This window comes from Vigna unguiculata, chromosome 2 (assembly GCF_004118075.2).
Source record: "Vigna unguiculata cultivar IT97K-499-35 chromosome 2, ASM411807v1, whole genome shotgun sequence".
In the NCBI taxonomy this organism is placed as follows: domain Eukaryota; kingdom Viridiplantae; phylum Streptophyta; class Magnoliopsida; order Fabales; family Fabaceae; genus Vigna; species Vigna unguiculata.
Window position 1 is genome coordinate 19,648,716 of NC_040280.1, and position 67,775 is coordinate 19,716,490.

The 67,775-nt window shown below is 28.4% G+C and overlaps 3 protein-coding genes across 4 annotated transcripts; all 3 read left to right on the top strand.

Annotated features, from left to right (window-relative positions):
- Positions 1–16,551: 16,551 nt before the first annotated feature.
- Positions 16,552–19,264, top strand: LOC114173038 (alpha-1,3-arabinosyltransferase XAT3-like). Of its 2 annotated transcripts, none has more exons than XM_028057234.1 (2): positions 16,552–16,885; positions 17,935–19,264. In XM_028057234.1, exons 1-2 carry the CDS (start codon positions 16,726–16,728, stop codon positions 19,182–19,184), a joined length of 1,410 nt encoding a protein of 469 aa, XP_027913035.1. In that variant the 5' UTR covers positions 16,552–16,725; the 3' UTR covers positions 19,185–19,264. The 2 variants fall into 2 exon arrangements, with proteins under 2 accessions (XP_027913035.1, XP_027913036.1); XM_028057235.1 differs by having other exon boundaries at positions 17,941–19,264.
- A 9,996-nt stretch (positions 19,265–29,260) lies between these two features.
- Positions 29,261–33,296, top strand: LOC114174557 (beta-1,2-xylosyltransferase XYXT1-like). Its single transcript, XM_028059393.1, has 2 exons — positions 29,261–29,483; positions 32,053–33,296. Exons 1-2 carry the CDS (start codon positions 29,261–29,263, stop codon positions 33,294–33,296), a joined length of 1,467 nt encoding a protein of 488 aa, XP_027915194.1.
- A 4,260-nt stretch (positions 33,297–37,556) lies between these two features.
- On the top strand, positions 37,557–40,031 carry LOC114174195 (chorismate mutase 3, chloroplastic). Its single transcript, XM_028058985.1, is given in 7 exon segments — positions 37,557–37,789; positions 38,010–38,220; positions 38,309–38,395; positions 38,504–38,627; positions 38,630–38,646; positions 39,006–39,098; positions 39,197–40,031. Coding segments are annotated over 7 exon segments (930 nt in total). The 5' UTR covers positions 37,557–37,628; the 3' UTR covers positions 39,434–40,031.
- The last annotated feature ends 27,744 nt before the right edge of the window (positions 40,032–67,775 follow it).

Sequence of the window (67,775 nt, forward strand, 5' to 3'; positions counted from 1 at the left end):
AGTGATGGTAGAGTTTGTTTAGTATAAGTTGGTATCCTCCTATGATTGTTGTGGGTGGTGTTATTAGAGACAACAAAAGAGTTTGGGTCATTGGTTTTGCTTATAACACGGGCATGGAAGATACTTTTAAAACTAGGTTGTTTTCTAGGTTCTCCTAGGTTGGTACCTGTCATTCATATACTTTGGAACCTACCCTATCACTATGTTATACCATTCATGTCATATGTATCACAAATTATGTTCTACAATTGGTCAACATTATATCTATATGTTACCTAGTTTTGTCTCTTTCTTTTTGTTTCTTAATTTCCAATGCATGCATATATTTACACTTAGTAATATTAACCTACAAACATCGCAATATGCTATTTTTATAAAGTTGGAGGATTCCTAATGTTTATATATCAATACCATGGAAAATAGTTTATAATATATATATATATATATATATATATATATATATATATTTATATTTATGTATATTAAGCAATATATATAGGACAGATTGAGACTTCAAGAAGAATGATACATATGTGAAAGATTGCTATTTTTTATTTTTTATATTTTATAAAACAGGGTTTCTTGCTCAATTTTTCAAAAAAATTTCTTCCATGTTGGTATTTATCATATGAGATAAAATTTCTATAATACTTTCAAATTCAACATTGTAAAACTGTAAAACATATTTCAGGAAGGGCACACCAATATTGAATGAATATATAGAGTACTTATTCCTATATCTATAAATCTAAATCATTTCTACAAACGTAATTTAATATATTGAATTACTTCTTAATATTCTTAATTAATATAATATGTTAAATATAAGGCGCCCAAGATTTATAATATTACACGTTTTTTAAAGTTAAAAAAATAAATAAAAAGATAAATATGACAAAATATATTTTAAAAGCTTTTGCTGGAACAGAATGAACAATCAATAGAGAAAAAAAAGTATTAAAGCAAACAAGATCAAAGGAAAACATCACCTTTTACATAAACATTTAAATAAATTTTAATTTATATAAAATAAGAAAATACACTAAAGAATGTGGTGGAAGAAAAACATTGTAATGTGAAATTTACAATAATAAAAAAAGAAAAATATATTTTGACAAAGTTTAATATGACAAATTTTAAATATCTATAAATATTTGGTTTCGGCAAAAGGAATCTTAAAATTTGATTAATTTATTTTTGTAATTTTTATACAAAATAAAAAATTATTATATTTAGTAATTTTGTCAAATTTATCAAAAAAAGAAATTGTCAAAAAATGTTTTTGTAAGAAAAAAAAGGTAGGTGGGATTTGGCATGTGTGTGGTGTGTAGATATATAGATGTTAGTATGATGATGAAGAAAAGTGGACATGTCAACTCAATTATAGGATGCCAATAGCTGTCACATTGCAACATCCCATGTTTTGCTGCTTCTCACATGTCTAAATACTACACATCTTTTTCCTCACAAACTAACCTATACTCTCTATAAATCTTTAATAATGTTTAGTTTATAATTTTATAATCAAAAAAATTGCATAATGGAGTAAAATAGTTTATATTATCATTTTATTATAAATTGTACTGCATTAATCGATTCACTCAGTTATATGAATAGACTTATTTAGTAAATATGAAAAGCGGTTCACTTTCTTTTCAATATATCAAAATTTCATTTTGGTCATCTAATTTCTAATAACTTTTATTTGATTCAATTTAGCTTTTTAATTTATAAAAATATTTAATTAAATTATTTTCGTTATATGATATTACATATGATTTTTTTTAAATTTATACATCAAATTATTACATTTAAAATATTCAAATATTCATATTAATTTTATTTTTTAAAATAAAATGAATAGATATATAAATTTTAATAAAAAATCTAATGAATCTAATGGAAAAGATTTAATTAAAAAAAACAAATTAAATCAAGTAAAAATTAGAGATCTAATTAAATCTTTAATAAAAAATTAGAAGAAGAAAATAAAATTTTGGCCTTTAATGTATAAACATCTAAATTTTACTATTTTATTAGAGTATTTTTTTTTTCAGAAGAAATGGGAGAATAATATGAAAATAAAAGTGCTTAAAAAAGTTCTGTAAAACATGTAGGAGATGTTTGTACAGAATTTTACCTTTATTCTTCTTTCTTTCACTTCACTCTTCTCCACCGTTAAACCTTTCACTATCAATTGGCCTTTTAAAAATTAAATGCTTTGTCCAAAGTCTGTTAAGTTTATAATAAAGTTGATAGTTATATATACGTGTGTTACGATGATGTTACGAGATATACGTATTCTAATCAAATAATATAACATTTTTTTAAAGTATAATTGTTATTTAAATAAAAGGTTGAATAAAAAGAAAAAGAATTGATTCGATGGAAGCCATATATAGGTCAAACATTTTAACCCATTTTTTTATAGCTAAATTTAACTTATTTTACAAGCTTTTTATATCTCACTCATTGATTATATACATTTTTATACTCCATTGTTAATGGTAAAATTGAATTTACACTTTATTTTCTCCTTTTTGAAACTCTTTCGAATCATCAAACTCAAGTTACGTGGAGCTAATTTAAACAAAAGAAGTTAAACATGTAAAAAATTTCTTTTTCTCGCAAAAATATGTATTTGTAATTTTCATAATCAATGAGATTGAATTAGTAGAAGAGACTAGCCTATAATAAATTGAAACTTGTTTTTATTAAAAAATATATTTAGTATTCAAACAGAATTATCCAAATAAAAATAACAGAACAAAAAAAAATCATATCATGATAAGGCCTACGTGGCTAGCTCAACACCTTGACAAAAAATAAATATTTGTATGCTTTCCATTTGTGAACTGTGGTCCCCGCAGCTGAGATAACAGAGTTTTTCTTTTTCTTTTTTAACTTAAATAGAACAAGACTAAAATAGACATTATTAGTAGTAGTGTTTATATTGATGTAAGAAAAACAAATATTTATATCAATAAATACTAAATTTATTTGATACTTAAAACTGATAGCAACTATCGAGATATAAGACTTGTTTCATTAGAAGGTATAATAAAAGTAAAACAACGAATATTTTAAATTATAACAATCAATATTCTAAACTATATTTTTTTTATTATATTACTTGATAAAAGTATTTCATGTTAGTGTTAAATTAACATCTAATTAATATATATATATATATATATATATATATATATATATATATTGAAAATAAATAATACTAGTATAGACTTAACTAATGTTAGTCTTATTTAGTTTAAATTTTTATATGTATTTAAATTAACGATGATTTTATCGATCTTAATTTTATTTATCTTATTACATATTGAAATTGACATCGATTAAACCAACATTAATGTTATATATTTTTAATATTTATTTAAATTAGTATATGCTGGTCAATGTTAATTTATATACTATAAATTTTTATCTTTATAATAAATATGAATCATACATTATATTTAATGTTATTTAATGTTATCTGTGATAACTGATATCTCCTAATAATATTTTTTTTCTTTATTAGATAAAGTTAGAACACATATTTTTTTTTATTCATAAAGCTAATATTTTTCATAAGTATACACAATAATTATATAAGATAATCTTATGTCACATATTTCTTATTTATTTATAATAATTTTACAAGTTTAGTCTTATTCTTTTTTAAAGTAAACTAGTTTATCGATATTGTGTAAAAGGGATTTACATGAGTGGTGTTGCCCAAAATTGTGAACATAACACTTATGAATCCTCTGAGATTAATTGAGATAACCTTGGTTGACGTGTCAAGAAAGGATAACATTGATGTTCCTTAACCTTTAAAAGTTATTTTATTGTTCTGAGTGTAACATTCCATTTAATAGTGATAATACTACTAAACAAAACATACATATAATGATAATGCAAAGCAGATAGTGGAAAGAGGTTACTATAAAGTATTAATACAGTCATCCCAAAATAATCATACTAATGATTTGTATACATACAACACCGTCAGAAAATAAAGTTAAAAGATGTCCAACTCTATACAAAACTTGCAAGCTCATACTTCCACCAACAGATCTTACTATGATGTTTCAACTGTTATCCAATCAATAGAGGAGTATCCTCACCTACATCTTTCTCTGCTCACACAATTTAGTGATCATTACAAAAGAAATAACCAAGCACAAGAACACAAAACAACAAAAAGAGGGTAAGCTAAATTGATTAAAAGAATCATACAATTCATCCATAAACATAATAGCAATTTCATGTTTCAGCAAAAAAATCACTAAATCACACCAACATTGAAAAGATAGTTAACACTAGACTCAATTATCTGTATGTATGTAAGTGGCATCAGACCTCTTGATGATTCACACCTATGTGGTTTTAAACTTTGCAGAATCTGGCTTCAACGGGTTATCACCCAAACACTCATAGTGTAAGCCTCATTCACGTCTAGGACATGATCTAGTCCAATGACTATGACCTCCTGATACTCCTCACGACATGATTCATTCTGCTCTATCTGAGCGTGAATGATTATTGGAGTTTCAAGATACCCCCAATAACGAGTCCTTATGCCTTACACACAATAAAATCATACCCCTTTAGAATTTCTCCTTGAAATTCTCTCATCAACAACATCACTCATGTTCACAATCACATATTTAATGCACATTCATTATCAAACACCGTCTCATACATGTTTATTCTCATAATTCATGCTTAAAATTGTAATTACTCATTCATTCACAACTCAACAAAAACTAAAGACTCTATTGTAGTAATTCTCGCTCAAGCTAAAAGGTCTCGCTCAGGCGACAAGTGCTCTCTCGCCTAAGCGGATCATTCTCGCCAGAGCGAGGCTCAAAACAGAGAGCAAATAAAAACTCTGCGAGTTCTTGTTTAGGCTAGACTTTCTCGCTCAGACGAGACTTCTCTCGCTCAAGCGACAAGTCCTCGCCTAGGCGACAATCAAACAGAAAGCAAAGGTGAGTTTCCTCAATCTGTTCTCACATGAAATTCTAGAAAATTCAAGCATAAACCACATTCACACCAAAATCATGCGATTCAAGCATCAACCCAGCATCAAGTCATGAAATTAGAGTCATCAAAATATGGTTTCTATGCGAATTTAAAGAAGACAATTTAGCTTCCCTTACCTCTACTGAAGCTAATCTTGGTGAGGAACAATCTCAAACGATAAGGGCACAAAAACCTCAACTCAACCTACAAAATTGTAACACAAGATCACAAGGGAATAATTAATCTCTGATCAATCTCATAATAGAGTCATAATATCCAAATTGAAAGCAGAAAGGAGACCAAAACAGGGGTATTAACTTACTCGGAGGAAGGAAGCGAAGAGTTGGACCAATAGAGGGCTCTATAGGGACTTCACCTCCAGAATCTAATTGCAAGAAGAAGAAGGGTTACAAATGGAGAATAGGAAAAGTAACCATTGAAAGAGAGCAGATGGAAAACAATATGGCAATGGAAAGTGTTTTGAAGGAAACTCACATTAGTTTTTCTCACTAGGCATTCATGGTGGAAAGATAATCAAAACAAAAAGGGGGCTCACAATGCGCATTGATGGTCCATTATGAGAACGTAGAAAATTTTTGTTTTAAGAGTAACAATGTTTTAAAATAATGAGATCTTATTATTATTTGAATGAAAATTCTTAAATATAAATATAAATTTCATAAAAGGATCTCATTACTTAAAAACACTCAATTTCTCTAAAAACACTTTTCTATGAGATCTTTCCCTTCTCTCTACAGTTTCTCACTATTCTCATTTATTTGACGATCAGAGGCTGCAAGAGTGATCCCTATGGAGAGATCTCTAAGTTCATCCGGTCAATTTCTTCTTCTCTTTGCATGTGACCAATGATGGGTCATTTGTAGATTATGAGGTTACCTTGTGAATTTTCTCTGATAAGTGGTTGTAATGGTGTACCCTGATCTTGTTTGAGCTATTTCTATGTTGATTTACGCGTTTAGTAGCAGAAAAGGGGTTTGTGTCGATGTTGGAAGGTGAGATTGGTTGATAAGGTAAATGAAGCTAATAATTGTTAGATTGGATGAATGCATCTTGCATGATTGTGATGTAATTAGAATTGATAACTTGATTGTTCTGATTGGATGAATTATTGATGTTCATGCTTGAATTGAATTTTGACTGCATTACTTGAATTCTTGAGGTAATTGAGAAGGATGAATTCCTGAGTCATGACCCTAATTGGTATTACCTACTACAATTTAGAACTATTTTGGACCAGTGTCTATAGTAGAAATACCACTTAGAGTCACGAAAATAGGTATTAGATTTCTCAAAAACCAAAACTGTGTTGATTTCTGGTATGGCGCTAAGCGGCAGAATGTGGCGTTGAGCACTGGAAAATAGGAAACGATTAGTGTTAAGCGTTGGTTGAGCAGTGCCTGAGCATTGGGACCTTTGTAGGGTTGGAAGTGATTTTAATCCTTGACGTTAAGCGGTGGAATCTGGCGCTAAGCGTTGACTTTTACAAGGCAAAGGGCGCTTAGCGCTGGGATCTAACATTAAGCGTTGGGATCTAACACTAAGTGCTAGGTTTTCCTATTTTACTGTTTGTTGTTTTGATCTATTTGAAGATATTGAGTATGATTAATTTGAATTCTATAGCCTTTATTTCCATGATATGGACTGAGTAGTTGAGTGTGAGTATGAATTATATTGTTATGGAAAGAATTTCAAGGAAAAATTTTGTGTGAAAGTTTAGTGTATGCATCAACATAAGGATTCATTATTGGATTGGTATCCTTTCTCAAATAATTACTCAAGCTCAAATAAAGTAGAGTAGATTATGTGGTGAAGAGATGAAGGAGATCCTAGCCACTGGACTAGATCCAGTCCTAGGCTTTTGAAAGGGATTTACCTTGTTGATGGTTAGGTGATAACTCCTTGAGGTCAAACTTTGTAGAGTTTGATAACCATTAGTAGGTGCAAGCCACTAGGGGATCTGATGTCAGATGCATGTATCCGGATAGTCGAGTCAGTGTTCTCTGTTTATATAGATAAATTGTTAAATATATTGTGTATTGGTATGATGTGTATGGTTTGAATTATAATATGATCCCTTGTCTACATTAGCTTACTCTGTGTTGTTTGTGTTGTTGTATCTTGTTACCTCTTTTGCAATGGTCACTTAATTGTGTGAGCAAAGGGAAGTGTAGGTGAGGATACTCCTCTTCTTGGAGTCGTGGTAGTAAATAGAGTAGTTTTGTCTGTTTAAAGATAGTGACCATTTTATCTCAACATAAAACACACACACACACACACACACACACACACACACACACACACACACACACACACACACACACACACACACACACACACACACACACACACACATATATGTATTAATATTTGCTATAGTTATTTTGAGATAACTGTACTAATATTTTAATTGTCATAGTTTACTATTTGTTTTGCCATATCACTTTATAATATTAGTAGTTTATAACTATTAAATGAGATGTTATATCCATTGCATTATGAGAAAGGTGGCTTGGATAATTGCATTAAATTGACCAATAAAAGGATATGTTATCTATCCATTTGTTATATACATAGATTTTTATTTTTTTTTTCATACACAAATAACAAGAGAGGAAGTGAGAACAAATACCATAAAAATAATATGAACTAAAGTTCAACATTTGTATACACGTATATAATTTTTCTTTTCCTTTTTTTTATTTCTTAATAGACTAGGTGTAAATTATTTTTATAGTGACTAGTCAAGATAAATAAGCTTCATCATGGTCAATAATAATAATTCAAGAACATTTTATCTTGAATAAAATTTATTAATTTAAATCCCCAAGGTAGAACCTCAAACTACAAATTAATTTAAACTTAACTGACTCCATTATTAATTATTAGTATTATCTGTAAAGACCTAAAAAATGACATTTTAGAATTGATAGTGATTTAAAAATAGTGAGACTTGATTAGTTTAATAATAGAAGGTTTTAGCATAAATAATGTTCTTATGAACGAGTTTAATTATTTTAAAACACACTATCTCTCTAGAAATCACTCTTTTAGAGTTTTCTAACTTCTCTCTAAGAGTTCTTCCTCTCTAATTGTCTGATTGATGAACTGAGACCGCAACAAACTCTTCAATTTGGACCGATCAGTTTCTTCATCTGAGTAAATTGAATGTTTGTCCTTTTCTTGGTTCAATTCATTTTTTCCTTGTATGTGGTCTCTTTCTGCTTGCATGTGTCCAAGTAAAACTGTTTTGAACTATTGCACTAAAAAAAGAGTACCAATTTGATCAATTGATCAGGTTCAAGTTCTTTAAAAATCATGAAAATACAATTGTTGATATCTGATATAACATTGAGGGTTAGTTTCGTTGTGCAGGTCTAGAAATATTTTAACTCCAGACCGTTGAGCGTCCATCTATATCGCTAAGCACTTACTAAACACAATACTCTAGATAAAGATTGTATAATATTCCTTGATGAACTTGGAAGTTAACCTTTATAAAACAACAAAGTATAAAATAACAGGGTTATTTTAATATATGAAGAAGAGAAAGAAAATTAAAAAGGAAGGATTGAATAAGAAATAAATCACAATGAAGAATTCATCCACTTTGTGAAAGAGAAAAAGACTTCTCTTACTTCTATTTTTACCACAACAAAATGTTTAGTTTATTTCTTACATCTCTTCACAACCCACAATTCAATCCCAGGTTAATTTTACTTTCTATGTTACACTGTTATCACCCATCAACTTAAAAACACCATTTTTTTTATATAAATCTAAAACTAACCCCCAAAACTTAAACATACCTTAAATACATAATTATCTAAATTAAAAACTAAACATAAATTAAATATAATTATCACTTACGAATTTAGAAGAAGACCAAAAACAAACTATTTGAAATATATATGTATTATATTTATATATCAAATTGTTTTATTTTAAAATTAAAATGAATTTAATTAACGTAACTTCAATTTAAAAATAGATATTTATTTTTAATTTTTTTAATTTTTTTTTAAAAATGGGATAAAACAACCTATTAATCCAACTTATGACTCAACTGAACGTAAATCTAAAAATACAGACACGATTGATTCGCAAAGCTGAAGCAAATACACAACAATTAACAATATATAATCAATGAATAAAAATAATGAACTTTTTTGTGTAAGATAAGAAACCAATATTTAATAAAGTTTTAAGTTAATACATCATATCATCCGGGTATTGAATTATTATGACTAAGATAAGGATAGTAACTATTTATGGAATGAAATGACATTTTAGTCTAAACTATGAATGGAAAGCATGATGACAAATAAAAGAAAGAATTGAAAAAGAAGAAGGTAGAGGAGGGGTATAAATGTAATTTAAAAAGTTAGAGTATTGGGATATTCCATGTTTGGCTGTACTTCCTCGGATGAAAGGAAACATCAACTGCAACGCAGATCTCTCTCTTTCAAATCCCTATGTGGATCCGTGATGTTCCAGAATCTACCATTCACTTCTTTTATCCAAACAAAAAATTAGAAAGAACAATTTCAAGTTCTTTTTGTTGAACTTCTTACCAAACACACCCTCACCCGGTCACTTATTTAATATATTGATTAAAATTAATATAAAATTATTTGGCAAATGTAATAATCTAATAATTTAAGTAGAGAACTCCTTTTTTACATAGTGATCTTATTAATGTAAGAGAAACACGTGTGCATTACAACGAGCGTGTGTTCATATTTTTTATAATAAAAATAACAAAATTATTTTTATTTTTATTATTATAAAATTAAATATAAATAATTTTTATAATGTTATATTCATCTCGTGCGTAAAATTAAAAATTAGTGGTCCAATAACAACCTAAAATGACAGGTAGAATAGAATGTCTAAAAATATTCGTTAGAATAGGCTTTAATTTTTTTTAAACAATAATTAGACTTCCAACGATTATTATACGTAGTTGTTGTCTATTTTGTAGATAAATTTTAATTAAAAAATAGTTAAATTTAGAAAAGAATCAAATTGAGAAAAATAGTTCAATTTAAATAAATAATCATTAAATTTAAATAAATAATCACTTAAAATATAATGTTAATAAAATAATTAATTTAACTAAAAAATATAAAAAGTAAAATTGAAAAATAAAATAGGAACACACAAAAATGAATCATTTTATATATAAATAGATATTAAATATATTTTTAGTTTATAAAAAATTAAAAGAATTGTGTTTTAATAATTCTTTAAATAAAATATAAAAATGAATACTTTTCAATCACGTTTATCCTGGTTGAAGAAAAAAAGTAAAAACACCTCACTAAAAAATATGTAACTTGATCAGAACAAATATTTCATAAATATTATTATTCCGATTCATCTAATAATTTTATATTATTTAAAATTGAGATTATAATAATTTAAATATATGTTTTACTTTAAACCTTGTAATACATTTTTTTAAAATAAAATTATGATAAAAAATTTAGACTTTAAAATAAACAATATCTAAAATGAAAAGATTAACACTAATATAATAATATTATCTCAACGTATTTAAAGTTAGAACAAATATAATTATACAACTAATAATAAAAATTATTTGATGAATATAATGAGTTTATTAGTTTATAACTTGAAAAACTTATTTTTTTAGTGAGATAGTATTTTTTTTATCTATAACTATATATAAAGGGGATTCCCTCTTTTGTGTCCACATTTCATAATTTCAACTTTACCCTTTACAATGTAATTATTTATTAATTTTTTTAAATTAATGGTTACTTTTACAAATTTTTATAAAACTATTTACTTATGTCCTTCTTTTTTCTCCTATTCATCAACATTTATCTTCTCATATTTTCTCCATAAATTTAACTTTACTTTTGATAAATATAATTTAATTTTTTTTATATTTTAACATTACAATATTATCAATTACTAATATAATATCATACATATTAAAAAAATGCGTAGACGCGATAGCGCTTGTGTATACGCTAGTAACTTTTAATATGTTTAAATGAACTTATTCAAAAAGTATGTAAAAGAAAAAAAAAGTTTACCCTATTTTTAAGTCCCCTTAGAGATGTTTCTCTTAAAAATAAAAATGAAACATGAATATATAAAATCAACAACGTAAAAAAAGAGAAAAAAAAAGAGTTGAGTTTGTTTTGGTTATAATTGAATTTCATAAAATTAGGTTTTTGAGCTGAATGCTCTCTTTATTTAATACATTTTATTTTTGATCATAATTTGATTTTCTTGAAAATACACAACCTTATATATGGTGCTGTTGAGCTTGGCGTTTGGATACGTGACATTTACCTGACCTGAAATTAATTTTAAAATAAAGTTTAATAAAATGTGAGTTTAAATTTAGTATCGTAAAATTGACTTGTGAGTTTAAGATTGCACTATTTTGACTTTATTTTGAATAAATGAAAATATATTTTATAGTAAGTAAATAGAATTAAAACAGTGATATAAATAACGAGAAAAAGTAGCTGGGAAGTAAGTATTTATGTGGGTCCAGTAATAAGTATTGATGTCAATCAACAGCTATAAGAGGACCAATCATAGGATACTGAGACTCGATTGAAATTAATAATTTATTGAAAATAAAAAACACTTTGTAGACAAGAAAGAGTGTAATTTTATTTTAACTTAATAAAAAATATAAAGGGTAACTTATAAAATGAAAAAATTAATTCAATCTAAGTTTATATATATGATTCACTTAAATTAAGCATGCATTTTAATGGATCATCAAAATATCACATGAAAAATATGCATTTCTGAAAATTACTAATTAAATTGATTTATATTTTTATCCAATATGATGATTTGTTAGAATAAAAATTATGTAAGATACATTTATTTATTTACTGAAATAAAAATAACATTAAATTTTTAAATATCACGTTTCTTAAAAATGATGATATTTTTGTTTTATTTTATTTATGATTGTAGTTATATATAAACACTCTCATATTACAGTTAATTCAAAATCTTAAATGAATAGAATTATGAATTTGAATAAAAGTAGACTCCTCCTTAAATTCGTAACAATATTTTATTTTAATGCTGAACGACAGATAATAATAAAAAATTGAGTAAAAAATCTAATGAATATATATGATCTAAATATGCTCTCCACTGGCATCAATGACGTTATAATCAAACCAACGAAATGATCGAATACACTTTCTACACACATTTTATTTTCTTGATTGAGAAACATTTTCTCTTAATTGAAAAACCCAAAGAACTTCCACAAATGGGGCTGTAATTGCTCTTCCCTAAGCATTCACTTCACTTCACTGTCTTGAGTCACACCATTGTTGGACCCACTTCTTACATGATATTGTATTTAAATTTAATGAACGATGAATGAATAATAACCACAATATTGATGCAATAAGACGATGTACGCATCCCGTTGTTCATGGATACTGAGAGTAGTTGGGTATGCAAAAGCCTAGGGGGGGCTATGCTACGTATCAACTTATCATAATTTGAGTAACGAATATGGTACTTGCTCTCTCCTATCTCATGCTTCAAAATAAAACAAGAGTGGACTAATTGTGGATCCATGTTAAATTAGGTTAACTTTAGGGTTTCCACTTGCATCTACCGAGTACTCAATAATTGCATTCAAACCATGTTATCATCTTTTCATGCTCATTTTTAATGTATGTACACAATAGTACCAACTACTAAGTCATGAGTAGTTGTGGATGTTGAGGTTTCCCCAAGCAAACCTCGTTTTGGGACTTCTTCATCACTTCAAACATGGGTGTGTTGAAAAGATTTCTCAACTACTAACCTTTCTTCAAGACACAACTTTCAGATCCTTTTGTTTTTTTGTGTGGGATATGAATCAATTAATACTTTAAATGATTTGAGAAGATCGAAGGTTCTTTTCTTTTTTCTTTTTTCTTTTTTTTTTACGTTATTCTCTTATCATAAAATTTACTTTATACAGTCAATTCTTACAATAAATATTAAGAAGTAGATTTTAAACTAAATTTAACCTTATAAAATTGGTTTACAAGATTAGGTTTGCACTCACATATATACTCTAGATTAATTTTATCTCTAATCGATGTGAGACTTCCAATGTACTCTTCTCATGCCAAGATATATACATTTCGGAAACGAGACTTGACATTAATAGGTAGTCCGATAGCAGTACAATAGCGGGTGAAATAATATGTCTAACAAACAACAAATTTTGCTAGCATAAGTTCTAACCTAATTTTGATACCATGTTAAGACTTATATACTCTAAACTCTAAATTGACTTTATCTCTAGTCCATATGAGACTTCCAACCACAAATAATAAGTGTTGATATTAACCAAAATTTTCAATGTGAAACTCTAGTTTTAATGAAAAAAATAGTAAAAATAATACGTAAATTTTACAAGGTATATAGTTGGTCTAATAAATATTAATATATTTTGTTTCTTATATAATAAAAAGTAAAATCGTAATATTAGTAGAGAAACTTTAATTGTTTAAACTTTGTTAATAGTTAAGGTGATTAAACACGTGTTTAAATTTTAATAATTATCATAGTTTATTAAAATAAGAACTTAATATGTAATTAATATTGAAGAAAAAGTTACCCGTAACTAACTTACATTTACAACCGGAAAAAAAAAAATTATTGCAAGTTAGGTATGTCAAATAGGAACTAAATTATGTTTGACCGGCCATACTCTTATGTATGAAAAGATTTACGCTTTCATTATCAGTTATAATTTTCAATTTAGTTATCTAATAATTGGTGTCAATTCCAAAATCATGAATTTAATCTTTAAATTTTTTTATTGACAATTAATTTAATTCAAATAAATTAATAAAAATAAATTTTTATACTAAAATCATAATTTTTTTATAAAATTATATGAAAATAAAAATAAGTCTAATAAATCGGCTATTTAATATATATAAATATATATTCAAATTGCAAATAGCAATTAAATATACTTTGTTATATTACTCTTGGTACGTGACTTTTGTTATTAACTTTATGTTTTTAGGAATTTAACTTTACATATTAAAATCCGTTAAAGCCGTAAAGAGAGTTTTCAAATGTTCAACGCGGTGTTCCGACCACAGATCTTAGACCAAAATATGATATTAAATTAAATATACGGTTGTTACTCAATCACATTTTGAACATGGTTCATTTATATAACAATTTTCTCATTTCATAAAAACATGAATCACACACATAATGAGATTTTTATTATCACTTTCACATTAAATTTCGATAAAGATTAGTTTACAAAGTTCAATAAGAATTTCTCATTCAAAACTCTTTTTCCTTAATTAACATGGTGAGATCATCCTTTTTAAATATATATTTGAGAGCAATTTATTCTAATTAGTGTTACATTTGGTGAGATTATTCTTAAAATCTATTTGGGATTGTTCATGTCAAACATATTTTATTAGTTAAGTCAAACACAAAAGTGTGACGATACACTTTAATTATGTTGAAAGTTCCATATCGACTAAAAACTAGAGAAAATGCAATTTTATAATATATGTGAGGTGCAAACTTTATTTTCCAAGCCGATTTTGTGAAGTCGAGTTAGGCTATAAAACTCCACTTCTAATATGGTATCAGAGTCATTGTTTTAAAAAAAAAGTCTATCCTAGTGAGATTTCTTGAACATTCTGTTTCATCCGTTATCAGACCGTCCACACACGAGATGTATAAATCATACTTTACAAGTCGGTTTTGTGAGATTAAGTTAGGCTTAAAGTCTAATTCTAACAAATTATCTTCAATTTTTATAATTCAAAATATAAATATAGATTTGTATGTGAAACCTTCGTAATTTGAATGTATTCTACAATGAATGGTATCCCAATTTTAGTTAGGTACACCAAATTGGATACTACCAATGTATGTACAGTATATATGCAGATATACGAATACATGCTTTTCCCAATTTGGCATTAAAAGCAAAAGTTTTTGTTTCACAAGTCACACCAAAGGCTACCAACAAAGGTGTACCCATTCACGACACCACATATTTTCACAAAAACAAATAAGAATAGAACCAGAATCTCTCTACAACATAATTTGAATATTTTTTATTTCGAGATTTTATTAGTAAATAGTTTTCTCTCTAAATCACTTTAAATTAATCCTCCACCTTCTACACCCTCAAGCAAATAAATTAGTAATTATAAGACCTGTTTAATTTTGATGAATTTTCTAAGTTCGATATTTTATCTCAACTTTCGATGACAATAAAAAATTGTGGTTTGTTATAATTTTGATACTATCTTTTAGGAAATTTTCAGTTTTAATAAATATTATTTTTTCAATTTGAAAAAAAATAAATTTTATTGTTTTTAATTTTGATTTCTTAATATTTAATTATCCATATTTTTAGTAAATTTTCAGAGCAATTATTCATAGCTTTTGGTTTCTCTTGTCATGACAAAGTGAAATGGGATAAAAACAAGTAATATTCAATGATCAAAATTACAAATTAAAAGTTAAGAGACTAAAACAAAAAAATATATACATCAAAAATTAAATTATGAATTTTGTAAAATATAAAAAAAAAATTACAATTAAGTGTAAAAGTATTTGTTCTGGCAAGCTAAAGAACAGAGATTGACAATAAACAGTATCATCTGCCAAAAACAAAGGATATTTGTTGGGCCAATCTTGTAGAAGGAATTAGGCTTTGTCGTTCTACACCCCCGCATTACTAACTTAACCTGCTTACTAATGCAGAAAGATTAAAATACCATTCTCTACTATGGATGAAGAAGAAGAAGAAGAAGAAGAGAGAGAACTTATTTTGGAAAAAAACTCATTTTTAGAAGTTCATTATTGAATTTATTTTCTAGGTTTGGAAAAGCTCATTTCAGAAAAATTATCAAGAAGATATATTATATATTTTGAAAAGCTTATTCTGGATTACATGTTTTGTGTTCTAAAAATTCTGTTATGAAAATTTTCTTTAAAAAATTTTGTTTTGAAAATTCTTTTATGGAAATCATGTTTGGAAAATTGTGAAAAACTTGTTCTAAAATTTTTCAGAATAAATAATCGGAAGGTTACTTCTATAATCAATTTAAATATTAAGGAGGCACGTGAAGAAAAACTCAATAATTATTCTAAGAAACAAAAAATGTCCATCGGAGCAGTCCATTTATTCTAGCCCTGTACCGAAACGGAAGATACAAGAGAAGTGCTACTTCCTGCACCCCATTAATTTCTTCCTGCACTCCGTAATTTACAAAATACCCGTTATACCTATGAGTCAATAGTAAAGCAAACTCTCATGTATTAGTGAGAATGATGGGAGGTTAGTGCTTACTTTTATAATGTTTTATAAAAGTAATTGTTTATTGTATGACAACAAACATGAATTGAGGTTGTCTTCCAAATGAAAATAGTTTTTTATTATCCAACATTCTATTACTAAAGTCAATACTTGATTAAAGGGGAGAGAATCTTATTACCTCACACTAGCACGTTTCACTCACTCCTTTCTTTGTGTACATAAAATCTCCTTCTCCGGTTGTCCCTTTTCTCTGGTCAAAGCTTTCGCATAAATTCTGATCTTGCCATCAGAAATCAGAAACCAAAGTTACAAATTATTTTCTGAAGCAGTTTACTCTATGAGCATTGATTATGAGAAAGAGGCTTGAACTCAACCAAAAATCAATGAAAAAGAGAATTTGGAGAACCTTAACCCTACCATGCGTGCTTCTGTTCTTGCTTCTTTTGGCGTTTCAGATCAAGTGTTCCTCCTTCGTCACCTTCAACTGGGCACCCAGAAAAACTACTCCAGGTACGCATGCAGATTTCGGAAAATTAGCTGAAACAAAGTCTTTGCAAAAAATACTGCACCAACTTTACACCATTTTATATATAATTCAACTAAATATTACTGTATCTTTGTAAAATTAATACTTTTAACTAATTTTTTGATTTTATTTCTAACCAGGGTCTTAACCTTCACTACAAAAAAAAACTTATATTTTCTCCCAATTTTGTTTTGATTTTTTTTTAAGAAATATTTACAAATTTTGTTGTGAAAAAAAAATTACAAGAAATTGCTACCAATATTTTTACAAAATATTTTGTATAAAATACTTTTTGCAATAAATTTTGTAAAAAATATTTGCAAATTTTATAATTTTATAGAAAATGAATACCCACAAAAAATTACTTGCCAATTAAAACTTTTAAAAAAATGACAGAAAAATTCTTTACTTGTAATTCTTTTTAACAAATTTACAAAAAAATTCTCATGTAATATTAAGAATTTCTAGTAATACTTCCTTTTTGTCTAATGTTTATCTTGTTTGAATCGATGAATAAGTGATATAGTTTAACAAGTAACCTATAAAAGAAGCATACACAAAATGGAAGTTGATAACTAAGAAAATTATTTTTTTACAAACTTGACAAAGTTTCTACAAAAATAGAATTAAATAAATTATTTTTTTATTTTTTAATCAAAGTGAAGTAATAAAGTAATATATTTTTTTATCTAAAGAGGTAGTTTATAAAATTTCATTAATTTCTTTTTGTCAAAATATCATTAGTCCTGAATTTATTAGAACAATGAACCTTAATTAGGTGCTCAATCATTATTTATAATAATAAATATAAAATATTCTATTTATGTATTTGCTGTATATCTTGCGGTGGTAAGGAACCTCGTAATCAAGTAGATTAAAGGAAATATTTGGTGATTTTGCCATCTAAAAATTATCAACTTGTTAGAACTTTAGTTATTGGTTTTTTAATTATAAAAATATAACTGTAGTTTAAAATTTTGAAGCATATTCCAAATTATAATCCTAATTTTTTTTTTAATTGTATTTTGGATAGTAACAGAAACCGAACGAGATATGATTGAATTTGAATTGAACACAAGCACACAAGGCACAGCGCTGATGAAGGAAATGGCTCCTCCACCGAGGCAAATCACCTGCGACCGCTCCCATTATGCTTATGACATCTGCACCATCCATGTGGAAACAACCCTAAACCCCACCACTTCCACTTTTTTCATCCAACATCCCACCACCGTTGATCCAAATCAAACGGCCACAAAAATCCGTCCTTATCCTCGAAAATTCGACGGCCCTGTAATGTCAAGGATCAAGGAGTTGACCATAACCGCAGGCACACCAACCCCATCGTGCCACGTGAAGCACGAAGACCCTGCCTTGGTATTCAGTGCGGGAGGGTACACGGGAAACTTCTTCCACGACTTCAACGATGGGTTCATCCCGCTATTTATCACCCTCAATTCTTTCTTCCATGATAAAGACGCGGTGCTTGTGATTTCAAAGGCTCGTGATTGGTGGGTCAACAAGTACGCAACTTTACTTCGTGAATTTAGCAAGCACCCCATCGTTGACCTAGATAACGATAACAAAACCCATTGTTTTCCTGATGCAACCCTGGGCCTCGTGTCACACGGATTCATGACCATAAAACCAGAACTGATGCGAAACCCTAAGTCGCTTCATGATTTTCATGCATTTTTAAGGAAAACATATGGTGCTAATGACAACAATGTCTCATCCAGTAGTTTTCCACGACCTCGTCTTGTGTTGCTGAATCGGTCGGGTGGGGACGGACGATTGTTGCTAAACATGGAAGAAGTGAAGTTGGAGATGCAAAGGGTTGGTTTTAATGTGATTGTGTTTGAGCCAACAGCTACAACCCCATTGAGCAAAGCTTTTGAAGTTGTTGGTTCAAGTCATGCGATGGTTGGGATTCATGGTGCGGCACTGACACACTCATTGTTTCTGAAGCCAGGGTGTGTGTTGATTCAAGTGGTTCCATTAGGGTTGGAATCGGTGGCTGAAATGTGCTTCGGCAAGGTAGGTGAAATGGGGTTGAAGTACATGGAATATAGGGTTAGGGTTGAAGAGAGTAGCCTGGTTGAGAAATATGACAGGGAAGATGTGATGATCAAGAAGCAAAGTGATTTTGTGAATGGGAGAGCATGGAACGAAAGCACCATGAATGTTTATTTGAAAGAGCAAAACCTGAGATTGGATTTGGTTAGGTTTAGGAAATACCTCAAGAAAGCTTACAACAACGCAAAACAACTTATAGGATCGTAGAGTGACAACATGGGGACTTGAAGATTTAATTAAATTTTGAGTATTTTATAGATTTAACTATTTTTAATTAAAATTTTGTAGATTAGTTATTCAAAAAATGTATATTTTTTATTTGATTTCTTACCATTTTTTTTAATTGTGTGATGAGATTTATCTTTTTTTTAATATTGTGATTAATGTAAAATAATAAATATATTATTTGATATTAATAACAAAATTTTACATTTTTAATATAGGATATAAAAAAGTAACATGCATGACACGGTAAGATAATTATATTTGTCTCCCGACTGATCAATAAAAAAAATTACATAATAAAAGTTCGACTAGAAATAAAAATTTTAATTATTTAATAAGAACAAACTAATAAAGAATCAATTAAAATAAACTTATATATTTTTCTATTATATCTTTTTTGAAAAATTAAATCTAATATTTCATTCATCATTAATGTTTTTCTTAGCATGAGTTACGTATATGTCAGAGTTTTTCTCTTGTTTACAGTTAAAGTAATTTTTTTTACAATTAAAGTTTAATTATATATTTCGGTTTATTATTACAAGGGATCATTTGTAATTAATCTTTATTCCAAGTCAATGTGATTCTTCCTATTGTCACTTATTTATATCACACAGTAAAGCCATAATGTAAACAAATTTTCGTCAAGTAGATTGAGTTCATCGAGTAATATTGTAAAAAGCATCGAACAAACTTCTCACAAACTTCTCCAGAAACATAGAGATAGTACATTTTTTCCAGGTTATAATTTGATCTATAAATAGCTGAATTCTAAACTATATATTTTTTTTCAAATAATTGTTTTATCCAAAAATCTCGTTATTAGTTTTTTTAATATGAAATAAAAATCTAGTCTAAAATTTGGTTTCCTGAAAACCAAATTCATACTTTTCAATCAGTTTCATAAAAAAAAAAAATCAGTTTCTTGAATACCAAATTCCGACCTTAAAAAAATTATGCTAAACGTAAAGGATTTGATACAATTCGGTAAGTTTTTGGGTAGGTAAAAAAAAATCCTAATCCGTATATATAAAGTGATAATTAATGTTTTTCATATATTAAAAAAAAATTACTGATAGATAGAAGAATTAAAAAGAAAGGAATTGAAAATATCTCTCAATTAATTATATAAACGGATTCCAGCAAAATAGCAGAACCAATATTTACCTGACACTGATAAGACCAAATTGTTTCTATTTAGATTTTTCGAAAGGAACTGGGTTATATAAAAAATTCAATGTGTTGTGGATGACATCAATTATCTTATAATGAAAGTTCGGTACATCTAATTACAATCAAATTATTATAGTATTTAAACTCGTACAATAGTTACCTACTGATTAGTAATTATAATTTTGGTATGCAAGCTAGTCTTCTAGGTTATTGTTGGTATGAGTTTAAGGTTGTTATTATAAAATTTGTTCATTAAAAAACATAAAGCATGCATATAATTATTCGAAGTGGTGCTTTCTTTTAAAGAAGTGAGCTGTTCCATTCATTCATAAAGGCATAGTAAACATAAAATAAAGCATGCATATCTGGTGCTGTGTCGATTTATCGGTTTAAATATTAGATGAACAATGTAAATTTTACTGTACACAAGGGCTATGTAGTGCTTATTTTGCTATCAAAACGCATTAGATACAATTTTAATATATATCATTGGATTACTTTTTATCTTCTATTATTTTAATATATTATATAACAAAAAGTGGGATCGAAATACTTTCTATTATATATTTTTCTAACACGTTTTCCTCTTATTTATGATTTATTGTAAAAGGGAATTTATTTTGTTATATTTTATAGACTTAATTATCTTTTAAGTTTCTTATAAATTTTAAAATTTTTGAATTGAGTTCCTTATAAACTTTTATAGTTTATTGACTATTCAATAAATTTATATTTTTCAATTGAGTATCTGTTGTTTATCTTTTTTATTAATTGGATGATGTGTCTAATAAGTGGTTGATGTATTAATTATTTTATCATGTCATCTTGTTAAGTTATCGTCAGGGTCAACTCAAGGGTAAAGTCAGTAAAGCACCCGCTTCACGCTTCAGTTTCCAGCAAAATAGGTCTAAAAAAAATTGTTTATTACTAATATTTCTGTATTAAATTAATTATAAAATTATGTTTAAGAAAAAATGTGTCAAATGTTTTTTGTAGTACTAATATACCTCTATTAAATTAATTATAAAATTATGTTTAAAAAAAAAAAAGACTCCAAAAAAATATTTCATTATTAATATAGTTCTATTAAATTAATTATAAGTTTATATTTGAAAATAAAATATAATTAAATTATTATTGTTTGATAACTTTTATTGGTATTAAAAATGATAATTAATAAGTTAAAACTTTTTTTAGTAAATTATAATTTTTTTACGAAAAGAATGATGATTAGCGATATCTTTATTCTCTTATAATCAATTTGTATTCTATTTTCTTCTTTTATCTCTATATGATCTCTCTTGTCTCTCCTTATTTTCTTCTCTTCTAAGAGTCATTTTTTTGAGGGTTTTAGTATATTACATTCCTTGAATCTCTTCATCTTGAATCTCATGTGTGTATGAATATTTTCATCCTCTCTAGTTAGTATTTTTTTTTTCTATTTGTGTTGCTATTATTTTTATTTTGTTTTGGATTTGTATTTGAATTAGAAATGTGGTACTTCTACATAGTTTTGTTTTTCGGTACTTTTCGATTTATAGGTTTCAAGAGTTTTTTTTTCATATATCTTGCCCACTTACTATCGAAGAACAATAATTTTTTTAATATTTTTATTAATGATTAATCTTAAAATAAACTCTACTGGTGTGCGAAAGAGTTGAGACTTGAGAAGGAGAAAGAGATTTGAGACTTCAAGATACTACAAGTCTACTATCAAGTTTACTTCCTAGACAACCAAAACCAAGTTTTATTGTTTTAATTCATTCGTTTTATATACTTATCTTTAGTAATATTTTATATATTATAAATTTTTATTTCATATAAAAAAATATATATATGTCAACTAGAAAATTTGAATTAGGCTATTCAGAAATTCAAAAAAGAGAAGAATTCAGGCATTAATTGCATCACAAAAAGGAGTTATGAATAAATTTATAAAAATAGATAAGAAAAATGAATTAGAAAATAAGGGTGGATGCTCTTTGAATGAACAAGATAATAACAATATAGATATAAGTGAAAGCAACAATAGAGAAAGAGGAGTAGTTAAGACAATGTTAGCAATTTCGGTGTCAGTTGCTTCAGCCGAAGTTTCTCAAAGTTAAAGATAATAAAAACTTATTTAAGATCAACAATGTCCCAAGAAAGGTTAAACGAATTAGTTGTATTATCTATTGGAAAAGATAATAATTTGAAAGATTAATAATTAATTTTGCATAAAAAAAGATAGAAAAATAAATTTTAAATAAAAGGCCTCATTTTTTAAGTTTGTTTTAGGCCTCCCACACTCTTGATCTATCCCTAGTTGTCGTCACATGTTATTTTATTATGAGACCCAACATGTGCATATGTTCTATCACTCCTGCACCGCATGAGCTATAGCTATAACATCTACGGGTCGTCTCCCGACCCAGAGAGCATGGCAGGATAAATTCAGTATCTCTCTTGAGTTCTACTACTGTCGACACTCTAAATACGAACCTCCTTCAACTTTCACAACTAGTCATTGACATTTATATGACTCCAATCACTAGTAAAGTTAGATTGATCTCATCTCTACACATGTCATCAACACTCCACACGGAGCCAATTCATAGTAGAATTTCCTCCCTAGGAATAACTACTTTATCATTCCATTCATATACATCTTAATTTAAAATGAAAATTATCAAGATAGTAAGCAAAATCACAAGAAGAATATCAAAAATAAAATATATCACACATAACTTATTCATCACATTCTCATAAATCTTAAATTATCACACCATGTCATACATATATATGTATTTTACCTCAATCCAAACTCATCTTATAACATCAATCACCTACTATTTATATCAATTTACAAGTTAATAATTCGTCATTTATTTTTTATTACATTAGCAAACTATTCAAGTACAATATTTTCAATAATTACATCAAAGCAGAAAAAATCATTTCTTTAACCACAAACCTCTAATCAAAGAGTCTAATAGTCATTGAAAGAGAACTTCAGAATGCTAGGGAGGACTTCCACCTTCTTCTTCTCTCACTTTCTGTACAGCTATGGTGAGCTTGAAATGTGGAAAGTGTTCCAACGATAGGGGAAAGCGACGGATATCTTCTTCTCGCGACGACTAGACAAATGGGGGCATAGGTTTGGTTTTGTTCGATTTTTGGAGGTGAAGAATGAACAAAGTTTCCAATGAGACCTAGACTCAATCAGAATCAGATCCACCAAACTGCATGTCAACAAACCTAGATACGAAAGGGATGATAGACAGAAATCCAGATATGGAAGGGAAGATTGGTGGAAAGTAGCTAAGAAACCTAATACTCTGGAAGGAAACAGGCCACCCCATACTCGGAAGGTGTGGAGAGAAGTCAAGCGCCATTAAACTTTTGCTCAAATTGTAAAAGCTTCTACCACTACATCCAATCAAGCATGGAAAGGCATATCCTTTGACACAGAAGAGGCGAACATCAACTAGATGGAAGGAAGCCATATTGCCAGAGTAAGTGATTATTCAAAAGTTAACAAGGTTTTGGAGGAAGTAATTCAAAATGGGTTGGGTCGTCTGAATGCAAAGTACCTGGGTGAGAATGCAATACTGATTCAAGGAATTGAAGGTGCAGAGATAGGTAATCTTATAGGAGAGAATAAAGAGTGGTGGGAAGCAAATTTTGATTTTGTTACACCCTGGAACTCCTCTAAGACAATTCAAAACAAGTTGGTGTGGGTCAGATGTAGAGGATTGCCTCTAAACCTATGGTCACAACAGTGTTTTGGTAAAATCGTGGCTCCAGTAGGGACATTAGTCTCCATAGATGAAAAAACTCTTACCTGGGAGTGCTTAGAATTTGCTAGACTAAACGTTAAAGTCCCAATTGGAACGAAAATCTGGGTACAGAAAAGCATGAGAATAAACGGGCGAATATATAATGTGGTCTTAGAGGAAGAAACCAACGGAGGAACATATCACACATGTTGTTGCGCTAACGAAAATAACTTGTCTTCTGATTGCAATACAAGCTGCAATGGCTCATTTGATTTCAGTTCTATATCAGAATGGTGTGACAACGAAAATTTGTTTGATTCTGAGAAGGAAAAGATGAAAGAGGAAAAGACGATCCAATCGCTGGCAGCCTTAATCGACCGGTGCTCCCAAGTCATACCAGAATTGTCAAGTGGGATTGGTAACGTCTCTATTCCCGACCATTGTGGATCCAAAGTTGGAAGTGGAATGTCTAAGCCTAAACTGGATGATGCTTTGACAGACACAGATCCTATAAATAAGTATGGTTTAAGTTTTACGCCTGCAACGAAATCAGCCATACAAGATCACGCTACTCCTATCTTTGGGCCTATAGCAAAGGTAGCCCAATCTGCTAGTGAGGGGTTTTCTGAGTCTTTTGTCAAGGAATCTGAGTTGGGCTTTAATGGAAACGCAGACCCAGAAGTCATAAACTCTGGTCCGTCTACTGAGGTTTTAATTAAATGTAATACAACACCTCTGCTAACAAACACTCACCCATGACGTGAATATTTGGGGCTCAATCATCATAGGGAAGGGTTTGAAGCTCATGATGAAGAACAACGTCAATACGTCGAACGTGAGTCCAGGGAGAGGAAATTCGAAGTGCAACATTCAAGAACTCAGCTTCTCCAATCTACGCACAACGACGCAAATAAAATTTTGACTATAAGCAATCCAACGATCCACTCTAAAGATTTAGTGGGACATCAAACATCTAAGCATATGACGCTAATCAAAGAATCAATTATGGATCCAAAAGACTTCCAGGAGAGACGACAATTCTGGAAAGGAGAATCAAGCATGAAACGACCAATATCCAAGAATCGCAACGTCTTGAACAAGGGCAAAGTTAGTAAGCGGAAACTTCTCAGGTCAATGGTCCAAACTATTTGTAACTCGTTGTCTGATGATAATATTTTAAATTGTAATAGACTGTTCTGGTCTACAAGATGCCAATCGAGTAACTCTAAATCTGCAACTATTTGGAGCCTAGCAAAAGAATTAGGAGTTACCTTTTCAGGTGAAGAGGAAGAAATTCTAAAGGAACTAGCATACATGGAAAATAGGGATAAGAATCAAAGGAAAAACAATGGAGGGAAGAACATAGTTGTTAATGAAGATCATTAGTATAAACATAAGGGGTCTAGGAGGGGGTCACAAATGGAAATATCTAAAGGGGATTTTAGCAAGTGAAGGAGTGGACATGATATGTATTCAGGAAACCAAGCTAAGTGATCTGCAACCATCTAGTTGTTACAACCTGTGGGGGGATAACAATATTGATTGGGTGAGCAAACCGGTAGTGGGAAACTCGGGAGGGATTTTAACAATCTGGCATAAAAACAAATTTAAGCTAGCAAAGCACATTGCAGGTGAATCGTATATAGGTGTCTTTGGTGAGTATTGTAATAGTGTTAGTAATGTCTTAACTCCAGTCGCTGTTTTTAACGTTTATTCCTCGTGTAACTTTAATGAAAAAGTAAAAATGTGGGAGGAATTAATCAACATCAAGATGGGGGTAGGATGTAGTCATTGGTGTATTTTGGGTGATTTTAATGCAGTAAGAAAATGACGGAAAGAAGGGGCATTAATCCAATTGGTAATACAACGCTAAAAGAGGTGCAAGGCTTTAATAATTTCATAGAATCTATGGAGCTATTAGATGTACCACTGATTGGAGCTAAATATACTTGGTACAAAGAAAATGGATCAGCTAAGAGCAGAATAGATAGGATTTTGGTCTCTATTGAATGGTTAGAGCAGTGGCCTGATAGTAAACAATACATTAAAGGAAGGCAAGTATCAGATCATTGTGTTTTAGTGTTGAAACCAGTCATAATCAACTGGGGACCTAAACCTTTCAAAACCCTCGATATCTGGAAATATGATCCTACTTTTAAGGAGGTGGTAAAACGATCTTGGGACACATATATTGAGAAGGGTAATCCAATGATCATTTTAAAACAGAAGCTAAAAAAGCTGAAGTTTGATTTAAAAGTTTGGAACAAAGAGGTGTTTGAAATCATAGGTCTGAAGAAACAAAACCTTCTCCTACAACTAGACGAAATGGATAGGAAAGACGATGAAAGTAATTTAGAAGATGATGATAAGGTGAGGCGTATGAAACTATTAAGTGAATTGAAGCTGCTCTTGCACAAGGAAAGTGGGCTGCTAAATCAAAAGGCAAGGCTTAAATGGATAGAACAAGGGGATACTAACTCAAAGTATTTTCACTCAAGAATAAGATGGAGAAGGGCCACGAATGAACTAAAAGGGCTGGTCTTGGATGGGACGTGGTGTGAGGATCCAACAAAGGTAAGAGAGGAGGTAAGACAGGTCTTCCAAAAAAGGTTTTCTGCGCTTAGATCTTTTAGTATCAACTTCCAAAACATAGAGTTCCAAACAATATCTGAGGAAGACAATATGCTACTAGTTGAGGAAATAAGTGATAAGGAAATAGAGGAGACGATAAACCAATGTGGTGAATCGAAGAGTCCAGGTCCGGACGGATTTAACTTCTTCTTCTTAAAGCACAATTGGGACACGATGAAGAACGAGTTTAATTAAGCGGTGAGATGGTTTTGGAGAGGAGGGAAGATCCCAAAAGGGGGTAATGCTTCTTTCATAACACTAGTTCCAAAAAAGCAAAACCCTCTTGGCTTGGATGATTATAGACCAATTTCATTAGTTGGCTGTGTGTACAAGGTAATATCTAAGATCTTAGCAAATAGGCTTAAGATTGTGTTACCAAAGGTTATAGATTACTCTCAATCAACATTCATAAAAGGAAGAGGTCTCTTGGATAGTATCTTGGTAGCTAATGAGACAGTGGAGGAATATAGGCTAAAAAGAAAGAGGATGGTAATAATAAAGGTTGATTATGAAAAAGCATATGACTCAGTTAATTGGGACTTTCTATATTACATGATGAAGAGAATGGGGTTTTGCGACAGATGGATTGGATGGATTAGAGAATGTTTGGGTACTTCATCGGTGTCAATCCTTGTTAATGGGAATCCTACTAAGGAGTTTGTTCCTACAAGAGGTCTTAGGCAGGGGGATCCTATAGCCCCCTTCCTGTTTCTTATTGTTGCAGAAGGCTTGGCAGGGTTAGTGAGACAAGCTGCTAAGAAAGACTTGTATAGTGGGATAAAAGTTGGGTCTAATGGAGTAAATGTGGGATTATTACAATTTGTAGATGATATTCTCTTCTTGTGTGGAGCAAAATCTCAAAATGCACGAGTGTTAAAAGCCATATTAAGAAGTTTTGAACTGGCATCTGGGCTAAGGGTTAACTTTTCCAAAACCAAAGTTGGGGGGTTAGGTCTGGATGAATCAATGTTAAATGTATTTTCAACCACCCTAAACTGCAAACATATGAAAATTCCGTTTGTGTACCTTGGAATGCCAATTGGAGGAAATCCAAGATCTACACAATTCTGGCAGCCTATGATTGAGAATGTCAGTACCCGATTATCTATTTGGAAAGGTAAATTAATAAGTATGGCTGGTCGGCTATGTCTAATTAAATCTGTCTTATCTGCTTTGCCTTTATACTACCTGTCCTTTTTTAAAATGCCAAAAGGTGTGAGCAATAAGCTCTTAAGAATCCAAAGAAACTTCCTTTGGGGTTGGGGTTCGGAAGCCAGGAAAATAGCATGGGTCAAATGGGAAAAGATATGTAAACCAAAGGAGGTAAGGGGCCTAGACATAAGGGACATTCGACTATTTAATGTCGCACTCTTGGCAAAATGGAAATGGAGACTAGGAATGGAGGATAAAGGGTTATAGAAACAGGTTCTAGAGTCAAAGTACGGATCGTGGAGGAACCTTAATGATTCTAACATATCGAGGTCTACGTCAAGATGGTGGATGGACATCTATAATGTGTGTGGGAGTACGACGCAAGGACTCTGGTTTGATAAAAGTTTTGAGTGGGTGTTAGGTGAAGGGAACAAAGTGAAATTCTGGGAAGACATATGGGCAGGGGAAGAAACACTTAAATGTAGGTTTTCTAGGCTATATTCGATATCAGAGTGTAAGGATAGAGTTATTGGGGAGGTTGGACACTAGGAAGACAACCATTGGGAGTGAGACCTAAGTTGGAGGAGACAGAAATTCGTTTGGGAGTCAAATATGGAGGAACAACTTCTCCTAGCTATTAATGGCCTACGATTACGTAAGGGATATCCCGATACTTGGAAATGGAAAGAATGTGAGGATGAGATGTTTTTAGTAAAATCGGCCTACAAAGCATTGCAAATATACGATGAAGATGAAGTGTATGAAGAGTTTACAATGTTGTGGAGCACAAGGCTAACCCCAAAGGCTAAAATACTAGGATGGAGGGTATTTTTGGAAAAGTTACCGACTAAGGATAAGTTACTAGCAAAGGGGGTTCAATTACAACATAACCTCTACGACTTGTGTGGCACATATGAAGAGACTGTAGTCCATCTATTCTTCTCTTGTAGGGTGGCCCAAATGGTGTGGAATATGTGTGATAGATGGTTGGGGGTATGTAATATGCACCATATCAAACCTAGGGCGAACTTTAAACACTTCCACCTCGCTAATCTTAATAGTAGACAAAACCTAGCTTGGAGAGGTATGTGGTTTGCTACTATAGGGGAAATTTGGAACCATAGGAATGGGGTAATCTTTAAGCAAAGGAAAGTGGACCCTATAGAAACTTTCAGTCATGCTCAAATGGTAGCTTGGGTATGGATGAAACATAAGATTCCTACTACAACGTTCTCTTATAGTGATTGGATTTTATCCCCATTTACATGCTTAAAATCCATGTGATACGGTAATGTTGTGTGTTCCAGTGTGATAGGTATCAAACTGCAGGTGTTCAAAAGCTAAATGGAATTGTATCGTGGTGGTGACTGTGTACAAGGGAACACAAAGCAAGGTTCAAAACATATTGTAGTTACATGTGAAGCCGTAGGCATATGGAATAACTTGGATGCTATTGCTGGAGGCTCAAAAGGACACACTACCAGCGACAAAGATCTCCCTCCACTGTGTTCACAACTATTTTATGATGCAGCATATTTGCAGACCTCCATTACGCCTGTTCTATTCTGTAGCAACCAAAACACAATGAAGTGGTGTTTGTGGAAGCAGAAGGGATTAGGATAGCAATTCAAAGGAGGCAGATCAACTCTATTATGCAGAATCTGCTAGATCTTTGTGTTTGGATCCACAAGTCTATCCCATAGTTTTTGTTCACGGTTATGCTATTGTTCTAGCTTTTGTTTTAAAGGTGCTATGATGCCAAGCTAGAGCATCAATATGTACTAGATTGTTTTGTATAAGGGTTAGAGCACCCCTTAAGTGTTCTTTCTTAATTATATCCATTCTTTGTTGATAAAAAAAAAGAGAGTCTAATAGTCAAAGTAAATATTCATATGTCTAATACTAGTTGTTAAACTTTTAGCTCGATCCAACAATTTATAAAATATATTTAAGCTTTATTATATGTACAATAAAATTTCAAATTCATTAATGAAATGTTGACTTCAGGGAAAAGTTAGGAATAATGACAACTCATTAACTCAACGTCATGTAATTAAAAATGAAATTAATGGGATGTTAGACCACCAAAATATCAAAGGCCACTACTCATAACCTCTCAATTACAAGTGATGATCTAATGAAAATTTGAACGTGGGTTTACTTACTTTTTCACGTGATTTTCTCTTTTTTCTTTGACTTGAAATAAGTACAATTAGGATCAAATTTTATTCATTAAAACAAAAATCAAAGTGTTTGTAATCTATAAATTTTAGTTATTGGATTCTTGACAAATATTTTGGAGTGATATATACAATCCCATTATATATGCATAAAATTTAGCTACATTAAATTTTTAACAAATTAGAAAAAAAATATAATTTAATTAATATAATAGTTAAAGATTATTTTATTAGGTTAATCATTATTTTTGAAAAATTTCACATCATTTAATTTTTATAAATGTATTATCTAACAATGAAAATGCATATATGAACTAGTTAATAAGATTATTGAATTCAAGATGTTTTATATTTCATTTTATAAAAAGTTGTTAATGATATAATTTGACCAAGTTTACCCTAATATGAATGGATATCAATTCTTATTATATATAAAAGCCAACATGCCTCCATAATATTTCTTGTCCAATCAACCATCAAAGCTCCAATTGTTCTTCATCTTAAGAGTCACATCAACATGACTAAGAGGAATAAAGTGGGAAAAGAGGACAAGCCAAGCCTTCAAAGTGAGTATATCATTAACTAAGGGCAATTTTCTATTTAGATAATCAATTTATTTTCAAGAGCTTCAATTTTAATTTGTTATTTTTTTGTTATAAATTAGTGTGTTATTGATAAAATTTTGCTAAACATGGCTTTCTAATTAGCGAAATCAATGGAGGAATTGAAGACCACAAGATTTTCAATATTGGCTTTGTGTTTTGGAGTAATGGTGTTCATCCTTTTTCTCCAGATTATTGTCATAGGAGGTAATCTACAAATCCTATTTTGATTTTTCTTCTCTTAATATATCACATATCACGGTTACTCCACAATACTACATTATATTATATTGATTATATACCAAGTATATTGTACAAGAGATTTTTTTTTTCTTCTTCTTCGTTTAGTATAGTGCATTAACTATTTGTATTATAAGATAAGTAAAACTAAGAAAAGATGTTAACTACTTACACACGTAGTCCAATGTTATTGGAAAATTATTTTTTAACATTTTTTTTTTTGATAAACTTTTGATAATGTTGAGGTGACAGGATGAAAAAGAAATATTTAGTATGACTTAAAAAGGAAAAAGAAATATATTTTGATGTGATTTGAAAAAAAGAAGTTTGTCAAAACTATCAGAGTTTAATGTTATTTATGCATTAATATGGTTTTTTTTTTTCGGTTGTGTGAGTTTAGGGTTTAGGATATCTTTTCTTCTGATGTTTTGTTGTAATTTGATTATTATTTTTAACATTTTTAGTTTAGCATAAAAATAAAATTATTGACTAAAATAATAAAAAAATATTTAAAATTAAGATAATTAGATTATTAATATTTTATATTATTTTGTTAAATTATCATTACCTTTTTCACAAATACTACTTACGCTATGAAAGTACATATAACTTTATTTCACATTAAAATACAAATAATATGCATCTATCATTTTACTCGCAAAAAAAAATAATAATAAAAAATGTATTTAGTATATTATGCACAAAACTAATTTTTCTATCATTTTATAAATATAAAAGATTAATAATAATAATAATTATTATATTACATAGAATATTTAACATATTACATTACGTTATTTTTACTTAGTAATATAAGTGTACTATATATTGTCAATGTAATTTATTACATTATTAATATTTAATTCATATATTTAATATTACTTGTTTATTCATAAATTAATAGAAATAAATAAACTTGGCATTAATACATAATTTATGAAAACAATAGTAATATTAAATATATGAATTAAATATTAAATAATGATAAAAGCATGAGTAATATATATAATAAATTCCGTCAAGACTGACAAACAACTATTATTTATATAATAATAATAATAATAATAATAATAATAATAATAATAATAATAATAATTCAATTTTTTCTACACAGATAATACATGGAATGTGAAATTAAGGACCAAGCTATTAATTTCTCGATCGGTCCCTGATCGGAATGTAAATGATGGTAGTGCTGCTGCAATCACTTGTGACTACTCTCATCAAGAATATGATCTTTGCACAATCAACGGCTCAACACTTTTAGATTCCGCATCCTCAACAATCTTTGCCGTGGGTCCTCACACAAAGGATAAATACCATGCACCCTTGAAAATCCGTCCTTACCCTCGTAAAAGTGACAAAGTAGCAATGTCCGGTGTGAAAGAACTCAATCTTATTGAAGCCCAACCCAAGCTATCATGCGCTGTCACACACCGTACCCCAGCCCTCGTATTCAGTGCGGCCGGGTACACAGGAAACTATTACCATGAAATAAACGATAACTTCATCCCACTCTTCATCACCATCAATTCACTATTCCCTAATCGAGATGTAACACTTGTGGTGACGGAGGGAAAGCTGTGGTGGTTTCAGAAGTACGCGGAGTTATTATCTGCGTTTAGTCCCCACCGTTCGATCATCAGCGCAGACAACATATCCACGGTCCATTGTTTCCCATCGGCCACCTTAGGGTTGATAAAGCATGGACCCATGATCATAGACCCAAAACTGTTGTTACCAAACCCCAAAACCCTTCTACATTTCCGTGATTTCCTAGGGAAAGTGTACACAAAATCGGGTACCCCATTTATGTACCCAAAAGAAAAGAAGAAGCCTCAATTGACAGTGATCAGTAGAACTCACAGCCGTGCGATTGTGAACGAAGAAGACGTGATCAAGGTGGGTGAGGAATTAGGGTTTAGTGTGCATGTGTTTGAGCCATCAAGAAGCACTCCTATGGCGAAAGTTTATGGGGTGATTCATGGTAGTGATGTGTTGTTGGGGGTGCATGGTGCAGGGTTAACAAATTTTTTGTTCATGAGGCCAGGGTCAGTGTTGGTTCAGGTGAAGCCAATTGGACTTGAATGGGTTTCAAGAACTTACTATGAGAAACCACCAAAGTATTTGGGGGTGGAATACTTGGAGTACAAGATTGAGGTGAACGAGAGTAGCTTGTTGCAGAAATATGGTGCTGATAGCTTGGTGATCAAGGATCCAGGTGCTTTTCAAAGAAAATGGCCTCACAAAAGGGTACATTGGACTGAACAAAATGTTACCATTGATATAGCTAGGTTTAGAAAGTGTTTGATAAAAGCTCATGAGAAGGCCAAAATATTCATGAGCAAAGTTAATTAGATAGATAACTAGTAGCTACTTGTATTTGATTTGTGAGAAGACACATATCTTTCTTCTGTTTAATTTTATTGTTACTTTTCATGAATAGTAATTTGGTCACATTTATGTCATTTTAGCGTTAGAATAATCATATTTTTATTATTTCTTTTTTTTAAATCTTTTCATTTCAAATAATCATATTTTTATTATTTGTTTTTGTTTTTCAAATTTTTTCATTTCAATTCATAAATTGAACTTTTAATAAAAAAGTTTGTTAAAAAATTTGTTGAGATAATATGACTAAAATCAATTACTATATAATGAGTAGGCTTAAGCGTGTTCTTAATCATGATAAATTTAAGAATTTTTAATTGAGTTTCTAATAAATTTGTGTGATTTATATTAAAATTTGGAAAATTTTCAATTGAGTAGTTAAATGTTGTTCTTAACTTTGTGATCTGCTAGTTATCTTGTACTATCGCCACACAATATTTTATTACAAAAGATCGTGATGACGAGATCTCTTCCAAATATTTATTGTATTTAACAAAATTATAAAAATATAAAATGTAACTATAAAATTATGAAATATAAAATTATAAAATATAAAATTACAAAAATATAAAATTATAAAAATGTATAATTTCATAATTACAAAATTACAAAATATACAAATATAAAATTATTAAACTATATAATTATAAAACTATAAAATTACAAAATTATAAAACGATGAAATTGTGAAATTATGGAGGGACAGTTCATGATGGTTATCGTAGTTCAAGTTTATCACATTTCATGATGGAGGGATAATTCTCCTAACCAACCTTTAGCTTGGCCACATGGTTACCATATACATTCCTTGGTATTAGCTCTAGTGCCCATGTTTATCACACAGTTCATGTTGGTTGTCTCCTACAAGTTGGTTTGTTACGTGAATTCCTTTATATAGCCATGAATCCTTGTTCTAGTTGCTTCCTTTGTGTTTGCTATTGTGCTATTTTCAATTGTTGAGAATATAACCTCGCATAAAACTTGACATACTCAAACAAGACAAGATTTTTTGTGTATATGATTTTCATAACCAATGAGGACTATTTCTCATAGTGTCTCCAACTTATTTATAGGTTTACATTAATTTTAAGCTTTGGATAGGACGAAGATATCAATCAGAATATGTTATTGTTACATTGTTTAGTTTATGTTTTATCCATGACCATGCATTCAACTGTGTCATACAAAATATTTCTTCTGCATCTATATTTTTTTGCCTAAAAATAACATTGTTCCTATCCTATGATTCCAGATGGTCCAAATAACTATTATCCACATTTCTTTCCCAATTTTGTTTTGTTTCCCGTTCAATTCCATTAAATAGACTTGTTGGAAATGTAGTTTAGCTTGGTTACGATGCACAAATATAGCTCGCACCCACCTATCACATTATTATTATTATTATTATTATTATTATTATTATTATTATTATTATTATTATTATTATTGTTGTTGTTGTTGAGATAGCAAATGTCCAACTTCATTATTATGTGACCTTCCATGTTATTAAAAATTTGTTAGAAATAAGAACACATGCAAACAATTTTGATAATAAGAATGAACCCATAAGTAGAGTTGTCAAAATGGGTTGAAACCCACGAGCCAACCCGGTCCATCACGGGTTTAGGTTGGGTTGGATTGAATTTTTTTTATAAATTTCAATACTGGTTGATTTTTTATCCGATTCACTTAGAACACGACTCATCCAGGTTAAATCCGTGGTGAGCCGGTTGGTTCACCAATCCACAAATAAAGGGTCACACAAGTAAGCCGAGTTAAATTGACTTACTAAGTGATCAACCCGTAATAGATTAAGTCAAACTGGGTCGAGTTATCCGTTTTGACAACTTTACCCATAAGAGAGGGGAGTCAAAGGACAAAAGCTAATCGATGATTCCGCAAACATTGTCATAAGTCAAATAATTACCTTTTTTTTTTTGTCCTTAATTGGGTGTGAAATATTGTATGTACAACAATTCGTAATGGAAAGAAATAAAGAACGGAAAGGGTGGTACCAACTTGTTTTCTCATATAGCATGATAAATCTTTTATTAAATCTCCTTCTACAATGTCAAAATATCCTTAGTCTGGTCATCTTTAACAAACTATCCATGATCTACGTTAGCCTTACCACTCTTCAATAATTAAAATTTAATTTTCCTTTCTCTGTTTTGCATAAAACTACTTGGTCTCTTATTTTTGTAGTCCTTTGTATTGTTACAACCTATGATGTACCAATACTTCAATTTTGATCACATATCCGTGTTTGACATGTATCGTGTCTGATACTTTAGTATATTTTAACAATACTTATCAATGAAGTATCTACTTTATAAAGTCGTATCTACAATAAAATATTTGAATAGTGAACAATTTTAGTGACAAAAAATAATTAATCACTATATAGTGATTAAATTGACAACTAAAATAGTTCCAAAAAATTATAATTGGTCTCTAAATTGATAATTAAAATAATTTCAATTATGAATTGGTTTTTAAATTGGTCACTAACATTAGCTACCAGGTTTTGGCTACCAAAATAGTTGGTCTCTAATTAGAAATTTTGGATTCACACGTTAACAATCATATATTTATTATATTTGTAAGAATTATTGTACATTTTTCAATATTCATATATTACGTATCTATCACGTATTGTATCCTATTATTTTGAAAATAAACGTATCGACGTATCGGATACGTGTCGTATCCGATACGTATCGTATATGTGCATTATAACAAAATATTGAATAACAAATTAACCTACTTTTCCACACAGTGATATTAGTTGACTGCTTTATCTATTAGTGAATTATTGGATTGTTTAACACCATGTTGAGTTGAATATTTGTGGTATTAATTAATTCTTGTGACTAGTGGTACGTTTATTTAATCTAATATTTGCTGGTGGGCATCCAGTGTTGGTTTTTAATTGCAAGTTATTTGCGAGTGAGCATATTGTAAAACTACTTGAAGTAAATAAGAAGTTTGTTGCTATTGACAAGGCAATTGGAGAAAATAGTTTCAACGTAATTGCCATTTGCTTTGGAAAATTGTTTATATGAATTGACATCTATTAAGTTTATTCCATATATAAATATATATATATATATCAACAAAGATAATATTAATATTAAATTGGTATAAGTATCATAGTTTCAGCAGCATACAATAGGAAGCAAAATATTTAATTATGTCACACAGTACAGAGAAGAGACAACTGAGAAGTTGACTCTTGGGGCATTGAAATTGAGCCTGTGTTTACTATTCTTAGAATATGGATTAGAGATATAACTTAACATATATTGAGTCCATATCTAAATAATCTTTGTCCTAATAATCACTTAGTTTATCTGTAAATAATAGTGTGATCTCTGTCTAAATGGTCACTTAGTTCATGTATATGAATAACAATATCATGTTTGTTTCAATAATACTTATATTTTTTATTTTTTATAAAAGATTTTGAAACATTGAAGATTGTTTCTAGGGAATTAATCTTTCTTTAATAATGTTAGTTTTATGTGAAAACTAAAATGTAGTTTAATTAATTTTTAGTTAGAGAAAATGGCTTTAATAAAAAAATACATTTTTTTAAAGTTATCCGAATTCTAAATTCATTGATGAATTTTATAATTAAATAGTATGTTTAAAATTGCTTCTTATGTTATGCATAAATCATTAGTATTCTTTTAAGCATACATTTTTAGATAAAGTTGTGTGAATATGGACTTTTCCACTAAATATGTATTTGTTGATCTCTTTTTTCTATCCAAATAGAAAAGACATTTGTTCATTATACGTGTGTGGATGGATTTGTGTCACTATGGTTGCAGAATTAACATTTGTTTGTAGTGACTTTTGATTTTAATTTGTTGATTCTTTTTTTTAGTATATTTGATTAGTAATAAGTATGTAAATATGAAAAAAATAAAGACAAATTTAATTGTTTGTTATCTATTTTTGGATGAAATAAAAGAAGTTAGTTTAGTATTTAATATTTCTAGAAGTAATGTACAAAGTAATACGTGTATTTATAAATTTTAAATGTTGGAGAAGTTATTGTTTGTATTTAAGATAAAGACAAGTGCGTACTATTATAATTTTTAAATATTTTGAGAAATTAATGTTTGAAATAAAATATACATATGTGAAGGTTGTTCCACCAACATTTTGTGTATAAATATGGTATTTGGTATGATATCTTTTCACACAGCTAGTCTTGTTAAAGTGTTGTATCTCAGTATCTCAGTTATAATCATTCTTATTACCACCTTCACTTTTACTAAATTCAACCCAATGGAAGCAATATTGCAATTGCAACCTCACCTTGATATCAAATCAATATCCTATCTTTCTCCAAAACCTATTATCTTTCTTCATCAAAATTTTCTTTCCCTAACAAGATCTCGAGTGACTATGTGTTCTTCCTCTTCTCCCACTCCTTCATTTTCTATCGGGTATTTCTGATTTCAATTTCTTAATATATTTTTTTTTAGTAAAATTGATTTCAACTATATGTGTTGGCATTTCTTGATGAATTTTTGTGACACATTTTTAAAAGCAAGTACCAAACTGACACATCTGAACGAAAGCAGGTACCATCCGACTGATTCAATCTTTTTTGTATGAATTTCTCATTGAGGTGTGATGCACATTATTGATCAACTTTGTATACAGACATTCAGGTAAAAAGAGGATGCATGAAAGTAAGAGCTTGAGTTTAGACAAGATCAGAAACTCTTTGATTCATCGGGAGGATACCATAATATTCTGTCTCTTGGAGAGAGCTTAGTATTCTCAAGATTCAGAAGCATATGACAATGACATGTTATTCAAAGGGTCTCTGGTTGAGTACATGGTCAGGCAAAATGAAAAGCTCCATGCTCAGGTTATTACAATTCTAACACAGTAAAAATATATTAAATGAAAAAGAGCCATCATTTGACTGTTTTTGCTTTTCTTCCATTTGGAATCAGGTGGGAAGATACAAGAGTGAGGAAGAAAATGCTTTTTTTCCTCAATACTTACCCAAGCCAATGTTTCCACATATGCAATACCCACAGGTTTTGGATTTCTATCTTCTATCATGTTATGTAAGATCAAAATTTTTTGGTTGTTCCAGTTGTATTTTGACTAATCTATCTTCCATTTTTCTGTGTACTCATTCCTAGGTTCTGCATGACTATGCTCATTCCATCAATATAAATAATGAGATTTGGAGTATGTATTTTAACGAAATCGTCCCAGAATTGGTAAAAGCAGGAAATAATGATGAGTGTGGATCTATTGCTGTTTGTACACTCTTTGCTTACAGGTACTGTTAAGATTCATGTGTAATGTTAACATTCAATACTCCTTTTCAAGCTATAGTGCTCACAAACTTCAATTCTATACCATAAAAAGGTGTGTTATGAGGTCAAAATACATGAAAGTTTTGTTATTGTTACATGAGTTATTTTTATATTCATCTCCAACGTGTGCTCTTTTGGACTTGAAACTAGATTATTTTGTACTGAAATCAACGTTTTGGAAAAACAAGGCAGGAGTGAACTATAGATCACTTGGTCAGAGCTATGTGATGAAATAATTCTACTAAATTCTACAAGGAGTTCTTTTTTCATAGTGTGATACAAAATTTAGAGTATGTATTATAATACTTCAGCACCATTGCAGGCTCTCTCTAAGACAATTCACTATGGCAAATTTGTCGTTGAGGCAATGTTTCAAGATGCCCCTTCTCAATATGAAGCTGCAATTAAAGCAAAAGTGAATTTCTGTATAATTAATTCATATTTTTTATTGTTTTTTAAATATGCTCAAGTTACTTAATTTTGTGATGTTGCACTATTCTGAACCTCTTTCAGGACAGGAAATTGTTGCTAGAGTTTCTGACATATGAATCTGTGGAGGCAATAATGAAGAAGAGAGTTGAACTGAAGGCCAAAACATTTGGCCAAGTGGTGATGATTGATGAAGCAGATAATGTAGCCAAACCTACCTATAAAATCAAGCCAAGTTTAATTGCAAATCTCTTTGAAAACCGGATTATGCCTCTCACTAAAGAGGTGCAAGTGGAGTACTTGTTGAAAAGATTTGGCTAAACAGAGATGGTGACCCTATACAGAATCCATGGTATAAGGTTTTCATTGTCTTTCCTTTTCCTTAAGGGTGATTTAAGACACTTAAATTTCATAAAAGAAAAGTGTGTAAGATTATGATTTTAAATATTTCAGAATTTGTTTGAAGTAAAATATGCATGTATCAACGTTGTTCCACCGGTATTATTGGTATTTAGTATAATATTTCACGCACTACAACAATTTATAGTTTAAACCACACTAAAATAGATAACGGCTAAATAAATGTAGCCTAAACATATAATGAACAACATTTTTATAAATGATGTATAAATATCATGAAAATCCATGATTATATAATTGTTGCTTTAAACTACGTGGACAAAACTAGTAAAAATGTGGTCTAAAAACATAGGTAAGGTATAAAATCAACATGTAAAACTGTTGTCTATTGTGAGAATTTTAAGCAACGGTTTTAAAAATATTGTCATACTACAAACCGTTGTCTATTATCTATAGCTACACTCACCTATGCCACACCTAAAAAATTGTGGTCTAATCTTTAGACCACGGTTTTTATAATTTATATCATAATTTTATGCCGTTGTCTAAAGTTATTTTTGTTGTAGTGACGTATTATTAATCTGTGTGTTATCTGTCGGTCATTATCTATAATAATATATATATAAAAAAAATTTCTTTTGTATTCATATTTTATAATATTAATTTTATTTTTAATTATTTTAAAAATTAATTATTTTATAAATAATTTATTTTTAATTATTATTCTAAATATCTCTTTTATCTTAAATTATTATTTTAAAATCTTTTATTGTACATATATTATTAGTCATTATGAGCGTCGATACAATGGAAGCAATATTGCAATTATATCAACTTTACCTTGATATTAAATCTTTATTCTCTTTTTCTCCAAAACCTATTATCTTTTCTCATCAAGATTCTCTTTCCCTGATAGGGTATAACGCGACTGTGTTTTTCATCCGACTCCTTCATTTTCTAATGGTTTATTCTTTTTGGTTTAAGTTTGTTGATTTTTTGCAGTAAAATTGATTAGTGTTAAGTATGTAAGTATAAAAAAAGTAAAGACAAATTTAATTGTTTGTTTGCTATTTTGGATGAATTATATTAGTTAAATAAGTCTTGTAGTAAAGATTAATATGTTCAAAAAGAAATAAAAGAAGTTAATTTAGCATTTAATACTTTTAGAAGTGATTCAAAAAGTAATATATGTGTAAATATAAATTTTAAATGTTGGAAAAATTATTGTTTGTATTTAAGATAAAGACAGATGTGTATGATTATAATTTTTAAATATTTGAAATAAAATATACATATGTTGTATGTAATTTTAAATACATATTTTGTATAAATATAAAGCATGTTATAATGCTTCCGAACCATTGCATGCTCTCTAATGGAAATCATTCTAGGAGGCTTTATTTATATATAAACAAAATTTAATATATATATATATATATATATATATATATATAGAGAAATATTTTATTTTATTTTTAAAATATATATGAAAAAATATTAAAAATTGTAAAATATATAAATTTAAATATTTGTATGAATATATTTTATATCAAGTATTGATACCTATCTGTGTACATAATGTATGACAAGGGAATTACCAAGGAGCATCAGATCATTCCGATCAATGCTCAGATAGTTCATGATTGAAGGTGATGATAAGAAAGTCATATGATAGCATGACAATCATGTTATCCAACCTTATTTCAAATAATAAAAGTCATTCGTCGTTTTATGTTATCATTTTTATGTTAGCAACGATACTTGAAATTCTTTAACATGTGGAGACAATTAAGATGATAGAGAAACAACCACATCACTCAATTAATAGAACAATTAAACATCTTCAATTAAAAAAAATTTAAAAAACTTGAATTTAATGGACAAATTTTGTAATAAGTACTTAATTGAAAATATTGATGACGGGCTATAACTTAATTAAGTCCAATAAATATTTTTATTGATTTTAAATTCATAATACTACTTTTACTTTATACATTAATAATTCTTTTATTTATAATAGTAGCCTCATATGAATTGTATCAAATTTTATTAAAAGTAAATAATTGTTTTAATGTTATGAATAATTCTATAGAGCTTTTATCATCAAATTTTGAATCTAAAAATCTAGATTTTGATAATTCTAAGAAGATAATATAATTTCTACTAATAAGTATCTTCTGTTGGTATTTTGTATATTTTTATGATTTATCTCTTTTATTTATATGTTGGAATGTTAATTTCATTTATGTAATACCCTCACAAAATTATGTATTTTGTAACACTATCACAAAACATATAATCTTTCAAAATAAAATTTAAAAATATACCAAATATATGTGTATAAATACAAACTTCTACAAAAAAAATAGGCACACGTAAAACTCAAATTTCTTTCTGCTTTTGTTCTATCGACTTGTGTATATATTACAACCATAGTAGTTCACAACACAATAACACAGACAAGGTAAACTATTAGAATACAATTCCAACATAATAAATTATATATAGAAAAAATGTTTTAATGAACAAACCATAACAATTTGATTTCACTAAAAAAATAACACACATAACCATATAGACCAGACATGAATATATACATAAAAGATATTCAACAAATAAAATATCAACTAATAATGCTTTATGGATGACTAACATTGAGTATGACACACAAGAGACAAACATCTTATGCAAATTAATACTTAAATTAACAATTGAACCTAAGAATAATGGACCAAGGAAGTTCATTATAACTTAAGTCTGCACATTTACACATGTCATGGTGTGTTAAAACTCTTCTTTCAGTTTCTCACCACTTGATAACTTAAATTGTGACTTAGAGCAATAGTGAAGTAAAAACATCTTCGTTACACTACTAAAGTCTTGTAGACATCGAATGGTAATTGTTGGACTTTACCTCATATCTCATGTAATACACTTAAATTATAAAAAAATATATATTTGATTCTCATAATTTACATGATATCCCTAATTGGTATTTGGATGATTCTAGTTTGTTGAGTTAGAAGGTTGCTAGATTTTTTTTTTCTTGCTTAAATCTTATGTCTCATTGGATTTGGGGAAGTTGATATAGGTGAATTCCAACCCCAAAATAAAACTCTGATTATTTAGAAGTTGTTGTAAAATATGATGCCTACTAATAAAGAGATTAAATATAAAGGAGTTTCTATGAGCTCTATGTGTTCCTTATGTAAACAATACGTGGAAAACACTTTTCACATCTTTTTTGAATGTCATATTTCTTTGTGAATTCTGTTGTGGTTACAAAAACTATTTTCCTAGTATGCATTTCTCCACATCTATACAATTTATTCATTTTATAAAAGCTAGAAGTAACCCTCTAGTTAAACTAGTTTACTTGGCTATTATCACCTATTCCATTTAAATGCTTTAGAGAAAGAGAAATTATGTATGATTTAACAAGGCAAAGAGTTGAATTTGGATTTACATTCTATTAAAGGTTTTATTAGTTTAACTAGGAACTCTTCCAAAAAAGACAAAGAATGATATAGTTAATTTTTCTATTTTGATTTATTTTTTTGATATTCAAACTAAGACTAGAAAAAAAATATAGAATTGTTCAGATAAATTAGAGGATACTTGATGTAGGTGTATCAACCGAAATCACGGGGACGGGGAAACATAAAACTAAGTAAAACAAAGGGAGTCGCCGCCATAGTTTAGTAAGCAAAACTACAAGTAGATTAGTTGTTAATCCCCTAATTCCTCCTCAATTTCTCTCCCTTCCCGAATGCGGCTTGGGGAAAGAAAATCCTGATTACACACTCTGGGAAATGCGAGACTAACTTCTTTCATGGCTCCATTCATCTCTCTCATCTTCATTTCTACCAAGGGTTATTGACTATGCTCATTCTTTTCAACTCGAGGACAAGATTCATGCCTATTTTCATACTCAAACCAACGCTACAACTCGTCAGTTGCGCATAGAGCTTAGAAGTATTAGAAAGGTGACCGCTTTATTACGAACTTCTTACTCCATACCAAAACCATTGTTCATTCTCTGCAATCAATAGGTGAACCTTTCTCCATCATAAAGCAAATCGATATTCATAGAAGGACTTCCCGATGAATACAAGTCCTTTATTTCCTTGATAATCAACAAACTATACTTGTTCTCCTTTAAAGAAATTGAATCCTTACTTGTTGCACAAGAAACCCACATTGAGAGGGTTAAACAATTTGGGGTTAATTTCTCTCTCACTCACACCAACTCGCAAACAGGTTCTTTGCGTAATCATACAATGGCTTAGCCTCAATCTCATTGGTTCTACATCTATCATCAACCTCAGTTCTCTCGTGGAGGTTATACTTTTCATGGTCGCGACAATCAGGGTTGTTGTGAATGACACATTGGTCGTGGTTCGGTTTAATGCCAAGTATGTAACAAAATTTGGCCATACTGTATCTCATTGTTATCTTTAATTTGATCCCCAATATGGTTCTTTGTATGGCTCTCACCCACAACGCCCTCCTACTACCTATTACAATCCTACTGTTCTATCTCCACCACCGTTTTTGCAGCCTCCTCTACCTCTTACTTTGCAACCACAATTTTACATGACCACTACTACTACTTCTCCAAGTCAACAACAAAATACTCCTCTGCCTACTCAAAAATCTCAGAATTGGTTCATCGACTCAGGTGAATAACACATATTACATCTGATCCTCACATTCTCGCTGATAATGTGTCTACACCTACTAATGCTAATGTTTTTTTAGGAAATGGATAAGGTTTGCCTATACAGTTCAATGGTTCTGCCACTTTTCCCTCTTATATTAATCCTCTTGTCATTTTTTATCTAAAAAATTGTTTACATATTCCCTCAGTTAATGAAAATCTCGTTAATGTTGTAAAATTTGCTTGTGACAACCATGTCTATTTTGAATTTCAACCTTCTCTTTCTCTTCAAGTCACAAGTTGATAAATTTGTTCTGCTCATGGGTTTTCTTGGCTCCATTGGCTTATGTCAGTTTCCTATACTTCCTCCACAACCTTCTACTACACATTATTATTTGACTCAATGTTCCTCTCTAGATATATCCTACATTCATCAATTTCAGTCCTCTCCTACGCCACCTTACACCACTTTATACACTTTATGGAACCATATACTAGGTCATGCATCATCTATTGTTTTAAATTTTGTCCTTAAACAATGTAATTTTCCTTAGTGAACAAAACATATTTTGACTTTTATGTTTCATGGGTAAATCTCATCAACTTCCTCCTACTCTTTTATCACCTCATATCACCCTTTTCAACTTATTTACTATGATCTTTGGGGACCATTTCATGTTTCATTATCTATTGGATACACTTACTATATCTCATTTGTTGATGCTTACAACACTTGGATCTAATTTCTTAAACATAAATCTGATGTGTTAAATATCTTCAAACAATGTGGATCTAATTTAAAATCTTTGTGATATGATTAATTGTTGTGCGTTTAAGTGTGTCAGGCAAGCTTATACAGGTCACTATTGACAAAGGGACCAAGACAAATCATAAATACAATAGTACATGTTGATCAATCTCCTTCGTGTCAGAAGTGAAATTGCCCAGTTTGACAAATGCAATGACAATGAAATGTATTAAGCGTACTTTAATCTTTCTTGTTATCTTGGAGGGCCATTTGGATGCATTTATCCTCCTTTCGTGAGGAGGAGGACGTGTTCAAACGCTTAAAGTATTGACATTAGGAAGAATGCGGTCTGATTAATGTACACTATCATTATACTATTCAAAAATTTGGTAGGGGTCTGTGCTTTAGGTAGGCATACTCTTTGCCCCATTTGTTTTGTGGATCACAAAGTTGTTCCAAATTGTGATCATCTAGTTTTGAATGGTCTTTTGTTTTGATGGAGCCATGATGCTAAGCTAATGCATCTATTTGTCCAGGTCCTGCTTTTTTGTATAAGGGTTAGAGTACCCCAGTGTTCTACTTAATTTATTTTATTCTTTGCTGATAAAAAAAAATGTTGAGCTCCAACTAAACTAGAAAATTAAACAGGTTCAAACTAATTTAGGTTGTGAGTTTCGGCCTTTAACTACAATCCTTAAATCTCTAAGTGTTCATCATCATCTTATTTGCCCACACACTTACCATCAAAATGACTTTGATTAACTTAAACATTGCCACATAGTTGAAATGGGTCTTACTCTTCTTCTACAATTATCTCTTCCTTTAAAATTTGGGATCATGCTTTTCACACTATTGTTTATCTTATTAATATATTGCCCACTGATCCTAATCTACCTTCTATACCTTATTTCACCCTATTTGATAAAAAACTTGACTATCATTTCCTACGCACCTTTAGTGTTGCTTATTATCCCCATACTCATCCATATAATCATCATAAACTTAAGTTTTGATCCATTGCTTGCACATTTTTAGGTTATTCTCCCTGCCACAAAGGTTACAAATTCCTTGCTGCTAATTATCGCCTTTTTATTTCAAAGATGTTATATTTGATAAACATACATTTCCTTTTCCCTTTTCAGGTTTGTTTTCTTCTCTACCGTCATCCCACTCTCGTGCACCTCCTCCAAGCATTCCTCAATCTATTATTTCTTCACCCATTTAGCATGCTACACCTGAGTCACCATCTGCTTTATCACATCCTGAGTCTTCCATTGTTATCTCTTCTTCTACTCCTTGACTTGTGAGCTCCTCTACTGTCAATATTGTCCCACTTCTCCATTTACTTCCTCATCTTCCCTCCAATACTTCATCCCATCATCCCATGCAAACCATACCAAAATCTCACATAGTCAAACCTCATGTCTACCCATCTCTTATTCTCACTACAATTAAATCTACCGTTGTAAAACAAGTCTTGTTCTTTCTTCTATGGCACAAAGTTATGCAAGAAGAATATGATGCTTTGTTGGCTAATCAAAGTTGGTCTCTTACTTCTCTTCCTACAAGTCGCTATGTTGTTAGATACAAATGGATTTTTTGCATCAAAGAAAATTCAGATGGTATAATTAACTGTTACAAATCGAGATTAGTTGCCAAAGGGTTTCATTAGTGGTATGAATTTGATCACTCTGAAACATTTGCTCTGGTAGTTAAGCCTATCAATATTCATATTTTTCTCACCATTACCATTACAAATAAGTGGTTTGTCCAATACATAGAAATCAATAATGCCTTCTTAAATGACATTCTACATGAAGATGTTTACATGAATCAACCCCCGAGTTTTGAGTCCCTTAATTCTAATTTGGTATGCAAACTCCATAAGTCTATTTATGGCTTAAAATAGGCCTCTCGAACCTAGTATGAGAGGGTTACTTATGAACTTATTGGTTTTGGCTTTCATAACAGCAAGTTTGATCCTTCTCTTCTAATATACAACTCTATTGCAGACAATCTCTAAGTTCTTATTTATGTAGATGATATCATCTTCGCAAGTTGATCTTCAACTTTGATTTAATCTATTTTTTCTAGATTGAGTTCGGGTTTTGCTCTTAAACAGCTTAGAACTCTTAATATCTTTTTAGAATTGAGGTCAAATAATTTTGTGGAGCGTCACTTGTTTCCTATCAAACCAAGTATATTTATGAACTTCTTGATCGAGCTGGCATGTCTGATGCCCTTGGTATTCATCTTCCTAGAGATCTCAAACTCTCCAAACTGGGTTTTGAATATATGGATAATCCATCTCTCTACTACTCTATTGTTGGTGCCTTACAATATGTCACAATCACGAGATCAAAAATTGGGTATAATGTAAATAAAGTTTGTCAATTCATGGCACAACTTATCCTTGAACATTGGAAAGTTGTTAAACATCTTCTATGTTACCTCAAAGGCACTCTCTCTTATGATTTACAAATGTGGTTTGCCTCTCCAATCCAAAATCAGTACTTTATCACTGCCTTTTGGGATGCAGATTGGGCATTTGACATTGATGTTCGACGTTCCACTTTTGGTGCTTGCATATTTTTTTCGCACAACTCTTGTATCTTGGTAGTCCAAGAAACAAATTTTGGTTGCTCGTTCAAGTGTTGAAGCTAAATACCACAATCTTGCTATTCTTACTGCAATTTCTACTTCATCAACTCAAAATAGTCCTTTGTTTCTAATACTCAACAACATTGATCTTTCTCCTACATATTGTCATTTAGAATAGGAAATTAGGGTTATATAGTTCTTTCAAAAACTATTTTGAGAAAATGGCGTATATTTTTAAGTGAACTTGACAAAAATTAACATCGCTCCTAAGATTTTCATTCACAATGAAAAATCAATGATCACATAATTTTTATAAAAATGTTGTTCAGTTGGTTAATATTTTATTGATGAACAAAGAGTGAGAAAGAGAAGAAAAAAAATCAGAGAACCCATTTTTAGAGAGATAGTGTAGTTTAAAGTAATGAAACTCGTTTATCAACTTTCTATTAATACTTAAACATTTTAATATTAAAATATTTTACTCACACTAATTTAAAAACACTATCAACTCTAAAATACAATTTCCTAGGTATTTATACTTTCTCAATATAAAAATATTACTAAAATAATATATATATATATATATATATATATATAACAATATTATTTATCAAAAAGATTTTATGTTTTAGACGACATGTATCATCATCATGTTAATAATAATGTAACCTACACAACTTTCACTTAAGTGTCACATAAATATATTTAATGGCTTAGTTAATAATAATAATAACACAAAATTATAAGAGTAAGTAATTTGTATTAATAACAAATTAAATATATATATATAGGGGTTTTATATAAAGATGAAAAAATATAATTGATCTCTAAATTGGTTTTTAAAATTTAGATATCAAGGTTTTAGTTACCAAAGAAAATTTGTCACTAAACATAGCTACTTTAGTTTTTGCTACTAAAGAAATTGATTTATAAATTAATATTTAATTAATTAGTGACCAATTTAGCGACCAATTATAATTTGTTATTCATAATAGTGATTATTTTTGTAACTAATAATTTTGTAATTTGTAAATTGATATCTAAATGGATCACTATAACGACTAATAACTTTTGATTACTAAAATTATTAATTAATGAAATATTTTCTTGTAATATATATATATATATATATATATATATATATATATATATAAACAAATTGTATCTATATAGATTAATGTTAAAAGTTCTTAAATTAAGCATTATTATCTTTAAATGATAGGAATGACACTTATTAATTTTAAGGTTGATAAGTATAGAGATAAAGAAAATACTTTATGAAATTCAAGATATGATATTATCAAAATTAAAATATTATTATTTACTATTTCATTATTTACTCTTGAGTGTTTATAGTGTTACTTAAATTTATATAAAACATACAAGTCGCTATCAAGTATCATATAACAATACAAAAAAATTAACTTTTTACATAAAATAATGTCAAATATCTTTTATAAAAACTAAAATAAAAAATTATAAATAGTTGATTTAAAGAAAAACTAAAAATGAATTTAGATCAACATTATTCAACAAGTCTCCATTACTGAAGCGTTCTACATAACAAAAGAATGAACCTGATAAAAAAAATGAAATTCTTATAAACATATTGTTTAGTTGGTTGATATTTTTAAGTTTTGATTTCTTAATATTTTTTTGAGATTTTTTTGATTGAAAATTCTAATTGTCAAACAAGACTTGACATATTGATTATTAATCTTCAAAATTATTATGAAAATTTTAATTATCAAGTAAATCAAGATCTTAACGTGAAAATTTGTAGTTTTCAAAATTTTTATAATTATAAAGTAAGTTTGTGACTCAACATGATTATCAATAATGTTTAGCATTATGAAGAAAATTTTAATACTACATTATTTTTCAAAATATTATTATGCAAATGAAAATTTTAATTCTTAAACAAGTACGAGGCTTGGCAAGACAATCATTTAAGTCAAAATTATTTTATAAATAAAAAAAATAAACTGAATTTACATAAAATGCTAACTATTTAATATAAGCTTAAACAAATATATTAAATATATATGAAAGCGATATTGAAAATGATCAAACACTATAAGAAAATTCTGAAATAATGACAAATTTTAGTCATCAAAAATATGTTTAGAGGTCAATTTTCTAATTAGAGAACAATTTAGAAACCAATTTCTTTCGTAGTTAAAACCTTGGTAATTAATTTAGTGACCAATGTAGATACAAATTCATAATTGAAATTATTTTAGCTACCAATTTCGAAACCAATTATAGTTTTTTATTCATAATAAAAACTATTTTAGTTACCAATAATTTTTAGTTTATAAATTAGTATCTAAATTGGTCACTATAGTTACTAATTATTTTTAGTCAATAAAATTGGTCATTATTTTAGAATTTTCTTGTACTGAAAGGACCCCACCATACCTTTGCAATTATGCTAAACTCAAATGCAATACACACTCTTAAGAAGTGAATGTATCAATACAAAAGTAGGGATGATAATGCGAGATAAACCAAGCAGGTTGGCCCACAAGAAAAAATGTGGGACAGATTGGGTATTTCAGCTTATTTATGCCCACATGCAATAACCCACAACCTGTAGGGCCAATGATAGACTGGCTTGCATAACCTGCATTCACTTTAATTTCTAATATCCAACAACATTAGTACAACTCGTCATGTGTGTTTCTTCTAATAAACTTGCTCATTTGTCCTTGTTTTCGAGACTATCAAAAAGTAGTCCTCTCATTCACTTCCAATTCATTTAAAAGTAGCTCTCTCATTCGGGTTTCTTTCCTTGTTTCGGTCCAATTTAAAGTCATTTTTTATTTTCAATTGGCTTGTACTTCAAAATAATAAATTATAAATATTACTTATTTTAAGAAATGAATTATAAAAATTATTATTTCTACTAATTTAATTAAAAAAATAAAGTTATTAAAATTCTTATACGGATCGCAAACAGACATATAACCTATGAGACAAACATTATACTAGACAGGTCAAAAAAATTAATCCATATTTCTTCTACGGAACAAGCCCAAAGGAGTCGGATTGACCCAAATTGTCACCCTCTGTAGAAACTTCATGCATGGCCATTTACATATTTAAAGAAAACTTACCACACTTAAGTGCATATGATGAAAAATCAAATAGTCCCACACACATTTTTTACTGATACAATTAAATTAAATTAAATTAAATTAATTTTGTTTGGTTTGTTAACATCGTTAAAATGATTAAAGAGATCCACATTTTGTGATTTTTTTTTTATTTTTTTTACTTTGTTTATAATTTTTTATTTTATTTTAAATTAAAAAATTTCTTTATTCAAACAAATATCCATGTGTCAAGTTAATATCATGTCAGGTGTTAGGGTCAATTTTTTATATTCAATTTGGTCATAATATTCGTCAATTTTATTCAATTTGTTCATTTTCGTTAACACCATTAAAATAGTTAACGCATTATGAACAATAACGGTCACGTGTCCTTTTGTGATTTTATTTTTTTTAATCGTTTTTAATTTTTATTTTTTTTAAATTTAAAATTTCTTTTATTTAAAAAATGTCCACTAGTCAAGCTCATATCATGCCACATGTCATTTTGTATTTTTTTAATTTTTTTAAAAGAATTTAAAAAAAATTTATTTAAAAAAAATGCCCACGTGTCAATCCAATATCATGTCACGTGTCAGGATCATTTTTTTATATTCAATTTGTTTCTAATATTCATTATTTTTGTTCAATTTGGTCCTAATTTTTTTTAATTGATCAATTTTATTCCTCTTCAAATTAAGACAAAATTTATTTTTTATATAAATGTTAGACTGATATTCTTATTAAGATTCATATTTTTATTAAATATTTTTAAATTAGAGTTATAGTTGATTTAAAATAAAATGAAGACTTTTAAAGTGGAAAATAACACCATTAATTTAAAATTTAAAATTTTAAGAGGTTAAAAATTCTTAATATAAGGTTAATATGTATAGAGATAATGAAAATATTAAAAAAAAAATAATTGCATGAAAAGTTATTTGGAAGAAAAGAGATTTTTCATTCATTGAGATTTATCAGTTACATTCGATCATAATAATCATTTGCTTCTAATAACTCTATTTCTCTACCTTGTCATAAATTATTGTTGTCTTCTTACAACTTATTGTTCATTCTCCATGTACCTTGCATGCATTATTAATATATTGTCTTTCGATCTTCTTACAACTTCTGTTTCTTTTCCTTGCACCCTTGCATGCATGAATCCATCACATTGCCCACAAATTGATGATTACCTACACATAAAGCTATTTGTCAAGAAAATGTGTACAAATTTAACTAATTCAACTAAACGAAATAACTTAAAAATATATAAAATAAATTGTAAAGAAAGTAAAAGATATAAGTACCATAGTTTATATCAATGAACTCAAGAGAGTCGCAATCGTTCAGACAATTATATGTAGTATCGAGAGATATTTTATTACATTGTGCATAACAAGAGACAATGCATAGCGTATACTTAATTTTACTTTCTATCTTAGGTAAACATTCGACGAGACATTTGCCACCACATTTGAAACTAATTCCATCTAAAAACTTAGCATTCTCATATGCTTGAGACAAGATTGGCATAATTATGATCATAATCATAATTCCAAAGGTTTTCATTACTTTCGTTGTCATAGCTAATTTTCTAAGAACTCTAAGAACTATCTCACTATGTTTACAGAAATCTTAAATTTTTGTTGTGATGTTTATATTAAAATCAACAATAATTTATAGATATAATACTTGTCTGCAAAATAAGTTCTAAATTAATTATTTTATGGTATTTAATGTGTTAAAAACATTGATTAATATTATCATTAATGATTAAGTTATATAACTTTTTGTATTTAAGAAAATATTTCCTCTATAATATTTTCCAGTTTTAAGTCTCACTGACTAGATAAAAAATATTGTTTGTCTTTAAAATTTTAAATTTCATTCTTAATAGTCTAAAATAGTACCAAAGTATATTCAAATATAGATATAAAAATAAAATAAAAAAAAAGTACCAAAAAATATTAATTACATAATATTATAAAGACAAACAATATTGTCATAAATTATTCATTATATATGGTTTTATCTTGGTGAAAGAAAACATATGGATTATCTTATCTTATAAATAATAATTAATAATAAAAATTGTCATTTATATTATATTTATAATATCATTTTTATTTTATACAATATCCTATTTCAAAGTTATTCATAAAATAATTTTTAAATTAATTGTATTATAACTTATTACTTTGTGAACTTTATATATTCATGGTAATAACTTTATATTAATGTATTCTAATTTATGAAACATAATAATTATTTGGTTTAAAGTTAGTCTTTCAAATATACTATGTATGGAATGCATGCAGTATTTTCTTTTAAAAAAATTATAATTTAATTATACATTTAATTTATGTACTGAACGTACAATGCATTTTATACTTTCTATTTAATATAAAAAATAATTCCCTAAAACAATTATTATATTATTATTGTCAAGAAGTAAATAAGAATTTATTAATTATTAATATATATATATATATATATATATATATATATTCAATAAAACTTATAATTCTCATATAAAAGAATTATTTTATTAAATAATGTGTATTAATAGAATTTACTATTATTGATAAGTTATTGTCATAATTTACTATTATATATAATATTATATATGAAAAGTGGATAATATTGTCATAAATTATTCATTAACATGGTTTTATCTTAGTGAAAGAAAACATATGGATTATCTTATCTTATAAATAATAATTAAAAATAAAAATTGTCATTTATATTGTATTTATAATATCATTTTTATTTTTTACAATACCCTATTTCAAAGTTATTCATAAAATAATTTTTAAATTAATTGTATTATAACTTATTACTTTGTGAACTTTATATATTCATGGTAATAACTTTATATTAATGTATTCTAATTTATGAAACATAATAATTATTTGGTTTAAAGTTAAAGTTAGTATTTCAAATATACTATGTATGGAATGTATGGAGTATTTTCTTTTAAAAGAAATTATGATTTAATTATACATTTATTTTATGTAGTGAACATATAATAGATTTTATGCATTCTATTTAATATAAATAATAATACCACAAAACCATTGTTATATTATAATTGTCTAGAAGTAGTTAATATATTTTTAATCATTATTAATATATTTATATATGTATCAAATAAAACTTATATTTCACATATAAAGGAGTTATTTCATTAAATAATGTTTATTAATAAAATTTACTATTAATGATAATTTCATAATGATAGTCTTACTTAACAAAAATTTATACTTTTATTTATAATATTAACCTTTTCCTATTGGTTTTATAATTTATCATAATAAATAATTGAATTATAGTATACGGTATACAAAGCACTTTCTTTGAAATAACTTCTTTAAACTAATTCTCGTGTTTGAATAGATTTTATGTTTGCCATTTTGTATATAAAATAAAATAATACCATAAAAATATTGGTAATCTCTTTTAGCATAAAATAGTTAATATTATCGTAAGTTATTAACTAGCAAACTTTTATAAAGCTTACTTTTACGTATATGATTAAAAAAATATAAATAATATTTAATTATGAATATGCTTACTTAATACTAATGTCTCTTTATATATATATATATATATATATATATATATATATATATATATATATATATATTGGCGGAACTTGCTCAATATCTGTGGAGGTGCCAAAATATACTTAAAATTTATATATTTAATTATGGATCCGTAAGATTATTGAACTCAATAATAATTGAATCAATACTAAAATTTTTAGTTATATTTTGTTTTTAATGTAAATAATCATATCGTCAGCAAAAAAATTCATCTTTCGTTTTATTTTGCAATCTTATTTTGATAATTTTCATTGTAGAAAATTATCTTTCTGATATAGTTGTAGAAATAAGAAGAGTTAAAATAAGACGGGACGAATTAAAAAATCAATTAAGTAGATGTAATTGACTTCCTATTTTTGTCAAAGATTGATTTTTTCTATTTTTTTCCTCACGGCAGCTTCTATTATCACTTTTAAATAATTAATTTATTCTTTTATTTCTTCGTCAATATACTTATGTTTTTAAAAAAATACTAAAAGATAATTTATCATAATCTAAATAAAAGTTGCGATACGTAATTAATAAAAGAAAAATATATGATAATCAAGTCACAATTAAAAACTAGTTATTAAAAAACACTTAGTGCATTTCTTTTTGTTCTATATTTGTAAAAATGAATATATCAAATGCTCGTGAGATAAAAAATATTATTAATTATTAAGCTAATATTTCATTATCAATTGAGAAAAAAAGAATTACTTTTTTTCTTCAATAATAGAAGTAAGCATACAAAAATGAGAGCAAAAAATAATGAATTTGTGTTCAACTTTCTTTTTTTCTTCATAAACAAAAGAAAACAAAACAATTAAAAGTCTAAAGTGAGTACAATATGTGAAAAACTCAAAAAAATAGTAAGAGAGAAAATAAAAAATATCTTAATAAATTTATTTATTTTTTATTAAATTTAATTTTATGCTTTATTATTTATTATCATTAAATGTTATATTTTATAAAATAAATAAAAAAATACCTATTTTAATTCTTATCAATTCCCAATATATATTTTAATTATTTAAAAAATTCTAAAAAATTAAATTTCTTATACATAATTTAAAAAATAAAAAACAAAATAATTTTTATATAACAAATAAAAAATTTCAAAAAAAGTGGGGGTCACGACTCCCCTGTCCCTTCATTGATCTGTCGATATATATATATATATATATATATATATATATATTTTATTGTCATAAGTTATTAATTAACATGGTTTTATCTTTGTGAAAGAAAACATGTGTTTTACATATTCAGTGAATTATCTTATAAATAACAATTACTAATAAATATTGTCATTGATTTTATATTTATAATATCATTTTTGTTTTATACAATATCCTTTTTCAAAGTTATTCATTAAATGATTTTTAAATTAATTGTATTATAATTTATTACTTTGTGTAACTTTATATATACATGGTAATAACTTCATATTAATGTATTCTAATTTATGAAACACAATAATTATTCGGTTTAAAGTTAGTCTTTCAAATATACTATGTATGGAATGTATGAAGTATTTTCTTTTAAAAGAAATTATAAATTAATTATATATTTAATTTATGTACTGAACATACAATAGATTTTATGCTTTCTATTTAATATAAATAATAATACCACAAAACCATTGTTATATTATAATTGTCTAGAAGTAATTAATATTTTTTTAATCATTACTAATATATTTATATATGTATCAAATAAAACTTATATTTCACATATAAAGGAATTATTTCATTAAATAATGTTTATTAATAAAATTTACTATTAATGATAAATTCATAATGATAATCTATTTTTTATAATGGTATTATAAGTTATCATCATAAATAATTGAATTATACTATACGGTATATAAAGCATTTTCTTTGAAAAAAGTTATCAATTTATATTAATTTCTTATGTTTGAATAGATTTTATGTTTGGCATTTGATATATAAAATAAAATAATATTATCTTAATGTATTAACTAGTGCACTTTTATAAAGCTTATTTTTACATATATATTTAAAAAATTATATTTAATAATAAATATGCTTAATTAATATCAAAGTCTCCTTTTATATATATATATATATATATATATATATATATATATATATATATATATATATAATAGATATTTTTGTCATAAATTATTAATTAACATGGTTTTATCTTTGTGAAAGAAAAAATGTTTTACATATTCAGTGAATTATCTTATAAATAATAATTAATCATAAATATTGTCATTTGTTTTATATTTATAATTTATAATATCATCTTTATTTTATACAATATCCTATTTCAAAGTTATTTATTAAATGATTTTTAAATTAATTGTATTATAACTTATTGTTATAAAATAAAGGTAATAAGAGAGAGAAAAGGAGAAGAAGAATAGAGAAAGAGAGAGTAGAGAGCAACTTTTGTTTGTATGTGTGTCTTATTACTGATAGGACAAGTTCTATTCATAGATACAATATGGTAACCCATAAAGGATATAAAATCAAATAGTAAATACAAAATATTACATAAAGAGTAATGAATGTATGATTATCAATATATGAGTAATTGTATCAAATCAATGGACGACCATTAATTCATAACACTCCCCCTTGGATGTCCATTGATAAAAGAATGTGTCTCGTTAAAACCTTACTAGGAAAAACCCTTTGGGATAAAAACCTAGTGAAGGAAAAATAGTACATCTTCTATATAATATTGTTCTTTACATCTTCTATTTCTCTCCCTCATGTAAACTTATATCATCAAGATGACGGAGTCCAATCTTGTGAACCAATTGCTCAAAAGTTCTTCTTGGCAAAGACTTTGTAAACAAATTTGCTAGATTTTCACATGAGTGAATCTTTTGGATCTCTATATTACCATTTCTTTGAAGATCATGAGTGAAAAAGAATTTTGGAAGAATATGTTTTGTTCTATTTCCTTTAATATATCCTTCTTTCAATTGAGCAATGCATGCACTATTGTCTTCATATATGGTTGTTAGTTTCATTTTTCCCAAGGATAAACCACAAGTTTGTCGCACATGTTGAATTATAAACCTTAACCAAACACATTCACGACTTGCCTCATGTAATGCTAAAATTTTTGCATGATTTGACGATGTTGTTGTTATTGTTTGTTTCACAGATCGCCATGAAATCGTTGTGCCACCACATGTGAACAAATATCCTGTTTGTGATCGACCATTATGAGGATCTGATAAATAACCTACATATGCATAACCCATTAGATCTAATTTGGAATCATTTGGGTAAAATAAGCCCATATTCATAGTGCCCTTAAGGTAACGAAGTATTTGTTTTACTCTATTTCAATGTCTTCTTATAGGTGAAGAACTATATCTTGCTAACAAATTTACAGCAAATGCTATATCAGGTCGAGTATAATTGGCAAGATATATTAGTGCTCCTATAGCACTAAGATATGGTACTTCAGGACCAAGCAGTTCTTCATCTTTTTCTTAAGGTCTAAAAGGGTCTTTATCAACATCTAATGACCTCACCACCATTGGAGTGCATAATGAATGTGATTTATCCATATAGAACTTTTTAAGCACTTTTGTTATATAAGCTTCTTGATGTACAAAAACACCTTTGTTTAAATTCTCAATTTGTAATCACAAACAAAACTTTGTCCTTCCAAGATCCTTTATCTCAAATTCTTTCTTTAAACAATTAATTGCCTTTATGAGCTCATTAGGAGTTCCAACTATGTTTATGTCATCTACATAAACAACAATTATGGAAAATTCATTATCGGATCTTTTCATATAAATACAAGGACAAATAGGGTCATTTTTATATCCTTCCTTTAACAAGTACTCACTAAAACGGTTATACCACATACGTCCTGATTGTTTCAGTCTATAAAGTGACTTATTCAATTTTATTGAATAATCCTCTTTAGAATTTGCTTTGTTGGGCAAATTAAATCCTTCAGGGAGTTTCATATAAATATCATTCTCCAAAGAGCCATACAAATAGGCTGTAACAACATCCATGAGGTGCAAATTTAGACCTTCTTGTGCAACAAGACTAATTAAATATCTAAATGTTGTTGCATCAAATACTGGAGAATATGTCTCCTCAAAATCAATACCAGGTCTTTGAAAAACCTTGAGCAACTAATCGTGCCTTGTATCTAACAATTTCACCATTCTCATTTCGTTTTTGTACAAAAACTCATAGGTACCCAATAGGTTTTACACCCTCAGGTGTGCGAACTACAGGTCCAAAAAGCTTTCGTTTAGCAAGTGAATCTAATCTTGCTTGGATTGCATCTTTCCATTTTGGCCAATCATTTCTTTGCCGACAATCTTCAATTGTCATTGGTTCTTGATCCTCATTGTCACTTATAACATCCTTTGCTACATTGTATGCAAAAACCTCGTCAATATTGACTTTATTTCGATTCCATATTTTATGATTCATGACATAATTTATTGAGATCTCATCATTTTCAACAATTTCAGGTACCTGAGGTTCTTCTGGAACCGAATCATTAATTATGTCAAAAGAATCTTTTGGGACTTTTACCCTCTCGATTAGGCTATCTTGCCTTTTTTTCCTTTTTCTCATCTAAGGATTTTTATCTTTGGAACCGACAGGCCTACCACGCTTCAAGCGTGTTTGAGATTCATTTGCTATATTAGATTGTCCAACAGGAATATCAATTCTGATTGGAGCATTAGCAGCGGGTATATGCGACTTAGTTATCCTTTTTGTGTTAGTAAAAGCATCTGGTAATTGGTTGGCCAATTTTTGTAAATGAATTATCCGTTGAACTTCTAGTTCACACTCTTTTGTACGAGGATCAAGATGAGATAATAATAATTCATTCCCACCAATATCCTTTTCTAGTTTCTTTCTTTCTCCCCCTAACATTGGAAAAACTGATTCATCAAAATGACTATTGGCAAATCGAGCTGTAAATAAGTCACCTGTTGATGGTTCAAGATATTTTATTATCGATGGAGAATCATATCCAACATATATTCCCAAACGTCTTTGAGGACCCATCATAGTCCTTTTTGGTGGGAAAATTGGGACATATACAACACACCCAAAAATTCTTAAATGAGAAATATTAGGTTGCTGACCAAAAACCAACTGTAAAGGAGAGTATTTGTGATAACTTGTTGGTCTGATGCGAATCAATACTGCAGCATGCAGAATTGCATATCCCCAAGTAGTCATTAGAAGATTAGCTTTCATAAGTAAATGTCTTGCAATCAATTTTAGACATTTTATCAATGATTCTGCAAGTCCATTTTGAGTATGAACATGTGCTACTGGATGTTCAACTTCAATTCCAATTGACATACAATACTCATTAAAAGCATGAGATGTAAATTCACCAGCATTATCAAGACGATTTTTCTTAATTGGATAATTTGGGAAGTGGACTCTTAACTTGATCAATTGTGCTAATAACTTAGCAAATGCTTGATTTCGAGTTGATAGTAAATAAATATGTGACCATCTAGTGGACGCATCAATTAATACCATGAAATATCTAAATGATCCACATGGTGGGTGTATTGGACCACAAATATCACCTTGTATTCATTCTAAAAATGAGATTGACTCATTTCTAATTTTTTCTAGTGATGGTCTTATTATCAACTTTCCCTGCGAACATGCAGTACATGAGAAATCATTGGACTGAAGAAGTTTTTGACTTTTTAAGTGGATGTCCACATGAGTTTTCAGCTATTTTTTGCATCATGATATATCCAAGATGACCTAATCGATCATGCCAAACAAGAAATTCATTCTTATTTGTAAGCTTCTGGCTTACAATAACATGCGTCTCAATCGCATTAATATATGTGTAATACAAGCCATAAGAGAAGGCTGATAATTTCTCCAATACACATTTTTTATTTGAATCAATTTAAGTGATATAAAGATATTCAATATCTCCTTCATTATTTGTCTCAATATAATATCCATTTAGACGAATATCCTTGAAACTTAATAAGTTTCTATTGGACTTAGGAGAATAAAATGCATTTTTAATATACAATCTTGTACCTCTTGGTAGAAGTACAGTAGCTCTTCCAGAGCCTTCAATTATATTTGTAGTACGAGAAATAATACTAACATTGATTTCTCGCATTACAAAACAAGAGAAAAATTTATTACTCTTGAGAATTGTATGAGTTGTTGCACTATCAGCAAGGCACAAATCCTCATCATTGGTGTTAATGCCAATATTCATTCTTCATATAAACATAAATATCAATATTAGAGATTACTTTGTTAGAGGAGAAGAAAAATAAATAAATAAAAATAGAGGATTTTATTCATAAAAACTTATACATATAAAAGCAACATGAATTAAATGTAAAACATTTTCTTAAAATTTAATAACATAATATAAAATAAAATAAAACTATTTTCTAACACTCCCATCACCAATAAGGTGATCAATGCTTCCATCGGGTTTCGAAAAGAAATCACCAATATCAAGATGAGTAGTATCCATATGGTCATAATCAGAATCACCATCTTTATAAGCAAAATGTGTTTCTATGTTCTTCTTTTTAAGTGATTCTTGGTAGAGTTCAACAAGCTGCTTTGGTGTATAACAGGCACAGGTCCAATGACCTTTACTACCATAACGATAACATATATTTTCAGCTTTTTTGCCATTATTTTCACCCCTTTCTTTTTCATTTTTCGCATTATTGTTCTACTTCTATTGATGAAGTTTCTCTTTGAAATTTCCTTTATAATCATGTCCACGACCATGATTAATAGCATGACCAGACCACGACCATGGCTACGACCACGACCAAAATTACGACCATGATTATTATTATGGTCTTGACCTCGTTCATGATTATATGGATCAGATGTTGCTGCATTCACTTCTAGGAATGGAGCAGAACCAGTTGATCAGGCCTCATGATTTTGCATCAAGAGCTCATTATTTTGTTCAGCCACAAGAAGGCATGAAATCAATTCAGAATATTTGTGAAAACCTTTTTCACGATATTGTTGTTGCAAAAGCAAATTAGTTTCATGAAAAGTTGAGAATGTTTTTTCCAACATATCCTCATCAGTAATTTTTTCTCCACATAGAGTCAATTGAGAAGTAATTCTAAACATTGCAGCATTATATTCACTTACAGTTTTAAAATCTTGCAACCGTAAATGCATCCAATCATAATGAGCTTTTGGCAAAATCACAGTTTTCTGGTGGTCATATCTTTCTTTTAAATTTTTCCACAATACAGAAGGGTCTTTTACAGTAAGGTATTCAATTTTCAACCCTTCATGAAGATGACGAAGGAAAATCATAGCTTTAGCTTTGTCTTGTTCAGATGTTTTATTTCCTTCTTTAATAGCATCACACAAACTCATTGCATCTAGATGAATTTCAGCATCTAAAACTCATGATAAATAATTCTTCCCCGAAATATCAAGGGTCGCAAATTCAAGCTTTGCAAGATTTGGCATGTTTTAGAACTAGCACATAAAATATTAATATCATCAAATTTCATGTATGAAATTACTAAAATCAAATAATAATAATAAGGTAGAGAAAAAAAATCAAACAATTATCATCACAAAAAAAAATATAAGATAAAGTTTGTGAATGAGAAAAAGATTAGAAAGAACCTCGGTTGAGAAATGTAGAGTGTCGTCCTTAGGGAGAAAAAAAGTATGCCTTCACGCTAAGTTGGATAACCCTCGTGTTGATAACGTGTTATAAAATAAAGGTAATAAGAGAGAGAAAAGGAGAAGAAGAATAAAGAATGAGAGAGTAGGGAGCGACTTTTGTTTGTATGTGTGTCTTATTACTGATAGGACGAGTCATATTTATAGATACAATATGGTAACCCAAAAAGGATCTAAATCAAATAGTAAATACAAAATATTACATAAAGATTAATTGAATCGTATGATTATCAATCATATGATTATCAAATCAATAGACGACCATTAATTCATAACACTTATTACTTTTTGTAACTATATATATATATATATATATATATATATATATATATATATATATATATATATATATATATATATATATATATATATATATATATATACATGGTAATAACTTCATATTAATGTATTCTAATTTATGAAACATAATAATTACTTCGTTTAAAGTTAGTCTTTCAAATATACTACGTATGGAATGTATGGAGTATTTTCTTTTAGAAGAAATTATAATTTAATGAAACATTTAATTTCTTTACTGAACATATAATAGATTTTATGCTTTCTATTTAATATAAAAAATAATATCATAAAACCATTGTTATATTATTATTGTTTAGAAGTACAATAGACATTTGTTTAACTCCACACTCATTCAAGTTGGCATCATAAATCCACATTCGTAAAGGAAAACTTCTCTGGTCAATAATGTTATGACTTTATTTTTAAAAAATCATGTAAAGTCATTTGACGATTATTTTGGATTCATTCACCCGATTGTTTATTTTATACAATGCAACTAAGGGTAATGAACACACCCTTAACTTGATTTAACTGATGATAAATAAGGGAATCTTTCAACTCACCTACATTGACATCAAGGTGTTAATAATACTTTCTAATGATTTGAAGATAACATCATGTTGATCAACTTTAACTTCGTGCAGACCAATTACTTATATTTTATATTTATATTATGTTACATTTTGTTATATATAGAGAGTATATGAATAAAATAAAATAAAATATCAAGTTCTTCATCTAACATATCTCTTATATCCATCATATTATATCTTATCTCTCATATTTTCACAATTCCTACAAATTTCCAACACCCATGATATTTTGTATTGTACTTATAGACCCATAATATTTTATATTGTAATATGACTTTTAAAATTTCCTAAGTCTGCATCCTAATTAAGTTCGCATCAAACTTTCAAGATCAAAATGTGGATTTAAGCAAATGTTTATTGTACTTAAAAATTTATTAATCGTTATTAATATATTTTATATATGTAGCAAATAAACTCATATTTCACATATAAAAGAATTGTTTTATTAATAAAATTTATTATTAATGATAAGTTCATAATAATAATCTTACTTGAGCTCTCTAAAAGATTGAATATTATTGTATCCTCCTGTTGAATCAAAGAGTTTCTGATGCTTTCTAAGGTGAAGCTCTTATTTCCATGCACATTCTTTTTACCTGAATATCTATATGTATACAAAGTTGATCAACAATATGCATGAAATCACAATAAGAAATTCATACAAAAAATACCAGAATAAAATATATGGGTCCAAACCAAACTCTTAAAGAAATGCTAGATGCTCTGTTTTTCTAGTTTCCTCCCCTCCTTACCTTATTTCCTTTGTCATGTCATTCCCTCGATACATTTTACTTATTCAATCATCTCACTTTCTATATTTCTAAAATATCATCATATTCATTATTTATATATTTATCCAAAAATACATGTGAATAACAAACGACAACATATGAAAATTATTGAAAAGAGTAAATTAAAATTGGTTGTATCACATCTAAAAAAGAATAAAAAATAAAATATAAATTTACAAGATACACCTTTTAAATGCATAAACAACTTGTTGAAATCAATTAAAAAACATTAATAAATTTAAATTAGAATACCCAATAGAAAATGAAGGTGTAGGAGAAGAGGAAGAGCACATAGTCACTCGATATGTTGTTAAGGGATGGAAATTTTGATGAAGAAAGATAATAGATTTCGGAGAAAAAGAGGATGCAGATATGACATTAAAGTGAGGTTGATGTAATACCAATATTGCTTTCATTGTGTTGAGTTTCGTAAACGTGATGGTAATAATGAGAATGACTATGATTCAGAGATACAATACTCTGTAACAAGACTAGTAGTTGTGTGAAAATATATCATACTAAATATCATATTTATATACAAAATATTGGTGGAACAACCTTCGCATATTAATATTTTATTTCTAACATTAATTTCTCAAGTATTTAAAAATTATAATCATACACATTTGTCTTTATCTTAAATACAAATAATAACTCTAACTTTTAAAATTCATAATTACGCGTATTACTTTTTACATTTCTTCTAGAAATATTAAAAATTGAATTAACTTCTTTCATTTCTTTTTCAACATATTAATCTTTACTAAAAATTCATCCAAAATAGTAAACAAACAATTAAATTTGTCTTTTAACTCTTTTATATTTACATGCTTAACACTAATCAATTTTACTAAAACAACGTCAACATATTAAACTCCGAAGTACTAATAAAAGATGAAGGAATAAAAGGAGAAGAACATGTTATTATTAAAAAAGATTCATATTTTCTGTAAATTTTGTTTTGAATTTTTTTTCGTAAGAAATACTTACAAATTTTATTATGTAAAACAATTTGTAAGAAATTGTTACCAATTTTTTTGTAAAATATTTTATATAAAACACTTTTCACAACAAATTTTGTAGGAAATAGTTACAAATTTTGTAATTTTGTAGAAAATAATTACCCACAAAAAATTACCTGTCAATTAAGATTCTTAGAAAAATAACAGAAAAAAAGTCTTTTCTTACAAATTTTTTAACAAATTTTAAAAATGAAATCATGAGAATTTCTAGTATTATAATTACTCAACACACTACCGCTGTAAGAGAGTTTTGACGAAGAAAAATCATAGATATTGGAGAAAACATAATATGGATTTGATATCAAGGTGAGGATAATGAAATTGTAATATTGGTTCCATTGTGTTGAATTTCGTAAAAGTAACGTGGATAATGACATTGAAAATGTCCATGACAGAGAGATGCCACACTTTAAAAAGACTAAAGATGTAAAAAATTATCATACTAAATATCAATACTTTTACACAAAATATCACTGGAACAACCTTGAGATATGTATATTTTATTTCAAACATTATTTTCTATAATATTTAAATATTATAATCTTACACACTTTTATTTTAAGTTAAATACAAACAATAAATTCTCCGAAATTTACAATTTATAATTACACGTATTACTTTTTACATCTATTCTAAAATAAATTAAATATTAAATTAACTTCTTCTATTTTCATTTCAATATATTAATCTTAAGACTTAATTAAGTTTTAAGTGTTTTAGATACATGTTTAGTTTAATTGAGTCCTAAATAAATTTTATTGTCCTCTATGCATTCACAAAATTTATACTTTTAAATGAATTTTGACTCTTTAATTTGTCCATTAACAAGTATGTGATAATTATCATGTCTCGTAATCTTATTTAGATATTATTTAATTATTGTGTAATTTTATAATTTTATATTTTACATATTCTATTTTATAAATTTTTATTTTATAGTTTCGTAATTTTATAGTTTTATAGTTTTATAATTTTATTATTTAATAATTTTATGATATACTAATTTTATGATTTTATTATTTATAATTTTATAATTTTGTAGTTTTATAATTTTGTGATTTTATAATTTTGTAACTTTATAATATAATAATATAATAATTTTATAATTATAAGGTTCTAGAAAATAGCTAAAAGGAAAATAGGTCTTTAAGAATAAAACTTGATTATTTCATTAATAAAATTCGAGCTTATAAATAGAGTTATCGGTTAATCAAATTTCATTTTTATAAAGATCACAAACTCTCTTAAACTTATTCTTTTTTCTTCCTCTAACTTTTATTTAAGAATCTAACAAATCTACCTGTTATTTGATGATCAGAGTACGCTATATGACTTCTGGCATTCAAGGTTACAATCCTATCCAATTAATTTCTTCAAAAAAAGTAAGTTCACTCTTTGTTCTTCTTTTTTATCTTTTATGAAGTATGTTTGTGAGGTGTTTAGGACATGCATGTGGTGTTTAAAGGCTCAAAATGAATCTTTATTCGATTAGGATGGTTAGAGTGTTATCAAATAACTGGTTTGAGTTATTTGTGTTCGGATATTGCTTCCCATATCAATAGGGGTCTCAATAGGCAATGGAGTTTTGTGTTGGTGGGTCACAATCTAGATAACGGAAGCTAGTAAAATGGTTTAATGCTTTATTAAGTTCTTATTGGTGTGATATGCTATGTTGAGGAATATTTTGTATGCATAGTGTGGTTTTGGTTGTTAAAATTTTTATTGATTAAATGGTGAAATATTGAAATAGTGTAGAAATTGAGTTTTTGATGAATGAATTTGTTCATGACGTATTAGATTGGTTAATTGGATTTTCTGACAATAATTAGCATCAAACTATATCATTTTGATGTAAGAAAAAGGACAAAATAGTTATAAAAAAAATCAATTGGACTATTTGATTCATATAGACAATATTCATATTTTTGCGATGGCACTAGGCAATATATCAAGACCGTTGGGCACCACTTAATCAACTCCACTGAGCTCTAGAGGTCCCTAGCATCGGGTGGTACCTAGGGACCAATAGGCACTACATGGAATTTCAATTCCAAGAAGCTCTAATGGCTTGGATGCTGCATGCAAGGCTTGGTATGTTAGGCACCACTCTATATACTAGGCACTAGTGAGGTGGCACTTGGCACTAGCTGAAACAAGGTTTTTTGTTTCACTTCTGCAAGGCCCACCAAATTGTCGTTACACTACAAGAAAAAATTTATTTAGCTAGAGAAATTAGCGAGAAAAAAATATTTGTAGTTAATCATTCTCTAATTTACGAAGAAATAGCAAGAGAATAAGATTGTAACGTGTTTGTAGCAAAATAGCTACAGATTTACCATAATATATATTTGTAACTAATTTCTCACTAATTTGCGAGAAAATAGCAAAAGAAATAATTTGTAGTTTTTTCGTAGTAAAATAGCTACAATTTTACTAGAACATATATATGTAGCTAATTTTTAACTAGTTTATGATGAAATAGCGAAGAAATAAAATTATACCTAGTTCGTAACAAAATACCTATAAAATTACTAAAACAATATACATGTAGCTAATCATTCTCAATTAAAATCATACAAAATTTATTTTTAATTTTAATACATATATATATATATATATATATATATTGTTAAACCCCTTAAATTTTAAAACCATCTTTTCTCACTCTCTAAAACTATCAGAAAACACAACTCCCACTCTCCCTCTCTACTCTCAGTTCTCTCCTCCTGAATTCTACCAGTCCATTAATCCCCTCACCAGTTTCTTGTGTTCTGTGACCAGACTTTGCAAGATCGGACTCAGCTGGACCCTCTGGTGCTTCGTCTATCAGTTCACTTCCCCCTCGGTAGGTTCCGTTTCTCCTTTTTAGTCCAATTTCATCTAGAACTCATTCGTTCATCCCTGAATTCCGAGTTGATTATGAAATTTCCTCTCCTCTGTGTTTTGGTAATGAAATTCTAGGTCAAATTGAGATCCCTGTCACCTTGGTGCCCATTTCAAATTCTACCAAGCTCAATTTTAGCAAAAAGAGGTAAGGAAAGCTAACCTTCGATCAAATTTTGAGTAATTAGGTTCCCTGTATGTTTGGATGAGACGATCCTTAGTTAAATTTCCTTTCTAAACTGTTTATGATGTGTAATTGGGTTGTGGTGTGGATTTCGTAACATTGCATGTGAAGAACAGTGCAGAAA

Bases quoted from the DNA above. Each gene is read 5' to 3' on its own strand.
- LOC114173038 (XM_028057234.1), top strand. From the start codon at position 16,726: ATGAGAAAGAGGCTTGAACTCAACCAAAAATCAATGAAAAAGAGAATT. The intron at 16,886-17,934 runs GTACGCATGCAG...TATTTTGGATAG, and splicing joins ACCCAGAAAAACTACTCCAG to TAACAGAAACCGAACGAGAT.
- LOC114174557 (XM_028059393.1), top strand. From the start codon at position 29,261: ATGGAATTGTATCGTGGTGGTGACTGTGTACAAGGGAACACAAAGCAA. The intron at 29,484-32,052 runs GTAGCAACCAAA...TTTTCTACACAG, and splicing joins CATTACGCCTGTTCTATTCT to ATAATACATGGAATGTGAAA.